This window comes from Dermacentor silvarum, chromosome 6 (assembly GCF_013339745.2).
Source record: "Dermacentor silvarum isolate Dsil-2018 chromosome 6, BIME_Dsil_1.4, whole genome shotgun sequence".
In the NCBI taxonomy this organism is placed as follows: Eukaryota; Metazoa; Arthropoda; class Arachnida; order Ixodida; family Ixodidae; genus Dermacentor; species Dermacentor silvarum.
This window is the reverse complement of record NC_051159.1, coordinates 143,613,159-143,685,247: the sequence shown is the minus strand read 5'-3', so window position 1 is coordinate 143,685,247 and position 72,089 is coordinate 143,613,159. Positions and strand designations below refer to the sequence as shown.

At 47.6% G+C, this 72,089-nt stretch overlaps 1 protein-coding gene across 1 annotated transcript; it reads left to right on the top strand.

The window, feature by feature from the left end:
* Nucleotides 1–32,926: 32,926 nt before the first annotated feature.
* Nucleotides 32,927–70,866, top strand: LOC119456937 (ATP-binding cassette sub-family A member 2-like). The gene is made up of 17 exons (XM_037718756.2): nt 32,927–33,172; nt 35,257–35,680; nt 38,174–38,442; nt 39,044–39,344; nt 39,730–40,030; nt 40,297–40,450; nt 40,578–40,862; nt 42,467–42,748; nt 49,667–49,813; nt 52,538–53,098; nt 56,931–57,498; nt 57,971–58,099; nt 59,468–59,807; nt 60,457–60,712; nt 64,247–64,599; nt 66,592–66,943; nt 70,586–70,866. The coding sequence occupies exons 1-17, from the start codon at nt 32,933–32,935 to the stop codon at nt 70,817–70,819; spliced, it is 5,196 nt and encodes a 1,731-aa protein (XP_037574684.1). The 5' UTR covers nt 32,927–32,932; the 3' UTR covers nt 70,820–70,866.
* Nucleotides 70,867–72,089: the final 1,223 nt, after the last annotated feature.

The following is a 72,089-nucleotide window of genomic DNA, read 5'->3' as shown; positions in this document are numbered from 1 at the left end:
GTCGTAGCTGTCGAGTCCCGCCATTGACAAGTACCACTTTAGTGCCAGTCCCTCGTACAATAAAATGTGAACGCGTACAAGCGTCTATCAAGGATGCAGTAGAGACGAAAAACTGACCTAATACAGAAATGACGCCGGCTCTATGTCGTCAAAGGAACCAGTGAGCATGCCAGGCAACCGAGGCAGCTACTGTGAAGTTCAATGTCAAATTCTGGAGAGTTTTGATATGTTGCTCTCCGGATGTGCCCCTGGCAGCATCGTATTTCTTTTGTAACCGTTGCTCTAAAACTGTCCTCTCTGTAATATCTTCTATATCCGAGAAAAACAAGGTTTAGGGCATCATGCGTGAATTGTTGGTGTCCTAGTTACAAATTGTGGACAAAGTGACAAGCAAGTCATTTTTACGGTTTGTCCGAACTGCGATTCTGCAGCAAGAACTACAACAGCGACTTCCGTATCCCTGCGACACTATGCGCTGATTAAGCTGCGTTCATTTCGGTCATTGGCAGTATGTTTACCAACTCCAGTGTTTTGAAACAGAATCGGCTCAGTGTCAACCTTCGTTGGAGTTCGACCAAGACTGCGCGAATATGGACTGAATAAGAACGCAAAAAAAAGCATGCTGTGCTCTTCACATACATAGGCGCGGACGCGTCAGTGTATGAAGTATCAAGCAGTCACACGCTCGCACGAACAGGTCGCAAAAGCAAGCAGTGCGAGCGTACTAGTTTGTATGAATCAATAGCTATAGTGTAGCATAAATGGGTAAACAAAATGAGAAAAAGAAGGGCCAGACACATACCAGTGAAGGTTTAATTTCATCAAAAGTCCAATAGCAGGGGGGGTGGGGGGGGGGGGGTGGACGCAGCAGACTTTAGTGACCAAGGGGCGACTTACACTGTCTACACGAGGTTAAATGACTGATTTTTACCGTCCGCCACGAGTCTCTTCCTCTGTCAGGTTCTTTGCAGCGACACACCCGAACAACGTACTCGGGTAGCGCCTGCACAAAACCAGCGTCTCTCCCTAACAATCCCCGCGATTTTCTTTCAGCACGCCAATGTACTAAATGAAGCACCGGTCACGGCTACTTCAAACCTCTACCGCTGGTTTACGGCCGACTGCTTCCTGCTGGAAGGCACGCTGATGCTTATGCTTCCACAGGACTTGCACGCCAGGCACTTGGGGCAACGGTAGGACGGCGTGGACGGTGTCGATGGCGATGCCACCGATTTGGACGACCGACGAGAGCAGATGCGCTTGCCACTCATTGTCACCTGCAGCTTCGACGTAACGTCCGTGCCCGTGCCCTGGCGCTGCTTCTCGGCTCTCTTGCGGCGAACAAACTCCTCCAGGCAGTCGAGACAAGGTTCCGGTGTCTTAGCAGGCTTCCGAGGCTCGGGCTTCGGTTCTTCCTCCGAACCACTGTTAGCTGCGATCTCGAACTTGATTCGGAGATCCGCTTGATCTGAGTCTTGTTCCGCATCGGACTCCCGCTCGGGCTGCGGCTCCGGCTCGGCGTCACTGTCGTACCAGCTCTGCTCCTGGACTACCTTGAAGACGGCCGGAGACAGCGGTCGCGACTTAGATCTCGACGCCGGGCGAGACCGGGGCTTGGGGCTCCTTGTCGGCATCGCAGCTGGCAGGGATTTTCGCCTCGGTGGCCTCGACGAGGACGAAGATGGTGGGCGAGACGAGTGCGAGCTTACCTGCTCAAGCACAATGCCGGAACCGTACGGGAGGACGCGCACAACCTGGGACCCATCCGAGGCCGCTGCCGATTTCCCCATCGGCACGTTGGTCTCTTCCAGGGAGATGCTCAGGCTAATTTCGCGCTGCTCGTCGTCGTCTTCGGGTTCAGGCGGGGAGGGGGGCGACTGCTGCATGATCTTGTAGACGGTCTTGCGCGACGACGTAGACCTGCGCCTGGTTTCGGCGGCAGGTGGCTCGTCGTCATCGCGAGGCGCCGCGGTCAGATAGATGACCGTCTCCGAGCTTACGTTCTGCGCAGAACGGCTCATGGCTGCCTGGAGAATGGAAGACTCACGAGCGAAGCGGTGCCCCGGGAATTTTTGAGACGGAGCGCTTGTATCGAAGCAGGTGCGCTTGTCGGCGTGGGCCCGTCTCCTCGGCGTGGTGAAGTCGCAGGAGCCGAGCTTAAGGCCCGAGGTCGCCTCCTGCAGTCGCCCACCCTTGCCTCGCCTGGCGCCGGTGCTAGCCGCCTGCAACGATTCGTAGGCCTGCTCGAATGCGTGGCCACGTGGGCTCGTGCCCGTGCGAAAAATGGAAGCGAAAGAAGAAGTGAGCAGTCATCTAGAATTATGCCAAAAGCTCTCTAAAATTAGTCTATCTTAATATTGTTTGTAGAAATTCCACATTACCCAGCCTTACGTTCTCTTCTAAGTTCTCACTCCCCTCTTTTGTTTAGCTGCAGCATTTTAGACAATCCCCATTAGTGGGTAAGTGCCATGGTATAGGGAGCAAGCAAGCAAGCAAACAAGCGAGCAAATGACCTGTCCGAATTTTCATAAATGAGCCCGCTTATTTTCTTGCATCACTGTCACTCAATCGCCCGGTTTTAAGCTTTCATCCTAAATATATTTGATAGCAATTATATGGACACTCCAAAGCAGATTTCTGCCGTCGCCGTCGCCGTGAGGTTCCGTATGACGTCAATGGAGATGAAATCGTCGGCGCGCGCCGCCGAACGCTGTATGTGCGAGTGAAAGGGTGCGAGGGACGCGCCCTTTCACGGGGAGTGAACCCACGGCGGAGAACAAACGCGCGTTCTGCGCCGTGCTCCACTAAGGGCTGGAGAAGTAGGCGTCTCTTTCCCCCTTTACAATCACCATATATGTAGAGCAAACGCGCCTTCTTCCGACGCGCGAAAGGCCGGGGGGGGGGGGGGGGGAAGGAAGGGAGGCGACGTTTAGCTACCGTGCCTAGAATATACTTAGTTTAGCTGCGGCACCAAGTGCTTATTTATATCAGAGGCTCCGGCAACAGTCACCAACGCCGCACGCATTTTGTGTGAACGCGGGCAAAACGCCGACGGCGTCGACAACAGTTCTGCGTGTTGCCGGTGCTGCTGCATGTCCAAGTTCATACAGCTGATAAAGCTACTATCATTCCTCCGTATAGCTCTCTACAAATTTGTTATCGCAATTGATGATTCGCCTTTCAGGTGAAACTGCGACAATTTTTTGACTTGGGTGCTGTTTTCGCGAAGTTGTCTCTTTTGCCGGCTGCGTTGATATTCGAGTGAGACTTGAGACGGGCCGCGGTCTGCTTAGCTGTCTATGTAGCGGCCTATATAGAGTACTGAACACAGCCCGAGTCTTGACAGTTCGGCCGCACTATACTGTCTCCGCTTGTCTTTGTCTTATTTGCCTTTTTTTAGGGGCGAAGCTCCTTATAGCGGCACCCGTTCCGTCCCCGTCGTAGTAGTAGTAGTAGTAACAGTCTGAGAAAAATGAGAAAAAAATTCCGAAGTTGTGTCCGTAGCGCGGAATCGAACCAGGGACCCCTCGCTTCCGAGCGCGCGGCGTTAGCCCACTATGCCACGAAGCGGACATGGACAAACGCACCACGATGGCTATAAATACCCAACATTAACGAAAGGCCGCGTTTCTAGCGCGTTTCTAACGCGTTTGTGCTAGCGCGTTACGGCCCGTGTAAGAAGCTGGTGTAAGACGCTGTGGCCTCTCCACCTTACCTTCAACGCGTTTCGAACGCGCTGCCCAAGGCGGTGGCAAGTCAAGTTCAAGTCGAGGAGCGTTTATGAATACGGGGGGGGGGGGGGGGGGGGGTATACTCTCTCAGCAGTCATGTGATGGCGTCGGCAAACGCGGTGCACGTTCAGGCATGTGTAAATGGCTGCGTAAGACGCTGTGGCCGCTCCCCCTTACTAGAGAGTACTGCACGTTTCTAACGCGTTTGTGCTAGCGTCCCCTTAAGCGGGAGATCCGATGATTCCCTCTGGAGCTTCGCCCACTCATCATCATTCACCTCGGGGATCTGCTGTCATTTTTTTATTGCGATAGCAATTATATGGACACTCAAAAGCAGATTTCTGCCGTCGGCGTCGCCGTCGCCGTGAGGTTCCGTATGACGTCAATGGAGATGAAATCGTCGCCGCGCGCCGAACGCTGTATGTGCGAGTGAAAGGGTGCGAGGGGCGCGCGCTTTCACGGGGGGGCCTCCCCTCTGGCAAGGAGGAAGATCTACTCTTCCCCGGCCGACACCACCTTTCTGCACTTCGAGGCGTCGTGGAGTACCTTGACTCGTCAGGGCTCTCCGCACGCCTCTAAGGACATTTCTACAAGCGGGAAGGCCTCGCGGCCTCCCATCCCATCCCGGGCCTAACAGGTCTGGCACAACACCCCTGCAGACTCTGCGGCACACCAAGGCCTTCCATCTCGGCCTGATACGTGCCGCCTATGCCTACCGGTTTTGCTTCGCCCAGCCATGGTGACTCCACTCTATCCCTTCTTTCGCTCCCACTTACCCCTCCCCGTTGGCGCTGAGCCGTGCTCCCTCAAGGGCTGCAGAAGATAGCGTCAACCTTTCCCTTTCCCTCAAGAACCACTTATCATCATGACGGGGAGTGAACGCACGGCGGAGAACAAACGCGCGTTCTGCGCCGTGCTCCCTTAAGGGCTGCAGAAGTAGGCGTCTCTTTCCTCCATAGAGTTTCATATTACTATGTTTTTTATTATTGCGATAGCAATTATATGGACACTCAAAAGCAGATTTCTGCCGTCGGCGTCGCCGTCGCCGTCGGCGTCGCCGTCGCCGTCGCCGTCGCCGTCGCCGTGAGGTTCCGTATGACGTCAATGGAGATGAAATCGTGGCCGCGCGCCGCCGAACGCTGTATGTGCGAGTGAAAGGGCGCGAGGGACGCGCTCTTTCACGGGGAGTGAACGCACGGCGGAGAACAAACGCGCGTTCTGCGCCGTGCTTCCTTAAGGGCTGCAGAAGTAGGCGTCTCTTTCCTCCTTTACAATCACCATATATGTAGAGCAAACGCGCCTTCTTCCGATGCGCGAGAGGCCGTGGGGGAGGGGGGGAAGGGGGAGGGAAGGGAGGCGACGTTTAGCTGCGGCACCAAGTGCCTATTTATATCAGAGGCTCCGGCAACAGTCACCAACGCCGCACGCATTTTGAGCGAACGCGGGCAAAATGCCGACGGCGTCGACAACAGTTCGGCGCGTTGCCGGTGCTGCTGCATGTCCAAGTTTATACAGCTGATAAAGCTAATATCATTACTCCGTATATCTCTCTACAAATTTGCTATCGCAATTGATGCTTCACCTTTCAGGTGAAACTGCGACAACTTTTTTAGAAACTCTATGCTTTCCTCCTTTACAATCACCATATATGTAGAGCAAACGCGCCTTCTTCCGACGCGCGAGAGGCTGTGGGGGAGGGGGAGCAGGGGGAGGGAAGTGAGGCGACGTTTAGCTGCGGCACCAAGTGCCTATTTATATCAGAGGCTCCGGCAACAGTCACCAACGCCGCACGCATTTTGAGCGAACGCGGGCAAAACGCCGACGGCGTCGACAACAGTTCTGCGTGTTGCCGGTGCTGCTGCATGTCCAAGTTTATACAGCTGATAAAGCTAATATCATTACTCTGTATAGCTCTCTACAAATTTGCTATCGCAATTGATGCTTCGCCTTTTAGGTGAAACTGCGACAACTTTTTTGTCTTATTGGCCAATTGGCTTTAGTTACTACAAATATGTACGAATTTGCCCAACAATGTGCGCTGCTATGGAGAAATACGATGGTGTGTTCTAGCGACACCATCTTTCTTTTTCTAAATATCAAGGTCGTTTTTCTTCTTCGACTGGTCTGAATTTTCTTCGTCTTTCCCACTTCTTATCATCTCCGAAGCTGAGAAACGTCATCCAATGGTTGTAGTTGTGCTCGTCAACTTCGAACATTAATAATTCTTCATCTACATCTGCGTATTAAGTAAAATTTTGCCGCGGGAAAAAGGCTTGTTTTTCCGCAACATGAGGGTGTGCCTGCCGTGGTTGCTCCGATATGCTTTTATTTACCGATCCTACTCGTATTGCCATCAATATTCGAATCACCGTATATAGTGAGTTCGGCCACTATATAAGACAAAAAGTCTTTAAATAAAACAGGGTTGAACTATGCACCGTGAGAAAAGGCCTTCAGCTTCGTACAAAGACGACAAAGAACTCATGCGGAGCTATATATACTTACCCAGGGAGCTCCAATGCCGACGGACACTGTTCCTAATGAGGCTCCTTGGTAATCTCTTTCGTAAGCATCCAGAGACAGAACAATTAGCGTTTCCTTGGAAAGTCTGGCTTTCTTGTCGTGGGAAAACACAGAAGGCACAGGCAACTGTCGGTTTCGGGCAAGACGCGATTTGCAGTCTCGGAGTGCTCGATATAGCTGCATTCGCCGACCATCGCTAACGATCGGCTAGATCGGGTTTCAGTAGTCAAGGGTAAATCGTTGGCAAGCGAAGTAAACGCAACAGCCTCAAGAGACACGCATAGGACTTTCTGAATACCGCTATGGCTCGTACATCAGGGTGATTAGAAACTGTGAACCACGTTACTAGTGAACAATCATTATCGACGATTAAAAGTGAAGTTTCGTTACATTATGCGTTCCGACTGTGAAAGCGTTTAGATTCATCCATGCACCTAATGTATTCTTTCTTTTTTCTTGTTTGCTGACATCACAAGGCACGTTTACATCGACGCGTGCAATGGGTTTGCAACGCACCTCTATTCGCACATTCAACGGGCGCGCGAGTGCGGCGACAAATCATGGCACAATCCCGACGCGCGAAGATACCCTGTTTTCAAATGCGTAAGCATTTCTATGGCTACCCAACGAGGAAACCCATCCATCCGTTCGTCCGTCCGTCTGTCAGGTAAGAAGATTGCTTTCAAGATAAGGCCCGCAGCAGCGAGCAAATTAACCTTCGTGCTGCCTCTCGCTCCAACTCGAACTAATCGATCAGAACACAGTGTACACGAAGCTATCAGCACTCGGCGCACTCTGTACCCATCGCAGATCGCTTTCAAGATAGGACCGGTTGTGTACGGTTGACCACGGTTCATAATGATTCGACGCGGATGGATAAGAGGCTACATAGCGATAGCGGTTTATAATGATTGGAACGTCATCAGCGCCCCTGGCGCCGCCACCTGCAGTAGTTTTCTTGCGTCGTCAATTCACCTTGCGCCACCGTCCGCAACAGTTGGTGTCACCGCAGCGCTGTCGTTTATACTGGTCGGATCAAGTTTCATAACGTTGATAATGGCACCGGGCTGCGTGGAGATGAGCGGGTGACCCAATGCTTATGCATACTTAGACATCTCCCAGAGAAATTTCTGCGTGAATTTTTCCTAGCGAGTACAGATATCGGTGGTAAGCGGGAAAGCGTGGGGACACTCGGTTGAGTTGCAGAAGGCAATTTCTGCCTGGATCTGTGCCTGTTCAGACAAGAGTGGCAATATACGGGGGCCTACGAGCTTCGAGCTGTGACGTCCTGCGGGAAGGCCGACAGCCCATAAACGCAGGTGAGGCGCAACCTGGTCACCGTACTTTCAAACGCAATAGTTAAGTTTAGCTGCAACGTAGGTAATTGGGGCGACCTTACAGTTTGTGAACTCGGTCTTTCTTTTGTGAAGGAGATGTGCCCCGGTGCTTCAACGTAACGCTGCACCATCATAAAGCATGTTATTTGCTCTCATAATAATAAGGTGCGCGTAGAAAGAACACTCAATCCGCTAGTGTCCTATGTCAGAACGTATTCATTGCAATTCCGCGGTAGCAATCGTGATATTTATTGCCCCGTCATCCGCAAGTTATGGAATTGTTTCTAAATCGAAGCTTTTTTTTTCTTGCCTCCCTCCGCAGGTGCTTCTGCTGTTTTTCTCGCTAAAAAAGTATAACGTTTTCGTACTGGTGCACCGGGTTCTTGTGTCGCACTGACGTCACCGCGCATTTAGCACAAAATCTCGATCAATAAAAATAAAATACGTGTTTAATGGTGCGATTTGAAGCGATGCTCTATCCATTATAAAGACGCCTATTTTTTGTTATTAATTTATTGCATGGAAATAATGCCAGTACCGTAGGGTGAACATTATTTTACATCACACTCGCACAAGTACACGGATAAAAAAAAACGCACACTGTGCTAAACAATCCAATAAACAAGAACTTGAGAAAACAAACACAGACGTCTAGAAGCGTAAGCCACTCAGGACGGATCAAATGTGTTAGCCATGTTACACAATTGAGCTGTTTTTTCTTGTAAGACAGACCTTGTCGAGCTAGGTGGCTCAGCTTGTCTGTCGATCATGCGGCTCCTCCATAATGAATGAAGTTCCAGTAAAATGAACAAATTATGTGGTGTATTATTAATGTTTTTTTAACAGGAAAAGCCAAATACCGTAATATGTGATGAGTTCTTATTTGATGAATTGCTGTAAAATTTTCCTAGATAAGATGCGTGCGGCAAAGAATAAAACAGTGTTCCATAATCTCAGGTTGGTTGCAATGTCTACAATATACATTTCAGGGCCCACGTACTCCTTTTCCATGAAGCTATGTTCTTACTGGCAAGGTGGAAGTGTGCAGCTTAAATAAAAATATTTTCGTTATGGTGACATACATATGCTACGGACACTGAAAATTACACCTTGACCAAACAGAGCACGGCAACATATGACAGCCTTCTTCACTCGTACGGGCAAGCAAATCGAGACGCTTGGTAACGTATAAAAGGTGACAGGGCGATTTTTGTATTCTTCCCTGTGGTATTTAGCGCTTTCAAGCGCTGTATGTGAGGCCTGGCATTGGGCGTTGTGAAAAACTATACTATACACGTCAAAATCGAGACTTACATTTGCGACGAAATTCAATCACAGCTGCGCTTCTCGTAGACATGCTGCGCTGGACTGCGAGGTGGAGCCCCTGCAGGGCTGCACAAAACGCCATCACTTCAACAAGATAGAAGAACACGGCAGCGCATAGAGACAAGCACAGTATGGTACAAAACAGCATCAACAGTGCTTAATTTAATATTCATGCTGGGTGGCTTCTACATATTTATTTTTTAATGGCATGACGAGTAACATTTCGAAGTGCCGTCGCTGTACATTAGACGTTCTAAAAGATGCCAAAGATGCAAAGAAAAGTTTCGCGCCAAAAAGACACAACGACGTGTGCGAGCCGAAACACGCCTGGATGCAACAGTTCTCTTGCTATCAGTGGCTCTTCGTGGGCTACTGTGAAAGGTGACGGTGAAAGGTGACGGCGAAAAATTTATTCGAGCCGATCGTATCACTTCAATGGACGTAGGCATACTTGCTGCCAAAAAAAAAAAAAGGAATGAGTAGGAACTGTCGCTGGGACAATAAAGATAGCACGAGCGTACTCGCGTTACGCTAACTTTATGGCATATTGAACACACTTTTCCTCACCCTTAAGCTACGTTCACACTGAAAGCGTAGCGGCCAAGCGGCCAAGCGGATTTTCAAAGCGGCGAGGCGGCGAGCGCGCACGGCTGTTCAGACCGGCCCGGTTGTCTGGCTTCCTGCGCCGCCGGGGAGGCGGAGCATCCCGCAATTTCACGGACGTGCCGCCACGTCGCACTTATCCTACGCAATCTTCTTCCATTACCCTTTCTTATAGCCTTGTACTTCGGGTTACATTTGTCGTAGAGGACCATGTACTGCTTGATTAGGTCCAGCAGCAGTTCCACAGAGAACACAGCCGGTTCAGACATGGTGGACGCCATTTGCATTCTCTCGGCCGGATGTTTACATTCATTCACCAGCGCTTCCGCCGTCTCGGGTTCTGATTGGCTGCGGCCAAGCGGCCAACTTTTCAGCGCGGAAAAAATCGGTTCGAGCGCGATCCGGCCAAGCGGCCGCGTATCTTGGCCGGATCTGCCTGGCCGGATCTGCCTTCAGTGTGAACGTGCCTTTAGGCACACACACACATACACGCACACGCACGCACGCACGCACGCACACACACACACACACACACACACACATACACGCACACGCACGCACACACCCACACAGGCCCATATATATATACAGGGTGTTTCAGCGAACACTTTCAAAAATTCTGAAAGGTTGCCTGTGGCAGATAGGCCAATTCTAGTTCATGAGCTGGTCTACTCGAAGAGGCGGACATTACTTGCACAAGAAATTGAAATGCATAATCAGATGATTAATAAAAATTCACTAATTAAGTTTTTAACTAATTACCTGATGGCACATATTGCAATTAACAAATTGTAGCCGTGGAGTTAGCAAGGCGGATCCACTTGGAACGAATTCTCGGGATGACACCAGTTTCGCGATATTAATTCCCGAACTTTTCGCAGAAATGCATTGGCGTTCCAGTTAAGTTCTTAACAAAACGTCGCTTTCTGCATTGAAGCACAAACCTAACTAGAACATCAATGCATTTTTCCGCAAAGTTCGGGAATTAATATCTCGAAACTGGTGTCAACCTGAGAACTAATTTCAAGTGGATCCGCCTTGCGAACTCCACGGCTACAATTTGTAAATTGCAATATGGGCCATCAAGTAATTAGTTAAAAACTTAATTAGTGAATTTTTGTTAATCATTTGACTATGCATTTCAATTTCTTGTGAATGTAATGTCCGCCTCTTCGAGTAGACCAGCTCATGAACTAGAATCGGGCTATCTGCCACAGGCAACCTTAATTAAATTTTGAAAGTGTTCGCTGAAACACCCTGTATATATATATATATATATATATATATATATATATATATATATATATGCAAGAACAAGTTTTTTCAACATGGGATGGAATTTTTGTTCGCCGAGGAAAAGTAAATACAAGAAGTAAATGAGGCGCATCTGTATATGTAGCATAACGCTAGTACAGATCCAAACATAAATTGCAGTAGTAGTTTCACATACGGGCAAAAATTTACCATTTTTGTTTGTCCAGGCTGGGAAACCTTGTATTATACATTACATTTAGGTATAAAACTTCGACTTTAAGCAGCTAATACAGCTTTTTGCAATTATATTTGAGTATAACAAGGATTTATTTTCGCTACATTTCATACCAGTAGCTCGAAGAAGTTACGCCTCGAGTTGACGAGCGCAAGTAAATATTTTGCGTGGTAAATGACACGCCAGGAGAGAAACAGGCCTAAAGTGCTGAATCGGCCCATTTATTCATACGCGGTGCAGAAATGTAACGGATAACCTCTGCCATCTTGACACAGCCACAAGGATTCACAACGGCCTGCCCATAGCTTACATTTTTTTCGAACATCCATTTTTTTCGTAATGAAACGGATCATTACGATTATGCAAGTGCCACTTAGCGAGCTCCACCATTTGGTAATTAAGTACGTCCGATGTGAGGCGCAAGCCTGTGGCACTCACCTAAACTGTATGAGCGTAAATGTAAAGCGCTGGGAAACGGACGATTTTCGAAATGGAGACTGTTGAGGCGATGTCTAGAGCAGATGAAAAGGGAATCTGAATTAGGAAACAGCTGGATTTTGTTGAGCAACTGGAACGGCTGGAAAGCACCGCGCCGAGCCGAGTCACTTTAGCCTCGGAGAGGATCAAAGGCACCTGCTGGTCGCTCACGACTGCCTTTAAGTGCTCGATACTCCACACACCCGTGCACTCTCGTGGCTTGCACAGTTCTTTTTTTTTCCTTTCTTCGATTATGTTAGTATAGATCTGTTTTCTCTTTTGCATACACTGCTTGGTTGAGTCCGATTCACCTACGCTATATTTGCAATTGAGATTGAATGTTCCGATGATATTTCCTGTTACGATTAGCTTGAGAATATGTCTTTTATGTAGAAACTAGCAATCTGCCTTTTTTTAATGCGATAGTCTTATATGCCTCCTTTCCACGAAAATCCGGCATCGTCGGCAGCATAACCGAGCAATGGTACTAAAAATGGCCGACGGCGCAAAGAGTAAGAACACGTACGTGAAGAATGCTCAAATGGGCGTCAAGTTTCTCAGGGAAGCTCTTGTAAACGAAGCTAAATTTATGGCTTTGAAAAAAAAATTGGCACATTTTCATTTGTGTGGGAATCGAACCCGGGCCATCGGGTCGCGAGACGAGCACACTTCTCCAACGTGACGGTGGCTCTACGGTTCTGGCTGACTAAAGGTGGACCTAGTGCGTGCGTGATTGCACACCACATCGCCGCCATCTGGCTGACTAAAGGTGTGGCCTAGTGCGGGCGTCATTGAGCACGTGATGGCGCATACTATAGGGAGGAGGTGGTGCCACGTCATGAGTGTATCAAATGAGCACGCTGCCTCCCGCGCGTCACTTGCTCTACGAATTTCATCGGTGCTGTGTCTACTGCGATGAACTGTCGACTCCCCGTCATGCGTGTATAAATTAAGCCGGTCTGTGGCCAACGCATACGCAAACACACACACCGACTCAGCAGAAATAACTTTAATGCGTGTCGAACACTTCAATCAAAACCATTTCACCAAAGGGACTATAATGCTTTCGCATTCCCACACGTAAGCATTCTTAAGTGTGTATGCGGAATTTTTTTTCGTCGCAAAGATTGATCGCAATTATTTTTTTAACTGACTGCCAGCTTTCGTCTGATAGTATATTGGGCCCATAGCTAGGCTGGCATTGTGTGTCTAATGAAAGCTGGCCTATGTCTTTGACGAAGTGTGTAATAATACATAAATGGCGGCAGCAACCGGTAATATTATTTAGCGAGCAAGGAATTTCAAAAAAAGGAAAAAAAAAGAACACAATGACAGAACTGGGAGACTTATAGGGAGCTGCAGATGTAAAGGATGATATTCGATGCCTGTTGGCAGAAACTCAAAATGCTTCGATTTGTGCAGCAGAGTCCGGCTGAAGTCAAGCATGCGATGAAAACGTCGTATACCCACGTCAAGGATGGGGTCGATTCTGCGCTCGCGTGGGCGTAAATAGCAGAGCGAGGTGGAATGGATGACGCACTGCACGCTGCGCCCCCAGTTCAAATCCGTTCTCGACATTAATCTTCCCTGTATGTCTTGTGACAGGCTTCTTACTATACCGCAACATGTATGACGCTCGGGCGGAGCAATAGCCGGCACTTTTTGCAACAATATAGGTTCCTCTGCAGCTAACAATCCGCCTCCTTCTCCACAACCAGGGAGACGACAGCATGAACGATGACAACCAATGGAGAACACCTAAACGTGGCTTCATAAAACAGGTAGACAGCAGTATGAACTGAAAGGCGCATGTAAATATACATTACCGTCGAACTATCCTTTGAGGGAGAACTGGCACCCAATGTATACGTGTTTGTCTCTACCGCTACGCCGACGATGACGTAACTGGGTCGGCCGCGAGTTCATCGCACCGTAAGACCCTCGTCCTTAGTGCTAAGCCGCGTACACCGATGCTCTCGCACAGACACATCCTGGCCGGCGACCGACCGAAGCGATCTCGGTTAAGGGAGTGGGGGCATCTGGCGTGGCGGGGGAACGGCAACGCACAGCGTTCCCTAAAAAGGAAAGCCGGGAAGGATCGCTGAGGCCGAAAGAGATGGCGGCTACATGCGATAAGTAAGACAAAACGCAGCGCCGACCGGTGTCAGCGAGATAGTGTCGTTCCCTAGCCCGTACAGGCCTCAAAGCGGAGGAAAGAAGTCCTCCTGGTGGAATGGGGTTGCTTGAGATTATTAGGCGTCGGCCGAAATGGATATGGATGGGATTGATTTGATTCTTTCCACTCGCAATTTTCCCGCTCTCTAATGTTGAAAGGAAAAAAGTACTTGTAGCGGATTTCAACGGGCACAGTCACATTGGTGTTCATACATCTGCACTGTTCGGTGTTTGCGAATAAGTGTTCTAAATCTGAAGATAGTTCGTGGCTTGGTTGTGAAACGAAAACGGTGGTACGAAATCAGTTCAACGGCCCCAAGCGTAACGCTGTGTGCCAGATATCAAGGATTGACAGTAAACGGTAGCCTAACTGAATTACTTGGGAGGTATACTTGGCAGAGCACAATACCACTGCCGTATTATAGAGATTATCAAATTAATATCTCTGGCATTTCTCTACCTTTGGTAAAGAGATATTTCTGTGGTAACAACGGCTGCACTTATATGCCCTCATTTCACCTATAGCACCTTCCCCAGTGTAGAGTAGCAGGCCAGAGCAAACTAACGCTCAAGCTGACCTCTCTGCGTTTCTTCAAATAAACCTCTCTCTCTCTTCACCTATAGCGCTTTCTGACTCTTAGGATCACTGCTGCACACCCGTAAAACGCACTGACTCATTCATTTCGATAACATTGCAGCGAACGAATGTTTAATTTTTCCACTCAACCATTTTTCCGCGTCCGGGATCCCGGATTGGTCATCATTATCATTATGAGCAACAACAATCACATCAACAGCAACGACGGCGACAACAACAATAACAACCGTAACAACACCTGCAAGACTTTTTGCTGAGAGAGTCGGCTGCCGGTTAACAGAACGTAAACTTATGCAAGAAAGCATTAAGGGTGGCTCCTAGTTTCATATTTTCGCTCATCCGCATTCTTAAACTTATTCTTTAACCAGCGTCACATCTGAACTCTTCACCCCGTGCTCGTCTATATTTTTTATTACTCACACGGCGAACTCCATTTGGCTAAATAAAACGGAGGGCATAGCTGCTTTCTTCATTACGACACTGCGAACAAAAACCTTCGGAAAATACTAATTCATTGATAGTCGCCTTACCAACACAATGTGAGCTGGATAATCGCTCAGTGAGGCACCCACCTCCGTTTGTCGTAAATTTGGTATAAAATAGAAACCTGCAAACAGTATTAGGCCTCTATTTGCGGGGCGTCGTTGATATTCCAAGCTATTTCGCGCTAAGGAGTGCCCACTGAAGTAAGGACGACCATATAAAGCCGAGGCAATCAAGCCAAGGGGCAGCGACATTTGGGCTTCATTGCCTCTTGGATTTATATGGTCGTTATAAACAAAACTCAAGACCCTCGGTTTCCCTTTTACTCGATTACTGAAGAAGTAAAGGCAAACCAAGCCGTGTGACTTTTGTTTTTAGCCTTATGGCATGACAGTTGAAGTTACGAGTATTTTATCACAGTTGATTATATTTCAAAAAGCACGTCTCTTTGAGATTTCATGTGACAGTCAAGTGTTGCAGCACAAGTTATTAGATGCAGTTAGAAGGCATATCTGTAGACTTCAGTAAAACACGTAAATGGTGCGTGTTTGAAAATTTCTGCACTTAGAGTCAGCTCCGCACTTGCATGCATTAAGACACTCGTAACACTGTGGTAACACTGAACTTTTTAAAAAGTACGGGCCTTGACTGTAGGCTTTGAGCATGCCAAACTGCTTGCCATATGTGTTACATCCTCCTTCTCTCGTCATCGTCACCCATCATGCGCCTCTTTCTTCCCTCTTTATTTCCTCTCTTCCCCTTCCCCCAACGCCGAGTAGCTGGCTAGAGGAATTTACCTCAGGCCGACCTCTCTGCATTTCGCATCATTAAACTTCTCTCTCTCTCTCTCTGGCAACACACTGGCAAGAAAGTATTGCTTTAATAGCATTTGTTGTAAAACACATGGAATAATCTTTCTCTAGTGTGCATATGCGCCAGCCCTGCACCACGGGGTTTTCTCCCTGCTTATTTTGCGGGCTGAAACAACGGCGTCCGAAATGCACAGATAGTACCGGTCAGCGATGATTTATCACGAGAGGGCCACCGGTAATCGAGGCATGTTGGAAAATTAATCGACGCGGTTTCACCTTGAAGGTTTTACGAGCGGCTCTACATCACCGTTTGAAGATACGGTGGCGTTGCGATGGGACGTCGGGCCCATTAAGCCGACCACTCCAATGAACCGCGTTTTCGAAACTCCTGCATACTCGTGGCCTTTCCTCCATGCACCTCTGATCGATCCCCTTTTTCTGCGATAGCCACTTGGTTGCCTTCAGTGCGCTATATACGTGGAGCAACATAAACTTTCAGGAAAGAACGGAACGCTTTCCATTTGCTCAACTCGTGAAAGAATAGCTTGCCCAGTCACCCAGCCGCAAACTCGGTACTTCACTTTCCGTGAAAGCACCAAACATGTCGCTCGCTGGTCGACGTTATTCCAAAGCCGTACCATTGCCCGTTCTATATACCATATCGAGACCTTCAAGCAGTCTCCGGGATGCCCGGAGACAGGAGTTAGCGTTCGGAATCTCCAGTGAAAGACGCAATGGCGCGCTAATATCGGACTTGGCTCAGTCCATGTCGCCAGAGTGAATCGCCATGCGAGCATGTAGCATCGTACCGATTATGTTTTATCTACTGCTGAAGCACGACGAGGGCAAGGTTTCACCAGGCCTTCGAACATGCGCACGCGAAGAGTTGCTGTTAGCCGGTTTGAACGCCCGAATCTAGGGCAGTTAAGTCAACATTTGCTACCAACTGCAGTAAGCCTGACTTGCACTAATGCGTAATTTTCAACCCAAACACACAATTTTCTTTCGCAGGGGGGAAAGGGGGTTGTTTAAGATGTGATAACTGTGGCAGAACATACTAAATTAAAATATTATCATCATCATCATCATGATCATCATCATCACCAGCTTATATTTATGTCCACTGCAGGATGAAGGCCTCTCCATGCGATCTCCAATTACCCCCGTCAACGACAATGGTAAGCTCCCAGTCAGGATTTGGCGATGCCTACCGTATGCGCTCCAACCCAATTTTATTCTTCTGTTAATTTCCTTCTTATGATCAGGGTCCCCTGTGAGTAATTCACCTAGATAAACGTACTCCTTTACAGACTCTAGATGCTGACTGGCGATCCAGAATTTGTGCACGCTTTTCAGGCTATTGAATATTATCTCTGTCTTCAGCATATTAATCTTCAAACCTATTCTTACACTTTTCCGGTTAAGGTCCTCAATCTTTTGTTGTAATTCGTCCCCATTGTGGCTGAATAGGACAATGTCATCTGCAAACGGAAGGTTGCTGAGATATTCGCCGTTGATCCTCACTGCTGAGAATTCCCAGCCTAAGAGTTTGAATACTTCTTCTATGCATACAGTGAATAGAATTGGAGAGATTCTGTCTCCTTGTCTGACCCCTTTCTTGATAGGTAACTTTCTACTTTTCTTGTGGAGAACCAAGGTAGATGTGGAATCTTTGTAGATATGTGCGAATATACTCGCTTATGCCTCCTGTATTCCTTGATTACGCAATGCCTCTATGACTGCTGGTATCTCTACTGAATCAAATGCCTTTTCATAATCTATGAAAGCCATAGAGACAGGTTGATCATACTCCGGCCTCAGGGGCGTAGAAACAACAATTGCGGAGGAATATAATTTCGTAAAAGAAACACATTTGGTGTTTCTTGTCGTCGTCGTTGATGTTGTTTCTTGTTGTCATTGTTGTTGTCATCGTCGTAGTCCCGATTTCTTCAAGCCCATTGCGAGAGAAAAAAATTACACCATCTTCCCGTAGGGCAACCCTGAGTAGTATGCGAAGCAGCCATGTGGTCGACTCAAGGTAGTTTTATCAGCTGTATAAACTTGGACATGCAGCAGCACCAGCAACGCGCAGAACTGTTGTCGACGCCGTCGGCGTTTTGCCCGCGTTCGCACCGAACGCACGCGGCGTTGGTGACTGTTGCCGGTGCCTCTGGGGTGCCTACCGTCGAGCCTCTAACCTAAGCTGCTTCGCATTATCGCGCGTGGAGCCGCAGGTGTTGCCATTCGTTGCGCAATCCGGAGAGGACATGAGCGTCGGAGAGGAGAGGGGAAATGCCGAGAGGAAAGGAGATGAGACATGGAGAGGAGAGGAGGGGGAGGACGATGCCATGCGCAGTAGGGGTGTGGACGCCGCACTGGCGGATGGATGGATGAAGGGAGGGAGGGAGTGACATGGCCCCGACCATAAGATGGTTCGCATCTAAAACACTGCACCAAAGGAGTGACCGCACGTTCCACAGGCTCCTCCATTGTTAACGCTTGGATGTAGCCTACATGCCCCACTTGATGTGTCGCATCAAAAGACGAACGTCCCCACATTGTACAAGGGACATTCCGAAAATAAGTTTCATTATCTTTTTTTTTTTTTTGAAGGAGAACATGGTACACCAGCAAACAAACAATCGCCATAAGAATCGACGCCCATTGCTGGTTCAACAACGGAAGGAGCGTCAGCGGAGGAGGAATGACGCATGCGCACAGTGCCGAAGAAGAGAGAGTCGCAGCAGACCGACGAGCCCAAGGTTATTCGAGTACAAATCACGATGGCAGAGAGACATTTGCTGACCACGTGGACGCGAATGGACGTGTGTGCTGTTTGTTAACCGGTATGAATGGGCACGTTGGACAAGTGTGTCCTTCATCCATGAACACCTACAGATCGTGTATGGTGAAGAGGTCATGTTTGTCAAATGGCTGGTTGCTGGTGTTGCATGGAAATAAATGTTCATTCATTCATGTTCAGTGAAGGAAGGCAGAGTGTGGAGGATGAAGGTTGAAGTGGGCGTCTCTCCACATCCACGAATGAAAGCAACATTACTTGTGTACAGGACAAGCCGCACTCTCGGGACGTCCCTTCCAAAACAATACTGAGGTGTAGAAAGGTGTGCGACAATTCCTTGCATCGCAGAGCACCGAGTTTTATCAGAGTGGTTTCTTCAAACAAATTGGACGCTACGACAAATGCCTGAATGTCGGTGGCGACTATGTGGAAAAATAGCGCAAGGTGTATAGTTCATGATGCCATGGTGTAATTGTTTTGGCAATAAGGTTTCTGTGAGAAAATAAATGACGAAACCTACTTTCGGAACATTCCTCGTAGTTACTGCGATAACTCTGACACTACAGTGAAGCATATTATCATATAATGTGCATAATATAACCGACAATGGATTCCCCTGCGTGACCATTTGAACATCCTTGACCGACATCCTCTCACAGTGAGCAAAGGGTTTGGACCGTGGTCATGCCCTGATGAGCAGAGCTGTGCTGTAAGTGCCCTTCGCAATTTTATTGCGACAGCAATTATATGGACACTCCAAGCGAATTTCTGCCGTCGTCGTCGCCGTTGCCGTGAGGTTCCGTATAAAGTCCAAGGGCGATAAAATCGTCGCCGCGCGCTGTATGCTGTATGTGCGCGTGAAAGCACGCGAGGGACTCGCGCTTTCACGGAGAGCGAACGCACGGCAGAACAAACGTGGTGTCTTCCGTCGTGCGAAAGGCCATGGGACGTGGTAAAATTCCCTAGCCAGCGTTGGAAGGCAGCCACTCGCGGAGGACATTATTCTCGGCCCATGGCTTGGCATTGCAACTTCAATGCTAGCAACTAAAGTGCTGTTGAAGTTTCTGCATACCACTAAACTAGACGAGCGGCTCTGGAAGGGTCACCGCCTAATGTGCATAAGCACTCACCACTTCTCTTATCATCATCATCATCCATCCCAGTACTGTCACTCTCCTTCCCTCTTCCCCAGTACAGAATAGCGGACAAGAGCGCACTAGCTCAGGTCGACCTCTGTGTCTTTCCTATCAATAAAATACATATATCCTTCTATACAAACATTTTAAGAGCTTAACATGAAAACAAGAAAATAAAACGTGTGATCAAGCAAACAGACACGTGTCAAGTAAGTTTCGCGATTAAATAAAAAAATAACAATGAACATGCTATGTTTAATAATGCCTTTTTCGTTACTCTACGTTTCCTGCACATCGTTAAATTAGAAATGTTTCAACCTCCTCACACCTAGTCATTTCTTAAAGCGCAAAGGAGGACAATTTCCGTTTTACTCAATGTCAGTTGCTATCGCTTAATGTATACTGCTTAGAGAGTTAACGTGAAACTTGAAGCGGTCACACAGAAGTCAGAGCCGCAATTAATACGCCAGCCACAGAGAAAATAAAAGCTAAGAGATTGCATTCTCCTGCATGTAATATTTCTTTACTGCTGTGTGGCCGGCATCAATCATGTGGCCGGTCATGCGTTCCATGTGTGCAGCGGAGCAACAATAACGTCCGAGTGCACGTACGGAGAGCCTTTAGCAGTAGAGAATCATTCACATACGATCCCGATGCTCAATGCTAAAAATTATATTACGCTAAAATGAACGCGAGAATGAGGCAAAATGCGCAATTTGACTACATAAAAACACATATGGAGGCTTCAAGAACGCTTTCTAGTGGGCGATCAGGAGTACCGTTATGCGCGTCAAAATTTCAAAATTCTCATTTCCTTAACCTACACCGGCGTCATAGGTGCTGCAGAGACCAGCGCCATCCTTCGCGATTCTTAAGACAAGGTTATATTCTAAGCACACACAATAAAAAAGCCAACACTGCCACGTTGACGCCAGACAAAAAAAGAAAGAATCCTTGCAGGAAAGAGTGAGATGCAATTTCATTTGCTAAAATGAAATGGTCCTTTTATACAAGCTAGGGCTTGTATCACTATCACTATTACTTCTTTGAAGAAATCAAATATCCAGCACGGTGCTCGATCAGAGAAGTAGCATGAGCCGAAAGATCATTCAGGCAGGACGTTGCGTCGTGCATGCAGCGAACCGAGTGACCTTCGGGCAACTACAGGCGCCTTGGGAGCCAGGGCGGGAGGAAGCGAACGCAACGGTTGTTGACGACGTGGTCTTCGACGGACTACGCTCCAGCGACACGGCCAGAGGCTGGTGACATGAAGACTGAGCCGCCGACGAAGATACTAGTGCCGGCATTCTCTGCTGGCACGTTTCTGTGGCGACGCTCCAGCGTCTGACTTTGCCAGTCGCGCTGGCACTTCCGGCGCCACCGTAGCTCCTCCGATGAATGCAGGGAGGGGCAGGAAGATGGCTCGCATTCCTGCGCAAGATGGTTGGAGCCGTCATAGCCAGAGCGTCAAGAGGAAGGGAAACGCCCGCTGCAGATGCCACGGGAGTCGCAGGCTGTGGAACAAAAGCCGGAGGGGCGAGAAAAGGCGCCGACATGAACGGTGGCGGAGGCAACGGATACCATGGTGGCGGTGTAAGCCTAAATGCAGGTGGTCCTGCTTCGGGGTGTCGTCGATGCCTCTTCGGTGCGGTCTTCACAGGAATGGGCACGGGCACGGGCACCGGAAACGGAACTTTCATTGCAAGGTCCAACGGCGATGAAACGACCCGAATTATAGTAGATCCCGTGGGTGTTGCTTCGGATCCTGTCGAAATAGGAGCAGGTGTAGCTGGGGGCGTTGCTGCTTTCTTATCCTCGCTACCTTTCTTCTTGGCTTTCTTCTTGCTCTTCTTTTTCCGCTTGATACGGCGCCGCTTGCGAGATGGCGTCTTAGTTTTCTTCGTAGTTTTCTCGCCGACAGCCATGAATATGGCTCCAATGGCACTTACTGCGAATACCGTTAGCATGCCAAACACGGTAGAAATTACCAGTGCCATCCAATGAGCCACTAGATCGTCCGTGAACAGTGGACACGCTGCTTTCATGTCCGTGTCCAAGATCCTATAAGGGGAATAGCAGTCGGCTTTCAGCTGCTTTTCCGTATTGCCAGCAGCTTCCGCTCGCGCTAAGGGCAGGTTGTTCCGTTGTTGCAGAAATGAACGTAGCTCCGCTTCGCCGTCACTGGCGTGAATGGTCAGTGCCTTCTTCGCGCCCTTTGACGGACAGCTGGGCAGCTGCCAGATTCCCGCCTTGCCCTTGGCGGAGCACGATGAGGCTAGTTTGCCGGGAACCATTCGGCAGAATGGGTCTGGCCTGCTGGCTTCCGGCCAGATCTTGGCGGCACCGTCGTCGAGCACGGCATAGGTGCCGTCACGGTACGGCCCACAGACATAAGTATCGGTCAGCACGCACAGCGGTAGCCAGCGTGCGATTATGGGTAACGCCATGGCCATGTGTGCGAGCAGCAGCCCGGCACCGCCGAAAGCGATGAGCGCAATGAAGGTGGGGCTGCGCTTGCCGGCCTCAAGAGATGCCTTGCGCCGGTTCCAGGCGGCGAAGGAAAGCGCAGCAGAAGCCACGGTGACGGTGAGCGCAACGGCGAGCAGGATCATCTGACAAATGGGCACAGGGCCTGTGACCGCCTGCTCCAGCGATTTGTAACCTTCGTAGCGGGCCTCCCAAGCAGAAATTTTTCCCCGAAGATTCTTGATGCCTTTCAGAGTGGTGGTCGCGACCGCATCAAGTGCCTTTTGCGCGCTCGGCGATGCCGAGCTCTTATACTGGTCAACGGCGACCTCGGTGAAGTTTCGCAGTAACTCGAAGGTCCACTCGTATACCTCGGGCAATTTCGCTCCCAGACCGTCGCTCATGCCGTACCAAGTTCTGATCATAGTCATCAGGCAGATGAGCTGGACTCCGGCGCAGGCAAGCAGGATGACTTCGCAGCCGAGCCACATCCCCACGCCGATTGTGGCCGTGTAGCGCCTGAGGCCGAATGCTACGAGTGGTAGCAGAAAAAAGAACGCGACCACAACCACCCCGGTGAAAATATAACACACGAGGGCGACGTAGCCGACGGATGGCTGCGCCGTGTCCAGGAAGGTGTTGAGCGCACCCATGCTGCCGTCGTGTGCCAGGGCCACAAATAGGTCGGCGTTCGTAGGTTCCGTGGTAAGGCTTGCGAGGGCCGAGCGACCTTTGCTGTTAAACATGGGGCTGTAACCACCTTCAGTGTATTCTACATCCAGGTGCACCAGGATCGGCAAGCTCTTCTTTGGTGCCGCTGGAGCCGCCATAGCACCTGGAACGCGTCCGTGTCCAGCGACACGCTGCACTTGCCTGGTGTGCCTTCTTCACAAAGATGGTGTTCGAGAAGGTTCCACGAGCCTCGGCTCGAGGCGCTCGCTTGATGATGATGATGGTGATCCCCGTTTATGCGGCGTGTCCATTGAAGGGTTAGGCCTTGAATTGGGTGGCACAAAGTCGCACGAAATATATAATTATTTTTAGAGAAACAAAAAAATACAAATGTAAAGACTGGAAAACCCGGGATAGTACGTGTATGAATAGTAAGGACTAACTTTAACTATAAATAGTAAGTTATGTAAGAGGTATTTACGAAAGAGAGATCAAAGACCGCATTGATGAAGAAATTGGAGAAATAATTAATTTCAGTGAAATTGTTAGTGAACACAGAACAAGAACAGTGTGTGTGCCTCTTTCTTCTTTTCAAGTAAGAAAGGAATTCATTAGGCCAAGACAAAATATAAACATTGCGTCCTACTCGCGACAAAAATTTAATTCCAAGACATTTTTCATTGATCTTCGCAGCTTGGAATTATAGATCAAGCGCAGTGAAAAATGACTCATTTGATGTCATAGCTTTATGGGTCAACAACGAGAATCGCGCTTTACATTGGCCATAAATCAAAAGAATGCTAGTGCAGCACAAAAATGAGCCGGAGCCAATCGGTGGCTTCAGTTTTCTACAAATTTTCTTCGTTGAAAGAGACAAAATAATTCGATTTTCTTTTCATTAAGAGATCACTAAAGCATCGATTTCTCACATATGTGACTTCTATGTCCAAGATATCGCGTCCTGTTCGTAACGAGGAGTCTGTGGTTGCGTCCGCACGTGTCGTTCAATCGTCGTCGCTGGGAGGCCGCGTCGCATAGACCATATGCCGCGAGCGTGGTGACTGCGGCACGCTCACGACTCTCTGAACCACTCGCGCCGGAGGCATTACCGCCATGCCCATCGGTGACAAGGTCCTTGAACGGCGCATCAACGGCATAGACCTGCGCAGAAACCGCGAGAAGACTGCCGGCTGCTGACGTGCCAGCATCATACTCGGGTTCGGTGCGTAGGCCAGACCACCACTGTAAGGCGTCGGAGCCTCAACGCAGTGGGTAGCGGTGCAGCATTCGCGAGACCGCCCAAGGACAACGGCTGATAGCGCCGGACGACAGGTTGTGGCAGGAGCAGCGGCTACAGGAACCGCCAGTGGTGACATTGCAGGCATTGCCACTGAGGGGCAGGGTGCAAGTGGCGCAGCCGCCATCATCGCTGCCGGTGCCGGCGGCTGCGGGTGAGAGCAGCCTGGCGTGGATACGAGAATGACTTCTGGTCCCGTCTTACAATGATGGTGTCGGCGCGGGCGTCGCATTCGGGGAACCATTACGGGAACAGGAACGGGCACCTCGACCTCCAGGTAAATGGGTTCCGGCGGAGGAGGAGGAGGTGGTGGTGGTGGAGATTTCTTCTTGGTCTTTTTTACACGTCGTTTGCGGACGACCTTTCTCGGCTTCTCTTCCACAATTTTCTCCTCGCCTATGGCCAAGAATATAATAGCGATCGCGGCGGCTGCCAACGCACCGACCAAGCCAAAGATGGCGGAGATCACCAGCGCTATCCAGTAGGCCAACAGCTCGTCCGTGAACAGAGGACACACTGATGTCATATCCGTGTCGAATATCTTGTACGGGTAAAAGCAGTCACCGTCGATCTTCTTTGCTGCCGCTTTACTAGTTGAAGATGGCTTATTTCCATTTGGCTTTTGCAGTGCGACCAGTTCGACCTCAGCGTAGCGACGTATTGCTAAAAGGGACTTGTTCGTGCGCCCACTTGTACAGTTTGGCAACTGCATGATGCCAGTTGTGTTCTTCGTCGCACACTTGGAAACTAGAGTACTTGGCACCAGACGACAAAAGGGGTCGGGTCTGTTCGACACAGGCCATATTCGGGCAACGCCGTCGTCCAGCACAACGAGCACGTCGTCCCGAAATGGCGCGCAAAGGTACGTCTCTCCCAGCACGCAGACGGGCAGCCAGCGTGCGATCATTATCAGCGCGACAGCCACATGCGCAAATAGGAGCACCGCGCCGGCCATGGCGACGAACGCCACAAATACGGGACTGCTTTCGCCTTCCTCGAGAGCTTTCTGACGCCTACTCCAGGCGAAACAGGCGAGCAGTGCCGAAGCTAGAGCTACGGTGAGAGCCACTGCGAGTAAAGCCACCTGGAAGATTGTCAGCGAGCCAATCAGCAAGTGCTTGAGCGCCTCAGTGGCCACCGTAGTAGGTTTCCCAGGCCGTTATATTGCCCGCCATCCACTTAATGCCGTTCATTGTGGTAGCAGTGTCCTGGTCGAGCTTTTTCTGGACTTGCGGCGTCCTTCCTTTCTTGAGCTGATGGAAGGTCAGATTGGTGTAGTTCATGAGCAGCTGGAACGTCCAGTCGTAGGCTTCGGGCGATTTTGTTTCCAGGCCATCGTACATACCGTACCAGCTTGAAATCATGGTCAGGATGCAAATGAGATTGACGAGTGCGCAGGCCAGCAGCACAACTTCGCAGCAGAGCCAGGGCAGAAGACCAACTTTGGCGGAAAAGCGCCGTAGACCAAACACCGCCAGCGGCAGAACAACGAAGACCTGAAGCACAACCAAACCCAGCAGGATGTAGCACACAAGTATCACGCTGTTAATGGACGGCTGTGCTGTTCCCAGGAAGCCTATCAACGCACTCATGCTGCCCTCACGTGCCAGCTCCGCGAAGAGGTCGGCGTCCAGCGGCTGCGTGGTCAAGCCACTAAGTATCGAGCGACCCTTGTTGTTGAACCATGGGCTCGAACCACCTTCACTGTAGTCCAGTTCAATGACTTCCAATACCGACGATTTCTCTTTGCCACTCGACGATGCGGCCATAGTCTGGGCAGGTAACGGGAGCTAATGTAGGTGTCGATCCTTGTAAATAAGTTATGGTCGCTCGTCCTCCTAGCTTCGTCTTCTTCTTTCTTTGTATTGTAGCGCGCTGTCAAAATCTACGATTGCCTTTAGATGGTGATAACTTGTTTTTAATTCGGATAATTTGCCACAAGGCATAACAACAAATAAAATTAAAATTATTTAAATACAGACATGCATCATCTTCATCATCAGCCTATATTTATGTCCACTGCAGGACGAACGCCTCTCCCTGCGATCTCCAATTACCCTGTCTTGCGCTAGCTGATTCCAACCTTGGCCTGCAAATTTCCCAACTTCATCACCTCACCTAGTTTTCTGCCGTCCTCGACTGCGCTTCCCTTCTCTTGGAACCCATTCTGTAACTCTAACGGTCCACTGGTTATCTACCCTACGCATTACATGGCCTAAGCTCCATTTGTTTCTCTTAATGTCAGCTAGAATATTGCGCTATCCCCGTTTTCTCTCTAATTCACATCGCTCTCTTCCTGTCTCTTCAAGTTAGGCCTAACATTTTTCGTTCCATAGATCTTTGTGCAGTCCTTAACTTGCTTCTCGAGCTTCTTTTTAACCTCCACGTTTCTGCCCCATATGTTAGCACCGGTCAGGATTTGGCAATACCTAACGTATGCCCTCCAACCCAATTTTATTCTTATGTAAATTTCCTTCTCATGATCAGGGTCCCCTGTGAGTAACTGACCAAGATAAATGCACTGCTTTATAGATTCCAGAGGCTGATTGGGGATCCTGAGTTCTTGCTTCCTTGCCAGGCTATTCAACATTACCTTTGTTTTCTGCATAATAATCTTCAACCCTACTCTTACACTTTCTTGGTTAAGGTCCGCAATCATTTGTTATAATTCGTCCCCATTGTTGCTGAAAAGGATGTCACGTGCAAGCCGAAGGTTGCTGAGATATTCGCCGCTGATCCTCACACCTAAGCCTTCCCCGTCTAAGAGCTTGAATAGTTCTCTAAGCATGCAGTGAACAGCATTGGAGAGATTGTGTCTCCTTGTATGACTCCTTTCTTGATAAGTAACTTACTACTTTTCTTGTGGAGAACCAAGGTAGCTGTGGAATCTTTATAGATATTTCCCAAGACAGTGATGTACGCCTCCTGCACTCCTTGGTTACACAATGCCTCTATGACTGCTGGTATCTCTACTGAATGAAATGCATGTTCATAATCTATGAAAGTAATATAGAGAGGTTTATTGTACTCCGCAGATTTCTCGATTACCTGATTGATGACATGGATGTGATCTATTGTAGAATAACCCTTCCTGAAGCCAGCCTCTTCTCTTGGTTGACCGAAGTCAAGTGTTGCCCTGATTTTATTGGAAATTATCTTGGTGAATATATTATACAGTAAGCAAGCTAATGGGCCTATAATTTTTCAATTCTCTAGCGTCTTCCTTCTTATGTATGAGTATAATATTATCATTCTTCCAGTTCCTTGGTACACTTGAAGTCATGAGGCAATGCGTGTAAACGGCCGAATTCTTTTTAAGCATCATATCTCCTCCATCTTTTATTAAATTGACTGTTGTTCCATCTTCTCCAGCCGGTTTTCCCCAGGGTCATGTCTTCCAAGGTCCTTCTAACTTCATCACTAGTTACCGAAGGAGCCTCTGTATCCTGTTGTCAGCAGCGTTTGAGACATATTACCGCGCGTCACCTCAAACGCTGCTGAAACGTAGGCATCACGTGCCGCTGCCCGTCCCACTTCTCTCCCCACTTCACACGAGGAATCGGGTAACTAGGGAGCCTACATGCAACGCTCTTGCCGCCACCTGCTGTGCCAGCCGCCGAGACGCCGCATTTCGAAGCCCTTCCTGGACACTGCACGGGGGACTCGAGCAGTTAACGCGGACGCGAGGAGAGATCAGAGGACATAGGGCATATTGTGTGGTACAATTACGCAAGCAAATGCGTTTCACATACACTGCATATGAAAACATTTATTCAAATAAACAAGAGAGAGTAACGTACAAGCAGTGATGCTCATACATTGAAACGCACACATTAAAATACAGTTCAAGATAAAAAAAAAAACTTCCCGTACGCTCATAAAATAGGGCTCAATTGGAGGACAGAATATATATGGTGACATTGTTTTTGAAAGTATGATTAGACTTGTCTTCACCATGGATTGTGGTCATTATTACAGAATGATGGTTAAGGAACTTCCACCCTGCAATACGTGAACGATAGTAAATATTCAACCCAGCCATTACAAAATATCTTGAGCATGTTTTTGAACCTGCGTTGGAGGTGCTCGACCTTGTTGATACACGTCTCACGTTGTTATCACTTGATACGCGTGCATGCATTGCAATACTGAAGACTGGTCTGTCGAAGGTATCCCGCTGCCTTCATTCAAAGGGCGTTCGTTGACAGCGAGCATTACGCCGTGGACATGGTACTTTACCAGCTCACGCAGTCGCTTCTCAGCTTTATGCTACAGCTGTTAGCAGTGGAAACAATCTGTGCGCAATTAAACAGCACTGTTTTAAGAGAAAACACTCTGCTGCTCTAACCGAAGCTAAGGATGTTCTTCCGTGCGCATAGAGCTTCGCGGCAGAATTACGCCACAATCAGTATCAACGAGCTCAACGTCGGACGAGAATACCATCGGGGAGCAAGAACTTGTGATCTTGAAGGTTTTATTGTTCTTTTGTGTTCCACCACAAAGGCGTTGCTCATTACCAACATTACAAGTTAATTTTAATCATTATTGATAAAGGTGGCTGTGGCATTAACGGTTTCGTCAATAAATGTATTCGATCTTCATTGAGCCTCATTTCCTAGCTTCACCAGCTCCGAATTAGCGAAGCTGATAAATTAAACTGGCACTACCAACAGTTGATCGAAATCGCTCAAGTCACAAGCCACATATATTATTCACAGTCGGCATGTTTCCACAGAATGTCTGGCGCATTAAGCTCTGTTTCTTCTTAATTTATTAGTTAGGAGGCAGCGGCATATCGACATAGCTGTCGCCGATTGTCTGTCCATTGCTTCTTCTTAGAGATGTCAGGGGCGGATCACTGTCATTCGTACCACCTCCTTGACCGAGATCGGCTCGTGTTGGGTTTCGAGTCGCTGCGCACGGTGCCGCACGACTTGCACGCCGTGCACGTGGAGCAGCGGGGTGACGAGGTCGGCGACGGGCCACCGCGGGACAACGAACGCTGCGGCGACGGCGAGAAGCGCCGCGAGCACGACCGCTTCGACTTGGGCACCTTGGTCACGTAGACCGGCGACGAAGCCATGGCCAGCCCCGGGTCTGGTGAGCGCCTCCGGCGCATCAGCTCCTCAATGCAATCGCGACACGCCTCGGGCTCAACGGCAACCTCGGACTCGCTGGTTTCCGCAGGCGCCAGCTTGTCGTACCAGTCGTGGTCCTCCAAGATCTCCATCACGTTGGGTAACTTCTGGCGGGCCGACCTCGACGACCGCTGCGGCGATGAGGGCCGCACTTCCTCGAGAAAGACTCTCTCGCTTTGAGGCACGACGCGCACTATCTGCGGCTGATGCGTAGCTGCCGCGCCGCCGTACCTGGCGCCATCGGGAGAGCCCTTCTGTAGGCGGCATTGCGGCGGGCAATTGTCGCACTGCAGACCACCGACGATGGTCGTCCCGGCGACCGGTTGCAGGACACGGCCACCCTGGAGTGACGAAGGCGCGATGCAGTACGCAGTGTTCTTTGAGAGCCCAGAGAGCCCTGCACGGGCACGCACTTTATGCCGCCGCCACCGCCGCCAACTATCTGCTGACTTTTGGCATTGCGCCGGGTCCAAGTAGTACACGCTCTTTGAGCCTTGCCTCACTGTGCTACCCATGGCGGCCACGCTTCTTCCAGCTTCTTGCCAAGGCTTCACCTGGTCTTCGGCTCAGGGACGCTGCGCCTGGCAGCAGGGAATTTAGGCTGGCGGAGTCGTCGTTTGGGGCGCAATTTCGCGACGAGCTTTCAAGCGTCGTCGTCTCAGGCCGAATATAGACGAACGGCGGCACCGATCTTCCAGCCGCCCGAAGCGCCCCTCAGAACGTGTACACGTCAAGCTGGCATCACATGCATCAAGTGTGTCGATGATGATTATGATAATGATGCCGATGATTATAATGATGATGATGATGATTGGTGTTACGTCATCGTCCTCGGAAGCCCTGGGGCGGTGGAGACCCCACCGTAAAACATGGAGAAGCGCGCCCAAAGGTTGGCATGCGACGACACGGAGTAGCAAAGCACCAGACGCGAACCAACCCAGTTAAAACAACCGTTTATTACTCGTGTGCACGTGTACTTATGGAGCAGGGACGAGGTCGTGCCATCGGCGCTGTGCCATTGCCGCTTGGAGCGTCCCAGTGGGCACGGTAACCAACGAGTGCGACGTTGACCATCGTATAGCATTGGATACAAAATAAAATTCTGGTGGGGCACGCGTAAGCCGGCGTTTCTATTTCTTTGTGCATGTTCTTGCTATTGTGTGCAACTTTTGTTAAAAATCCCCCTTTTTTTCTCATGCGGGCTAAGTAAATATGGAGTCTACAGTGTAACAAAGGTTTGTTTGCGAACGTAAAAAGTTGCGAATGGGACTAACAAAACATGGATGCTACCCTGTTTGCTTCTGGCTGTGAAAATATTTTCCACCAACAATACCTGATAGTGCACGGTTGGAGCAAAAAGCATAAACGCTACTACTGCAAGAAGAAATTAACAATAGCAAATAATGGTTTGTTCCCACCTGTACAGAAAAATCAGTGTCTGCATCTATTTTTCTTCATTGCCGTGTTTTCCACGACTACAAGATAAAGAAGTTACAGAAGGCACGCGAGAGCGCGCGGCGCGCGCTCCTTCAAAAGAAGAAGCCAGCAGAGCCGCCCGGTCCCCATCGAACGGCGGTCAGCTAGGCAAGTTGTCCTTTTCCACAAATATTCCCTACCGGCAATTCAGACTTTACTGATCATCTATGAGAATAACGCTGGCATAATTGCTGCGAAGTTTTCATTGGCGCACCTTCATGTGTAAAAATGTTCACGCTGCTTATGTGTTACTCAGGCCCTCCAGTTGAACAGTGCAGAATAATGCGATCTATTTTCATTCCAGAAGCGTTCTCCTACATGGATAAAAACCTTTGAGGGCATTACCGGATCACTTCTTTCGCTGATAAAAGAATATACGAAGAAAAATATACAGTCGGCAGGCGAGAACGGCCAAAAGCGTTCCTGCAGTTCGCGCTTATTAGGCGTATACATGTGATTGCGACAGCAGGTCTGCGCCGCTTTCGTATTCCTTCTTGCAATCACCCAAGTTTACAGTAATTTTTTTTACTGACACTGCGAGGCGCGCAAAGTTTCTGTAACAAGTCGGTTCTTATTGCCGAACGTGAAAAAGAAATATTCTTTTTTTGTAATACCACTGTTAGATGCTGAAAGTAACATGTCCAAGCTCGTGGACATAAGAACCACCCCTGGATGTCTTGAAGATAATGTTTTGCTAAATAGAGAGATGATGTGACATTGGGAGGTGTGTTGGCATAATAACACTGCATCCTGAACTTTCATAGCGTATCGCGGTACTATAGGAACTCCTTCAATGTTGCTTTTCGTTGTCTGTAATGTAAAAACGGTATATTACGAATCTGCGTAGAATTTTCTGGAAGGCCAATGGGAAGAATATTGCTAAACCACTTTCTTATGATGGCAAGGCAAATGGGGTGGCGACAAAGAAGCGCTTAACTATAACTGACAGTTTATTGCAAACTGCAAGTAATGATTAAAAATAGACCATCTGCATGCGCACTGTCCCACAGGCTTCTCGTATCTATTCCTTGCAGTTCGCACTAAAATTTCAGTTGTTCAGTGCTTATCCTGTGTACTTCGTATCTCTGTGTCGCCGTCCCTGTTGCACTGCCGTCATAATGAACTTGAACCAACTCACTCAATTTCACACCCCATTTCAAGCCACTTCTGTACAGTTCCACAGTTATTTGACTTCATATTCGTCATGAATACTTTACTTAATCAATTTCGAGTTATATTTTTAAAGGATTGAAGTTGATCTGCATTATAATGTACAAGTGGTCTCATAAGGAGATAGCGACGATGTCTGGCATGCATTTCGAGTAAAATGTTTCTCTGAAAGCTGCGCACAACTTTAATTACATGGAGAGTGAAAGCAGTGTTCACTTGTGTTACTAATGTAATCATTTCTAATGATCATATTAGGGAAACAAGAAAAATTTCAGCACTTTCCATACAACTGGCTCTATTAGCATAAAAAGTTTCGTTTTTCTTTTTTTTTTTCTTTTGCTACAGGTTCAACAAGAAAAGTTGGTCTCCATCTACGTAGTGCCACTAGAAATTTAAAAGTGCATTATTTCTTTCCTTTACAGGCAAAGTAGTATATCGTAACAGTCCTGGGTTCAAAAAACACCCTACAAGTTTGTCTTCATCCTGGGTGTTGGCTGCTTGCAAAAATACAAATTCTATATGAAGCTAATACAACGCATTCAATTGCTCATCCAGACCAATTGAATGCTGCAAAAGCTTAAACGTTATTACTCGCCTTTCCGGGAAATGCAGCAGTGCAGCATGTCAAATGCTGTTGACGTCTAATTGCCACGGCAACACGGAAGGCCACTCCAGTTCGAGAGTCTGAGCAGATTCTTACGTAGCCGTAACCTTACTCATCTGAAACAATCTTCGCAACGCACCATGTAGGTGAAAGACGCTTGTCTGTTCATATTTGATTTTGTGCTTGGCATCAGCTGTTAATTATTGGGACTGTCAGTATGGCTGTCTTGCAAGGGCGTAACCAGAGTGAAGGGGGGGGGGGGGGGGGGGCACACCTAACACATGTCCCAAATTGCGGTGTATCAGGGTTAACTAGCATACAACGGCGTGGACAACACACGCCAGCTACACAACTACCCCCTCGCCAGGTCAGTTACGTGCCTCCCTCCCCTCCGTGAAAGATTCCTGGCTACGCCACTGTTAACTTGCGCCACCCGTACGTACCCTTTGGCCGAGCAGCATCTTTCACCACTCACACAGCGCTTCGCAGTGTGTTGACAAAGGCCACACGTGCACTGCCACCACTCGAGGAAGCGTGCCTGCAGTCTCACTAGTGCGGATATTTGGCCTCGGCAGGGCTGACTTCAGGATGCACTTGTTGGTTGTTTCAGGGGACCAGCATGGGCGTGGTGTACGATCTGTACACGATCGTGTGGAAGGACGTGTACGTGCAGGCCATCAAGCGCCACTACTACGTGACCGGCGTCGAGGTGGTCCTCATCATCCTCTCGTTCTTCGCCGTCGAGCACGACCGACCCATACTGCCGACCAAACACTGCGCCAAGCCGCCCTGCTTGCACTACTCCGAGCCACGCGAGTACAATGAGCGGCACCTTAGAAACTTCAGCTGCCCGCAGCTGGTAACGTGCTTTTACCGCGAACGGCGGTTTTTGCCTATGTCTCCAACATACTTTCGGTATCGGAATAACACGGAAACTACGCGTCATTGCCGTACGTGGCGGCATACAGCCTGTCCGATTTAGGCCCAAACCTGTAGCCTATTTCTGACCCATTAGCTCCATTCACTAGAAGTGAAAAGTGTTGTAGGCTTTCGATACCCTTCATCTCAGCTAGGCAGCAAATTTGGGCGTTATCACGACAGTCTTCTCGAGACCGCCATGATTCGTTTATATATATATATATATACATATATATATACATATATATATATATATATATATACATACATACATACATACAGGGTGTTTCAGCGAACACTTTCAAAAATTCCTAAAGGTTGCCTGTGGCAGATAGCACAATTCTAGTTCATGAGCTGGTCTACTTGAAGAGGCGGACATTACTTGCACAAGAAATTTAAATGAATACTCGAATAATTAAGAAAAGTTCACTAATTAAGTTTTTAACTAATTACCTGATGGCCCATATTGCAATTTACAAATTGTAGCCGTGGAGTTCGCAAGGCGGATCCACTTGGACCGAATTCTCGGGATGACACCAGTTTCGAGATAATAATTCCCGAACTTTGCGGCGAAATCCATTGCCGTTCCAGTTAGTATCTTAAGAAAACGTTGCTTTATGCATTGAAGCGCAAAATTAACTGGAACGCCAAGGCATTTCTCCGGAAAGTTCGGGAATATCTTGAAACTGGTGTCATCCTGAGAATTAATTCCAAGTGGATCCGCCTTGCGAACTCCACGGCTACAATTTGTAAATTGCAATATGGGCCATCAGGTAATTAGTGAAAAACTTAATTAGTGAACTTTTGTTGATTAGTCGATTATGCATTTCAATTTTTTGTGCAAGTAATGTCCGCCTCTTCGAGTAGACCAGCTGAATAATTAGAATTGGGCTCTCTGCCACAGGCAACCTTAAATAAATTTTGAAAGTGTTCGCTGAAACACCCTGTATATATATATATATATATATATATATATATATATATATATATATATATAACTTGAAATACATTTCAATATCGCATTTCCTTGAATGAACACTATTGCTCGTATGTTACTATCTTGTGTTTACTTGAATGTATGTTGTGTTTTCACATGCAATGTATATGGGGCTCGACACACGTATATATTACTTGCACCACTGTACCACTGTATGTTGTACGTCTTTTTTTTTTTCTTGCCGCGTTTTGTGTAAAGTCATACGGAGGGAGAAGCTTAGATGCTTTGTCAGGCATTTGTTTGCTTTTATGTCAGTCCTCTTGAGAACTGTGCATTTGTTAAAAACAAACTCGACTCATGAGTAGGAGGTGATGTCTCAAAGAAAACATAGTGAACTGGTAGGCTGGTGTCAATTCTTAAGCTTCCTTCCACTCGGCCTCCACCCTGGCTCGAGAAAGTGTAAGGCATGAAGAGTCGCCCCTTGGTAGAACTGCACTCACGGCTTTTAATAAACGCTTAACATAATTCCCATTTTCTGGGCAAGAATGGCCATACCCAGGACCTTCCAGCTGGTATTCCAAGGAACTGAAATTCAAAACGTGTTTCTCAAGCGACTCCCTATCGCAGAAATTGCCGAGGACCATTATGTAAGCGCAGTGCCTACATCAATGGAAGGCGATGGGGCTCAGCACTCAGTGTAGCCAGGAAAATAATTCTAATCGTAGCCTGCTTGTCAATAAACATGGCGCAGTGCAGTATCGTCTCAGTTTTCCTCCTTACCATTCCATTCGTACCCCAGGTGAGAGAATCCCCAGGCTTATGACTGAACGTGTAAGCGCAATCTGAACGATCACGTAGAAAGAAACAGACACAAACAGACAGCGCTACTTTCAACTATAGATAAATAAAGTAGCGCTGTCTCTGTGTGTCTGTTTCTTTCTACGTCATCGTTCAGTCTCACTTACACGTTCTATCATACATTTTAACCAACTAGCCCGCCAACGTGTTTTAACTCTATACCTAACTCTTCGAACAGACCCTTCCTCCTATTGCTGCCGATGACACGCTTTGTTCGCACCGCACTTCAGGTGCTGTACGCGCCGAGCAAGATCGGCGACAAGCTGTTCCAGTCGGCTTTCAAGGACGACGACAAGGTGCGCGTGGCGGGCTTCGAGACGGTGGAGAACATGCTGAACGCCTTCCACAAGGTGTCGCCGAAGCCGAAGCGCGGTCCCGAGCAGCGGGTCGTCGCCGTCACGCTGGGCGAGAGCGGAGCGGCCGTCTCGAAGCACGGGCTCGCGTTCACCGTCAGCTTCTACGACGAGTTCGCGTACATGTCGAAGCGGCTCAACGGGTACGCGCTGTTCGAGCCGCTGCCCAACCCGGTGACGCAGCGGGAGAGCGTAGCCTGCCTCCAGCTGGCGCTCAGCCAGGCGCATCTCGCATCTGTGGCGGCCGACACGCAGTACACCGAGAAACCTTACAGCATAGCCACGCATCGAATCGCCGAGGGTGCGTCACTCAGTTCGTTGCTGAACGCGAAGCTGTATGGTTCGCCGCAAGACAACCAGATATGATAACTGGTTCTAATAGGCAACAACAGTACAGTACGGAAGCCACCTTTCCCACTCATGGTTCGACGGTTGCCATGGCTTCGAATGCGTTTGTGCTTTGCAGGAGGTACATATATAGCGCGATTCTCAGTGCAATGCAGTGTATGTCTGGCCGTACCGGCAACTGCGACGGAAGTGTTTTCAGCAACAGTGGCAGCAGCCATATCGTTACGAGTTGCCGCACGCCGTATCAGACACCGCGTCGCACCATGCGTCGGGCACTGCGATCTGCCGCAGCTCTCATCCACAATAGCAGAAACAAACTCTACGAGATTTAATTGAAACTACAAATCGCGTAGACGGTAACTGGTGCAAGCACAATCCCGAAATTTCACGCAGGCTAGAGTCAAGGAACAGATCGGACGCAAATGGCTTAGCTAGAGTGGAAGATCGCAGAGCATCATAGCTGGTACGTTTTCTTCATTAAAAGCAAATGTAGATATTGTTATATTGTAATATATTTATACAACTTTCTTTTCCCATTTAATCCCTAGTTTCTTTCTGCTCTTAATCTATATATATATATATATATATAGTAGGGTTGTTGAATGGGCCAGACAATATATCGTTGCACATAATTTTAACGTACGCGTATATACAGGGTGTCCCAACTATCATGCACCATGATTTAAAGATATGCAAATGCCACGTATCTGGACGCAACCAAGGTAATGCAGTTTGCTATCGCTTGCGGATACTCAGATTATTTTTTGCATTCCACCTAATTACATAATTCGCCTTAATTAATTAATCGACTTCTCAAATATTATAATTAGATGAAATGTGTCAATGAGAAAATTGTAGAGCAACATGAAAAACTCCCTATTCAGCTTTCTGTTGCTCAATACGTGCTATATAAGAGGGTTTTTCAGAGTGTCAAAGAAGCCCGCAAATACACGCAACATTGCCGCGCGACTGACCGCGCGAGGCACTTCACTTTCAATTCCCTTTTCTTTATTATTTTGTAGATTTCTCTTTCAACCACAGCTGCTTTCCTTGGCTTCATTGTCTATCGGCTTTATATGGTCGTGGTTAAAAATCGAGCCCCTCGGTTTCCCTTCTTCTCTAGTTCATTCATAGCGAGGGTCTGGAATCTGGCAGCCTTGATGCCATTAGATAGCATACGAGGGCTCTTTAGCCATGTGCCTGCTCTCCCAAATTCACATGTTACGTAACCCCATCAAACAATAAAGGATGTTCCACATCTGCCCAACAAGGCTTTGAGCGGCGCTGGCTAACATTCTCAGAGCTAGATCTAGTAAACCTAGATACCCAAGTTAGTGGACGGGTTGATAGCTGTCGTCGTAGCACAATTGGTAGTGCAACACATGCGTAATGAGGAGATTGTGAGTTTCTGCGCCCACCGGCGACAAGTTATCTTTTCGTGCACTTTCATTTCTCTTTTCTTATTTTTCTTTACGTTTACATTTCAACCACAGCTGGTTTCCCCGATGCTTTCCTTGGCCTCATTGTCTGTCGGCTCTATTTGGTCATGATATAAATATACATCGCAAAACGTCTTTAATGTAAGCATCGCCTGCAATTGGCCGTTCCCGCGGCCATGGTCTCATCACGCTGATTGCTATTATGACAGGTGGGCACCTGAGCACCAGTCAAAGAAAAAATGCAGTTATGTGGGTGTCTTGCAATTATGGCATTGGATTTTTTTTTTATCTTAAAGGTACCCTGCAACATAATTTCTTCAAAGTAGAGTGGAATCATTTTAAGGAGTATATACCCGCAATAAATATTCAAAACTGCATAAAAAGTAAAGGAGATATAAAAGCGCAATGCTTAGTTTTCCTTAATTCCTCCTCAGCACGTTTCCTCTCAGCTGTGGCAGCGCCCATAACATTGCCCTTCGGTGATCACTTTACTACTTTTTTTTTTCTTCTGTGCTGCATCTGTGTTGGCATCTGAAAAACGCGCCCGGTACCCGAAAATGAGTGGTGCCAAACGTTTGGGACACGTTAACAACCACCGCTTGCCCACTAGCTGGAATATTGGAGGGATATACATGCGTGCATGAGCTATCACTCGGGAGTATACCGCATGATCATTAACAATAGCCCAACGACTGGCGTCTATAAAGTATCGATCGAGTTTATGACATTATAGTTTGGGCATAATAGAGAGGCCTCGAAAACCACAGTAGAGACAGAGCGATTTTATATGTCAGTTCCTGAAGCATGCAGCGGAATGATGTCCGATTCGCATGTTCATGAGAGTGGTGCAACACATGTACGCCAACTCGGTAAGATCACGAATGTTTTCTTACCGTGTTCAAAAAGCGTTGCAGACATACTACTGTAAGTAAGACTTACTAGAGTGACTACGTACACGACGTCCTTCTATACGAGAAATAGCGCCACATTTCTTCTTGGTATTGCAGGGCCGTACCCGCTCGACGTGCCCTCCCACCGGTGGCTGATGCTAATCCGGTTGGGTGTCGGGTACTTGGTGCCCTTCTGTTTGATTCTGTCGCGCGTGGTGGAGGAGACGCAGCAGGGTATGCGTGAGAAACTTCGCCTGGTGGGCCTCCGCGCCACCGTCTACCGCTCGGGTCACTGGATGGCTGGCTTCTTCTCGGGGATCGTGAGCGTCATCATGGTCATGGCCTACATGACTGCCGTAGAGAACACCACTGATAATGGCTCGCAGGTGGGTGCACTTCTTCAACAAGCCGGTGCCCCTATGGTGCACATGTGTTGACTTATTACCAGCGCTTCAATCTTACAGACGTTATGTTTACCGAAGCCCATATTTTCGCATTCTTGTTCGCTTACAAAACAAAATTAAAGAGCAACTTTCAGCGACGAATGGCGTAAGCACTGGGATACTGGTCTCCAAAAGTTTACTCCGAACTAGCTCAAGTAACTTAGGCCACCCGGAATAAAACTATTGACTTTAGACTTCATCGGTTCGAAATGAATTCCGTATTTAAGAATATATAGGCAGCTGCTCTTGGGCTTGTTTTATTGCACGGCTAAGCTTCGAATATATGTGTAGCTGAGGAAGGCCACAATGAAAAAAGAAACACAGCAAATACATTGAGGTTCGCCTTTATGCAATCTTCTGGATAAAGGCCGATCACTATCCGTGGCGTGGAAATAAATTGTTCCTTATTTCGTGGTAGCGTCACTCAGTTTTTAATTACAGTTGTAAGACAAGTTGTAAGACAAGCGCAACGGCTGCCATCTGTCGGTAGACTGTAAGTACCAGTATAATACTCGTTTGCCCATGCGCGCTCTTGTGCTTACAGGCTTTCCTGGACGGCACAAGCAAGCTGGTGGTTCTCATCTGCTTCGGCTTCTTCACGGCGCAGTACATATCGAAGGCGATGCTTCTTGCGCTCTTCTTCAGAGACACTGCACTGGCTGTGGTGTTCGGTGTTCTGTACTGGCACATCAGCTACGTCATGCCCTGCGTGATTCTCGAAGATCTGCAGGGTCGCGCGGCCCATTACATCCTCCTGGATCGCTGGACCAAACTACTCACCGCAACGCTGCCATGTGTTGGCATGCACTGGTGCTTCCGCATTATCGGCTGTGCCAACGTTGTCGGTAAGAATGCGTTTTTCTTATTGCGTCTCATTTCTCTACCACATGCTACATCACGTTAGGAAAAGCAGAAGGAGCTGTTCCAGCCCAAACGGTCACAAAACCACGCATGTCTTTGAGAGATCTTGCTGAGCATCGAAGCATACGTGCTTCTGGCTACGCAGGTGCCTTGGCCTTCCGCCTTAGCGTGCATCGCAAACAAATTAAGTGCTGCTGTAAAAAAGAAACACGGTTAATTTATCGTTCAGCCCTCTAGAAGAACACTACAGCAGCACTACTCCTATGCAGCATGTCCATCGCTTAGGACATGCTGCATTGAATGGTTGCTGCGTTGGAAGCCCATGTGACGTTACCCCTCAGCACATGTGACTCGACGTTACGCATGCAGGCGAGCCGTACACGTTCGCCTCGACGACCTCCTATGTGCTAGAGCTGGACAATGTGACCATGTTCGAGATCTGGACGGTCATGCTGATAGACAGCCTCGTCAACATCGCACTGGGGTGGTACTTCAGCCACGTTCTTTCATGGTACATTGGCGTACCATATGTGCCATGGTTTCCTTTCATGTACCGCTACTGGCTACCCACACAGAAGGGCTTGTTCCAACAGGTACCACCATCCATACCCGATGGACTCAACTTTGAGCAGTATCCCGTAGACAAGGAAGAGGTCGTCTTTGTGAACAGGTTTGTTTCGCTTTTATTGCTATCAATGAAACCGAAATGGGAAAACTCGGAACTTGTTTGTTGATTATCAAGCTCATGCGTACGGAACAGTGTACCCCTGATTGTTGATATTTATGAAGATAATCTATTGACAGCTGTCCCAGAAACTTGGGGCTGAACGCGTACTTTTTCAAGTGCCAAATGAAAAGCAGCAGCACATCGTTGTTCTTGCTGTTCCAATTTCTTTCTCGTGCTTATCACTGCTATCCCTCTGTGAACGTGAGCAGGTTGGAATACGAGAGGAAGCAGAAGCACGTCCTGCGGGACACGAGCTTCAAGGCATACCAGGGAGAAATCATGATCATTTTGGGCCCCAGCGGAGCAGGAAAGACAGCACTCGTGAACATTATCAGCGGTAGTGCGGTCGCTACACAGGGTCAGGTGAGCGATGAGATTTGGTTGATTTGATTTTGGGAGTTTCAGAGGAGGCTGGGCTGAGCGAAAGAGTGATGTTGAGTGACTATAGCCCTGAATAAGCGAGGTTGCTTCATCCCGTGCGTGTTCGTAGGTGATCGTGGACGGCTACGACGTGGCCGTGCAGACGCCGCGTGCCCGCGAGCTGATGGGCGTAGTTCAACAGCGCGACGTTCTGTTCTACGACCTGACTCTGGCCGAGCATTTACTCTTCTTCGGGGCGCTCAAAGGACTCACCGGGGATGCCTTAATGCACCGCTGCGTGGAGCTCCAAGACATGTTCGGTCTTGGCACCGTCGCCCATGTGCGCGCCAACCTACTTCAGGAGGGGCAGAAGCGCGCCCTAGCCCTCGCCATAGCCATAGTGGTACCACCTAAGGTATTGTCAACATGCGATTCCTTTTGAATCTTTTTCGTACTTTCACAGTGCAAGCGGCGATCGTACGGGGTGTAGACGCCATCAAGAAAGTGTTGAGAAATGGGTGAGATAGCACCTTGATAGCGATGTCGTGATGTGAGGTGTTGGGAGCGAGAAAGCGCAGTCGTTTGTTGTTTCCGAGTAACAAATGCAATCTTTTTTCCATCCAAAAAAGTTCCACCAGTCTTTTGATGAAGCAACACGTAAGAGCACTGCACAGAGCTGGATATAGAGAGTTTCGGATTTAGGCGAGTTTGTTGCCCCGCTGACAACGGTGTCCTGGTGGTAGCCAGTTTGGAAGATAGCTCTGGTTGAGATAAATTTCGCAGAGTCGGGAATATATCCGACTTACTCAAAGCGCACTGCCACAAAAGCAAGGGCTTAGCGTTAGCGTTGCGTGATACACACTGCGCACGCCAGGTATGCACGTGACGCTGGCTTCTTTCGGTATTTTGAGTTCACCGCTAACGCATATACAGGGTTTCCCAGCTATCTTGCAGCACGGTTTAAAAAAAGAGGAACAGCGTTACGCGAAGCAAACCTAGTGCCTATTGTTTCCAGTGCAGTGGAGTAGCCGCCAGTAATTTTTTCGTTGCTGAGATTTAATTGGCTAATTGTAATTAATTATCGAACTCGAGAAGTACTTCCCTAATTATGAAAGTGTCAATGAGAAAATTGTAGAGCAGCATGAAAAACTCCCGATACAGCTTTCTGTTGCTCAATACGTGCTGCATAAATGTGTTTTCCGAGCATGAAAGAAGCCCACGAATACAAGCAGAATTGCCGCGCGACTGGCCGCTCGAGGCACTTTGTGTGTATTCGCTGTCTTGGTGCTTCACTGTCTCCTCTCTTCTGTCCCCTTTTCACAGAATTCATTTCGCGCCACAGACAAGTTTACCTAGGAAATAAGTTCTTTACGCTATTTTTAAGCACTGTATTATCAAGTAGTACGGGAACACTTGAAAGGGGAGTTAAATATCAAACAATTACTCCAGCAAAATAAATTGCCAGCACTCGCTTTCTTAAAAAAGTTTAGCTCAGGAGGAATGCAGAATATGTTAGCACGTAGTTCTGAAGCAAAAAACGTTGTTCGGGAATGAAAATAATATGATCTAAATAAATAATTGTTCCAAACAAGAATGCATATTGAGAATGCGTCATTCGAAAAAATCACACCATTGGGACCATAACAAGGACAGACAGGTGCTAACGTTTATGATAAACTCTTGAACGAATCGCGTAATGAACTTCATAATAAAGATCAGTAATTAGGGGTCATCATAAATGTGGAGTGGGATAAACATGTCGCACTTGTTACCGGTAAAGCCTTCTTTACCATCTGCTAAAAATAGTGCTTACTTAGTACATATTAAACAACCAAAGCGCACGCTTTGTAAGACTAGTGCGACCCCTAATTTAGTACACGAACAACAACATAGGAAGCGGTAACAATAAATTAGAAACGTATATATACGATCCTAAACATCAGGCGCTGTCAACTGCGCGTGTATCACTAACAAGCTTCGTCGCGCAGTCATTGAGGGCCTGCAACGTTAACCTTACAGGTTCTGATCCTGGACGAACCCGTGCGTGGCATGGACGCGACGTCGCGCGTCATCGTATGGAAGGTGCTGGACAAGCTAAGGCCATCCACGTGCATCATCATCACAACGCCCGAGGTCGAAGAAGTTGAACTGCTCGCAGACCGCATCGCTATCCTGGGTTACGGGGCTCTCAAGTGCTGCGGTCGCACGGGGTTCCTGCAACGTCGCTATGGCACTGGCTACAACGTCACGCTCAACAAAGGCGCCAGGTTCGAAACGAAACGCACCCTAACGGCTCTTCAGGTGGGACAACTTTTTAATATTTTACTGCAGCAGTGGGTTTGAACCGGTGTTAAGAAAAGCAGTACGGATAAGGGAGAAGCGATCAAATGACGGCACGAAACAACATTCAATGAATCGGGCAACACCAAGCTCACATAGGGATATTTTCTAGGATTCTCCCTTTCCTAAGAGCTTTCAGGTACTTCCTTCTAGTAGAAATTTTTATGAATTAGCTTACCGGAGATGACTTCTGAAAGCTGGGAGGACCGAAGGAGAAAGGAATGTTTGTGTATTCAACTGTCTCCCTTTTCCGTCTTTTCTTTCCTTTTACTTAAACTCTTTTACTAAAGACTGGCCTTTACGTCGTCACGCCCGTTTTGGTCCATAACATGGTCCTTCTCCATACAACAAGAATAGTGGCACGAGATTTTCTTGCAAGCTGCAAATTACCTGAGAGTAACAGGAAAATATAGGGGTAATTGTGCATCGGACCTGCGTAAATACCTTTACAAGGTGACCTGAACTGGTGCTGCCTGTACTCCGTTTCACACTTAGCCTGAAACGCTGGGTAAGCTACGCAAGAAGTTCGGTCACCTAAATTGATCACTCCACGTGATCCAGCTATGCTTCGCTGCGCGCCAACAGCGTTTTCTCGCGCCAGGATGCACGTGAGGCTGCCGCGACGGGCCGCAAATAAAAAAAAAATTTTAAAGGAAAACTGTAATCAACAAATTGATCGGAAACAACGTTTTAGCAGCCGTACAAATACGGAGTTAGTTCATTTTTAAGGATTACGTTTTCTTCCTTTTTTTCTTTTTCTTCTTACTTAATACTGAATCTAAATAAAAAAACTGGTTTACGTAATCGGTGGCAAGAGCACTCAACGATTTGTTGGTGCGAACGCTGGCAGCCACTGCAGAAAGTCTCTCTAGCCTACACAGCGTTGCCAAATGTATGTAACGAAGTATAAGCAACAGAAGAGCACCGTGTAGCTTAAAGGTTCTAACAAGTACTTGGAGAACACGCTTGCACGTAACGAAATACATGTAATGAATTACTTGTAATATATTGCTTTTCTTGGTAAATTTGTAACTTAACGGTTACATAATTTTACGTGGTATAACGCTCACTGCAATTCAATTACTTTTTTTCAGTGCCCAAATACATGTAATTGGTTACTTAATTATTGGCGGGCCAAGCTGTAACAGGCGATGCGGTTTCGGTAACTTGAATTTGGTGGGAACTGCAGTAAAAGGCCCGAGATCATGTCACGTAGCAGCAAGTTCTGATAGGCAAACCCCGGAGCTCACTATTTGTTTTCGCATGTTAACGCTCCACCAGATGTCGGCTGACCTATTGAACTGGTGCTGCTGGCATGCCTCAATCGTGACTGCCACTTAGGACGGTAATGTCAGGACATCACCTACGGACGATTTTTACGCGTTTTCATTGGCCCAACTGGGACCGTCATCTTCAAGTCAGAGTAACAATGAAGCGCTGCTCTTCACAGAGGGCTCAGATGCTGAGTAACGACAATCTTGTGCATAAGATGTTCGTACGTTACAACACCGCCCTACTGCCCAGCGCGCCCATCGAGCGAGTTTTCAGTGTCAGTGCTGATGTCTTCACGACAAAAACAAGTAAATATGGCTGATAAACTTTTTGAAATGAAATTGCTAGTAAAGATAAGCAATGTATTAAAGACTACAGACGACGCACTAAATGTGCCAGGCGAGCTCAATCTGTTTGCGGTATCTGTGCAATGTTGTTAAAAAGTTCGAAGGAAAGTAACGTAGAAGTATTCGATTGCTTTCGAGTAATTCCTCAATTACTTTCACGGGACGGTAACTGGTAACTGTAATCAATTACATTGTTAATGAAGTAACTGTAATTGTAATTGGTCAATTTCTTTTTCTCTCTCTCTCTCTCTCTAACGTGTGCCAGTCTCCCAAAGAAATACTTCGTGGAGGACGATTTCGGTTCGGGGGAGTAGCATGTGCGATAGACACATATACGCGCTGGCCAGCCACGTCTACGGTGTTGGAACGCCACACATTTACGATGAGCGAGGTGTTTCTCGGTGAAAGCGGTCGAACGTCATCGTGGGCTATATACTTACATATGATATCTAATCAGCAGCGTTACTCGCAAACACAAATGAAAACTTGACGTAGACCAGGGGCGGTATTCTCTAAGAGTCTACCTAGTTGACTGTCCATTTCGGCGACCGTTGATTCGCTGCTGCTTGACGTGCAGGAAGGTGCCAGCCGGTCTCCTTCCTGCACGTCAAGCAGCAGCGAATCAACGGTCGCCGAAATGGACAGTCAACTATGTAGACTCTTAGAGAATACCGCCCCAGTTTCCATTCCCACCTCTCGTGGGGTCTGTATACATTGTTACGGTTGCGGAAGTCACATATCTTCTTTTTTTCTTTATTGATACTGTTAACCCTCGCTTGAGGGTTGTTACAGGGAGGGAAAATAGTAGAACAAGCAAATTTAACATTTCGTAGCATCAGGTTGGGTGCCCACGATACAAAATATCAATCGAGCATTCAAGTTTGTGCACATCTGTCTGATCTACAACAACATCAGGTAAGGCATTCCACATTTCAATTACATCCGGAAAAAAAAGAATAACGAAAAACATCAATACGTGTGTTATAAGGCTTGACGGCTCTGCTGTGGTTAATTCTCTCGCTACGATTTGCAGGGAAGTGGGCGTATTTTTCCATTTTTATCTTCAATAGCCTTTGAAGTATCTGAAAAAGAATCTTAAGTCTGGCTTTTTTCCTTCGGGTTTCCAGCAACTCGAGCCCACACGAACGCAGAATTGTTGTTATCGAGTACCGTCCTTCGGTATCTTGAAGCAATAAAACGAGCAGCCATTCTCTGAATTCTTTCTAATTTATCTATTAAGACTTTTTGGTGGGGGCTCCAGACAACACAAGCGTATTCTAAAGATGGACGTATGAGAGTTTTATAAGCCATTAATTTGGCATCCTTCGTTGCATGTTCTAGCTTTTTCTTCAGTGAATACAGTTTTTGTGAAGCCTCGCACAGGTTATGGATATGTTTACGCCAGTCTAAATTATGGGAAATTGTGACTCCTAAATACTTGAATGTATCTACATTTCTTAGTTTGTTACTTGCAACAATATATATGTTGCAACATTATAAATGCAACAATATAAAAGAATGGCACCACACTTTTTTTGTTAATAACATGTGTAAAAGTCGATTTGTTGTAATTGATTTCCATGTCCCATTTTCACACCAAAGGTGAAGGGAAATAAGGACCCGGTTTCTTCTAATTTGGTCGTCAATGTGTGTTACTGTAAAATAAATTAAACAATCGTCAGCAAAAAGCTTCAATTCCACAGGAAACTCGACAATCTCTTTAATGTGATTAATATAAACCAAGAACAGCAACGGGGCCAAAACGGACCCCTCTGGGACACCAGAAAGCACTTCTAACGGAGAGGACAAGCACTCGTCCACACGTACAACCTGCCTGCGATTGTGTAGGTAGGCTTCAATCCATTTTAAAATATTATCATTTATTCCTGCCTTATGTAACTTGAAGAGTAATTTATTGTGTGAAACTTTGTCGAAGGCTTTCGCAAAGTCTACGCAGATGACGTCAATTTACTTTTGGGCGTCTATAGCTGAAGTAAAATCATGAATAGTTTCTATGAGCTAGGTTACTTTAGACAGTCCCTTTCGGAAACCGTGTTGGTGCTGATAAAAAAAGTCGTTATTTTCAAGAAAAACGAGAATATGCTTACTTATGATATGCTCTACTACTTTACAACAGACGCTAGTCAGGGAAACTGGGCGGTAGTTGTTTGTTAGCAATCGGTTACCGCGTTTAAAAACAGGAGGTATGACTGCGCAACGCCAGTCTTCTGGCAAAGAGTGAGTTTGCAATGACTTCACAAAGATTATATTTAGGAAAAATGACGCCCATTCCGCGTATCGCTTTAGAAATTGGGTTGGTATTCCATCCGGCCCGCTAGCTTTCTTGGGATCTAAAAGTAGTAGTTGGTTAAACACGCCTGCTTGAGTGACGACAAGATCTTCCATCCCGCATGAAAAGGAAGACGGCAGACAGGCGTCTGCGCAATTGCTGCTAGGCGCTGAAAAAACTGACTGGAAGAAACTATTAAAATGACTCGCAATTTTTGCTTTTTGCGTCATTGTTTCATTGTTAACTTGGATCTTGTTTATTTGTTCTTTTTTGTCATTCAGATAAAGCCAAAATTTTTGAGGTGATGTTTTCATAGAGGTATTGAGTGTTTGGTTAAAGAACCGCTCTTTCGATTCCTTCAGAGCCGTTTTCAATGCCCTCCGCAATTTCGACACCTCAGTGGAAATACCTTGCCTTTTGCGTAAGCGCTTCATTTTGCGGTTAATATGAATTATATGTCGATTAATCCAAGGGTTCCGTCGTTTTATATTTTTAATCGAGTGGGGATGAAACTATCAACGCAATGTCTTATGATTTCCTTGAGGCGCTGCCATAGTTCGTCAACCGATTCACAAACGCAGACAAACTCAAACAGGTCAAATGACAGTTCTAAAAAATCGAGAATAGATGTGTCATCTGCCCGACTATAGTCCTTAACTTGCACAGGTATAAACGGATGGGGACGAGTGCTTGCGCTAGACACTATGTGCACAAGAACCATCTTATGATCTGATAGACCATCTTCCACAGACACTGTATAGTCACCTATTTTATTCGAAATAAACACCAAGTCCAACAATGACCGAGATTCAGGCGTTACCCTCGTGTTTTATTTCACGATTTGCTATAGATTGTGCGAGATCATTATTTGAAGCAGCTTTTCACTACTAGAAATTTCTACCTGCCCAGGTAGTAAACTGTCCCAGCTAATATTAGGTAGATTGAAGTCCCCGGTCATTATTAGTCTGGTGTTACGATCCAAATGATTGCATAAAAAATCGTTCAGCTTATCCAAAAACTCGGGTGTAGTGGCAGGTGGCCTATATACTGCGCCAATAAGATATACAGTGTTCGCGTAAGTAATTTTGCACCATACTGTCTCAGGGATAGAACATTCAATCATTAGAACATCAATGTGCTGTTTAACAATAATCGCAACGCCTCCACCACGAGTGTGTCTATCCCATGTAAACATTCGGTAGTTTGGTGGCACTATACAGTGACTAGGTACATTGCTATTCAGAAATGTTTCGCTTACCACTAGCACATGAGGGTTCTCCGTCAGCAACACATATTCCAACTCAGTTACTTTATTAACAACACTGCGTGCATTCAGCGACAAGATTCGGAGCTATGAAATGGTTGAAGTACCCGGAGAATCGCTGGGACTGCCTGAGGGACCAGAATCATCACGCGTGTCATCTGTCCTTTGTGCGCGGTGCTTGTTCTTATCTCGGTGGTGTAGAAGGAGACGCGCGTTGTTTTCGTGGTCCCATACGTAAACCTTACCGTTTACCTTGAGCTTGTCGTCAATCAAAAATACCTTCGCGCCCTTCGCCCTTTCGGCAGAAGCGCTCGCCCACAACTTCCGTCGCACATCTACTGTTTCCTTTGCCTAATCATTGCTGATACTAACTGATTTTCCTTTAAGTTTTTTGCAGTTCTTCAATACCTGCTGCTTTTGTCTGGTATCATAAAACTTCATAATAACTGGTCTCGGTCGTTCACAGTTTTCTTTTTTTTTTTTGCCAATGCGATGAATTCTTTCTACAGTTTTTGATGAAACAGTTCATCAACGACAGCTGCCCTCAAGTTCGCCTCTGAGTCACCGCCTTTCCTCCTATATTCCAAAAACCAACAAATTGTTACGTCGGCTGCGGTTTTCATACTCGATCAATTTCTCAGCCTGCTGCCGAACTGTAGCCTCAAGATGCCCAATTTTCTTGTTCATTTCCTGTATCATGAGCAAGAAATTCAGTCAGTCGATCTGTTTTTGCGTTTAACTGCACGACGTTCTCGCTTATTCAGGATAGTCGACCATCAGTGGCCGCCTGATTCTCAATAATTGTTTGCAGCAGCTCAACCGATTTAGGCCCGGGATTTTCTTCTATGTCTCCTGACACCAATAGCAACATCATGGACCAACAGTCAATAAGAACGCAACAAAACCTGCGAGGGCACGGCAGGATAACCAAAAATATGTTGTCACTTCGGTAGAAACAATCAGTGCACTGAGGACCAACCTGCTCAAACAGCAGAAGCGGGTGAGCCATGCTGTCCGCAGGCCAGGTGCCGTGCCCTCTGATCCGGTCGTAGTCGCGTCGCTCCTTTAGTAGGTCTGATGGTGACGTCACACCTTGCAGTTCGTATCCCACGAATGAACAGTTCATTGTCACGTGGTCAGAGTGAGGCACCAAAAAAGGCATCATTCCAGCGCTAGTCGTCGTTATCGTGGCTGGCGTTTCATGCAAGATCCACGGCAGTACCTGCACAAACAGCAGAAGCGGGTGAGCCATGCTGTCCGCAGGCCAGGTGCCGTGCCCTCTCTTAAGATACATATAAAGATGTATTTACAATATTGTTGCAGGAAGAAAGCAGGCCCACGACTGTAGAAGAATTTATATTTACAAGCGAAGTATATGGCGTTCAGGCAACGGCCAGAGTCTTCGTCTTCCTCTCGTTAGTGCTCCCTTCTTTTTTCCCTTCACCGTACCAATATTTGCAATATTTACACGTCAAATCGTCTTCTGCTGACTTTGACACCCCTCTTTGTTGCGCCGTAGCTTGTAAAGGCGCCGTCTCGGCGCCAGCTATAATGGAGGTGAACTCGCGGCAAAGTAAGGCTTCAGCCGAGACACATGCTCGACGTCAGTGGGGACACGCGAGTCAGTGGAGCAATCACCTATATATATTATATCTTAAGTGGGCCGCTGGCCATTTCTTGCCGCATGTGTCCGCAATCGACCACAGGCCAGAGTCCCCGAAAGCCGCCTGCTTCAAGACCACCGCCACAACGTCGTCTTCTCTTTGGGCATGCGCAACGGATGCGAACCCGTGTCCGCAGCACTCCAGCTTCTTGAGAGCGACATGCTGGGAATGAGCATCGAGTCCATGCAGGTCAGTTCATCGAAACGCAAGCTTTAGTTTGATTTAGGTGCACGTTAAAGAAACCCAGTTGGTCCAAATTTCCGGAGTCCCCCACTACGGCGTGCCTCACAATCAGAACAGATGGCACTTTAGGCGGCGCGTCGCACGTTGCCTCAGAGAAAGCGGACTCTAAGATATATATGGCAACATCGCGGGGTGACCACAAGATTTAGATTTAGGAAATATCAGCGCGTGCGGTTGCTTTAGTGACTTTTTTTCAGCAAATGTTGAATAATCTTCCCCATTATATGGTGGAAGTCTCAAATATATATGGAATATATATTTCACAAGTCAGCTAAGAAGATCTAGTCTTCAAAATGTCTATCAAACACGTCATTTGAACCGAGGAACTCCCCGTCATGAGCACAGTACTATGGCGTGGTGCCACGAAAGACGAACGGAGAGCGGCTTATTTTGGAGTATTTATCCGCTCTCGCGTTTTGAACCTCGGCTAGGGACAAACGCAGCAAAGCGCATTCTCCTCCCTAGCACTGTAGTACCCAGCGAAAGGCAGATTTAGAGAAGCAAAAGTCCCCACATGTCTATTGCGCAACTCACCCATGTGCACAACGGTCGGACAAGCGCGAGAAAGAAGGTCTGGTCTGCGAGACAACTCTTGCTGCAGCTTCCATTCAATTACGAAGGAAAGACCCTTAAATTGGTAGAAAGTGGTACAACGCCCGCCCGAAAACCAAAGCCTAAGACCATAATCATCACCATCATCACCGTCATCATCATCACCGTCAACCCCATTTCGCTAGAGCACTTTGCTCTAGAGAAACAAGATGGCGCTTTCGGCGGCACGTCGCATGTTGCCTCGGTGAAAGCGGACGAATAGAAACCATCGCCGCTTCTGCCCTGTTACTGTGTGATCACCTGTTGGAAATACAACTGGGTGTTCGCTAACTCAATTTGGTCGATTTATTCTGCAAAATCTGGAATGGTAGAGGGAAGACGCGTGCAGTAACTGCCTGCGAAAGTAGTGACTGGCCTAATGAGGAATGGAATGAATCTGGGTGACCAAGTCCATGAACCGCTGCTACGTAAGGACTGCTTGTGTCGCCGGCCCTTTGTGATGCATGCCTTTCCTAGAGGATAAAAAATGCACTAATGCGCTAGCATTGTATCGCTAACCTCCTCCTTTGGAGGTTAGCGATATAACACTAGCGGATTAGTGTACTTTTTGGACTTCAACCCTAGACGTCGACAAGAGTGAGTATATTGCTCGTTGCAGTTACAAATGGAGTAGCGCCGCTTCCTGGCATAGTAAGTTATCAACATCTACATCTACGTTATCTACACATGTCTTTGCACATCCACCCTGATGTTTGGATAAGGTGTAATGAGTTCCGAAAGCGCTTACATGTCCACTGAAGCTGTCCAAAGTTTCATGTCGTCAACGCAGTCACCATCTACGATTTCCGCCGAAACAGAGGTTTGCTGAGCGGCACCGGGCTTCGATCATGCACACCCATCGTAAACACTGAGCCAATGGAGGTAACCGAGGCAGCTAAGGCAAGCAATGGATGCGTCACAGCGTAATCGAGCATGGATCAGCGCATACACGGGATCGTGTATGCGCTGTGGCAGCATCGAGCCGATAGGTGGTGCTGTGGGTCCAAGCATTAAGAGGAAGCTGTACCTGAGGAACTCATATCTGAAAACATAGGAACGGAGAAACTTTTTTCTCAATTTCTCGACTTCAACTGCACCAATTTTTATGAGGTTTGCTGCATTTAAACGGAAATGTTAAGCTCTACCGACTGTTACAGGTGAACTTTTTCTTAAGGCAATGCATTTTTTGCAAGAACTATTCCAATTTTCAAAATGGTAAAAGGTGTACGAATCAAGTTTACAACGCTAACACAGCAATAAAGACAGTGTCACAATGCTCCAAGCTGCACCTGCTGACACAGATTTCTAAAATGGACAAAACTGATGTATTATACACAACTCTAAAACAAACACTGTTTTGTGAACACGATTTTCGCAGTACCCTCGTAAACATTGTACCAATTACACGAAAGCAGTAAGCTTCTGTCTGCATTAGATGCTCTTACAGGTGCAGTTGACAGAACTGCGAAATGTCCCTGGTGCAGAGTTACCGCTTTGAAAACCTAGTGCTTGTTCTTCTTTGACTTAGCCTATATCTAGGAATTCGTTCAAACCGTGGTCAGAAATCAAATTTATTCTTGTTATACAGTCGGTGGAACTCCCTTTCTTTCTCAAACGAAGCCAAGTTTATTCTACATTGTTCAACTGCAGTTTTATAATGAGAGTGCTTCTGTGTTTAATGTGTATTTGAAATAGAGAAATAGAAGTTTACCCGAGGTAATGCTTCCTCGTATAACACCATCTTCAGTAAAACAGCGTGCTAATATCCACCAGCTCACAAGGACCTCATCATGCCACTACAGGGTGCAAAGGTCACTAGCTTTGTTTTGGACGATTGGTAAGCTGCGTAGTAATTGGTCTTTAATTAAAATAAATAAAACAAAGTGTAAGGTAGGGAAGAAAAGTACTGCTTATCACACTGCAACTGTCTAGTGCAGTCTTCAGACACCTGAACGGCGTTCTTCAGTGGGAAGGGGTACGGGTGTTAAAATAACAGGAAGAGACGATAGCAAATAGGCTACAGTAAAGAAGAAAATTATTTACGTAATCCGTGCGCACGGCTTACTCTTCATTTTGCAGGTGAACGTGGTCACCATGCAGGACATCTTCACTCGCATGATTCTCGAGCTGGACGTCGCTAACGTCGAGTCCCGCCGCCGCGCGGCATCCGTTTCGCGCCGTTCCGTAGTCAAGTCGCACATGGGCGCCGCCACGGAGATCGAGTACTCGGAACGCGGCATGCTCCTTCCGACTGAGAACGTGGGCGGCGTTTCCCAGGTCGAGGAGTACGAGTCGTCGGTGCAGATCGAGCAGCACATGAAGACCCTGTTCGACCTGAAGGCCGGAAAGCCCACGTTCAAGCAGACACTGATCGCCATGATCGAGAAGCGCCGCAACTACACCTGGCAGACGTTCGCGCTGCCTGTTCTGTGCTGGCTGCTGCCCGCCGCCCTCATGTTCGCCGAGTGCCAGTCGGAGAAGCGCCTCGTCAACCAGCTGGCGGTCAGCTTCGCCGGCGACAGGCTCACCTACGACCTGCCCTCGTTGCACCCTGGGTCGAAAGTGTTCGTTGCGGCCGACCAGGCATCGGAACCGTTCAAGGGGGAGTACCGCCGATTCTTGGACAGGGAGGACACGGAGGTAAGAGAGGCGCTGCGACAACCATAACGTGTTTCACCGTTTCATGTCGATATTGGTGCTTTGAACCAGTATCGAGAGCGATGTGATTGAAGGACATGTTGGAACACTAATTGAACATAAAATTTTGCGTCACTATTTCGCCGATCTGGCCATCCGAACTTGTCCTTCAAGTACTACTGACAGCGCGTTTTCCAACTAACGGAGCACTGATTGGTACTTCTGCGGTTAATAAAATGATAACATTCATGCAACAGAAATTAGCAGCATACGAGTAATAGAAAGCTTTTAATCACTAGAATAATCGTCGCTGCACGGTTTATGATGAGTCTGCCTGGCGCAATATCGTTCCACACTGAGTACCGTCGAAAATAACGATTGATGCTCTTATGGTGCTGCTTTTACCTTCAGTTTATGTAGTCCTGAATACATTCGTATATTTTTCTAGCCTTTAAAGAAATAATTGGGCATAGCTATCATGCAACGTGCTGCTTGTCTCTAATTTGGTCCCAGCGGCGTTAAACCTCCTACCACTGGAGGCTATAGAAGTGATAACGCACATTTGCCTCTTGGAGGGCCTCTTGGAGCACCAACACCGCCTGTACCAGATAACAAGGCCTGCATGCTACGACACGTGACGTCAGTCAGAAAAAAACAAGTTTCGTTACATTTCACTGGGCAAAGCCGGCGATACTTCCTTAACCTTTGTCTTGTCTGAGATGGTTCTGTAGAGCGTTTAGGACTCGTTCCACGCATTGTCGTATTTAATGATTTGCCACAATTCTCACATAATTGAGTGTCTCACGGCGTAGTGACAGGAGCACCAAGCACAACTCAGATCGTGTGGTGAGGTTGTGTAGGTGACAAAAAGACATAGGTACGTTCACTAAAACCTAAATTGCCCAACTTATGCGTTTTGGTTCTTCACTAAAACGTATTTTCTTTCTAGTGTTGAAATTAACCTTTTTTAATTCTCAACCATGGTCCCCCTTTCTGCTCTAAACAGTGAGTGTTCATCGGTGCGCTGTCACCGTACATTGCATCCGCTTAGCAACAGATGCGTTGTTGGATGCCAGCGTCAGTCTTGTGGCAAGGTTGATTGCGTCTTTTGCTACCACATTTTGCCTACGAGCGTGTTTTCCACAAAAGGCAATCGCAATGCCCCATCAAGCACGGACTCCCAAAATTTGGAACTGTTGGGCTGTCATAGTTACAAATTACGGTGGCCCCTCCTTTCCACAAGTTATCGAGAAGGTTCTGTGCTGCTTGCCAGCCACATGTTTTGTAGCGAGAGATACATTGGCCATATTCTCGCCGTTTCGCTGTGGTCGGTGGCCACACCGCGAGTTGAGCCGTTGCCTAGCAACCGCCGCAGCTGGCAGCGTCGTTCGCCGCGCCATCTGGTATGATGTCAGAGGAGGAGCCGGTGAAACCGCGTTGCAACAACAGAGGAGGAGCCGGCGTTGCATCGTATATATAGAAGGGATGGCTCGGTGGAATTCGTTGGCAGATATGGAAAGTGAGTCTGAGAGACTGCAAGAAGCCAGGCTTCGTCGTCGGAACGAAACTAAGAGGAGGCAGCGAGCCGAGGAGACGGAGGAAGAACGAGCCGCACGCCTCGAGAAACATCGTAAGTACGAAGCAGCCAGGCCAGTGGATTCACATGAGGATAGCACCCGAAACGTGTTAAAGTCACTGGACGACAACCCTTTAACCTCCCGCCTCACCGACCATCGGGCCGTCTCTGTGGCAATTGAGAAACAACAAGATGAAGACTTTCAAAATAAATGCGTTGCACTTTAAAAATGTCTAGTCTTTAATGTAACCATAACTTAAGGAGAGGTAACAACCAAACCTAAACACTCAGACGTACGAAGCTAAACGATAAAGGTGTAACCGTAGAGAGAACCAAGCTAAACAATAAGTTTGACCGTGCCTCTCGCTACGCACACCCAGGCATAAATGAGTTAAGCCACAGCCAATTTTTTATTGCGATAGCAATTATATGGACACTTCAACCGGATTTCTGCCGTCGTCGCCGTCGCCGTCACCGTGAGGTTCCCTATAGATAAAATCTTCGCCGCGCGCCGTATGCCCGAGCGGAAGCGTGCGGGGACGCGCGCTATCACGGAGAGCGAACGCACTCAATCACCCACGCGCAAGCAAGGAAGCGGGAAGCCAGCGCCGGAGGGAGCGCGCGGGGGGGGGGCACTTATACTCTGCCAACAACCGCGCTCGTCGCTCGCTCGCCCGCACAGTCTCTTATCTCCACACGGCTCTGACCTTTATGCGCCGTGCATTCGCCGCTCAGTTTCCGTTGAAGCGATAGACCGCACGTACCTTCGCCCGCTGCGCGGCGTATGCGCTCGCTGCCAGCGTTTTGACAGTCGTTGGCTGCAGTCATTCAGTGTGATCTATTCATGTTTGTTTGTGCGCGCTCACACCACGCTTGTTCATTCAGTTAGTAATAGTCGGGCCACATTTTCCAACGCACGCTACACATGCAATGCTGCCCAGATCGGCAGTGCAGCACTACAGGTGTGTCCCTTCGCACGCGCTGCCCACGGTAAGCGCTTCTCATCAACACCACCATTTCACACGCGCCTTCTCGTGGTCATCGAGTCTCTCTTGAAGTCGGTCTACTTACGGCGCAGCACACCTGCTTACTTAATCAGCTCATGTTTACTACAATTCATATTGCTACCAAAGCCGCTCACCTTACTTCGTATGACATTGCTGTGTTGCTATCGCATTCACAGTTTTTTTCGTGATGTTCTCTGCGACAACAAAAGCTGCATGCCGACAGAAGGGGTGCGTCGGCATAACGTTATTCAGGGACGCTTTATCTAAGAAGTCTCGGTAAACTACTGCAAAAAGTGATTTGCTCTAGGCCATAATTTAGTTTTGAAGTGAATGAACAAGCTCCTATATATTGCGTTGCCATGCTGTCCATGATGCTGAACGACAACACATGACGCCATGTGTTTTCGTTTTGATGTTTGTCCCTGTCTCTGTAGCATTATTGAAGATCCCAGTATGACCGACGAACTAGCCCGAATTACCGCCTTGGTCGAAAACAACTGTTTTAGAAAGGCTAAGAACGAACACCTAGGCATAACTGAGTTAAGCCACAGCCATTTTTTTCTTTGTTCCTAGAGTTGGAACATTGGCACTGCCTACAGTGGTTACATGCAAGGGCTCTTTAAAGGTCGAACTGGTCTGGTCTTCACATAGAATAACCACAAGCTTGTCCTGTATAAACCTATTTCGACACTGTGACGGTCTGATCTAGTTCGGCATGGCAACAAACGGGTCCTATGTGAACCCGTTTGCAACCGCTCGACTACTACCTTCCCACCGCGCGTTCCAGTTTACCTCTGGTGGCCTGTGGCTGATACCGTTTTCATGTGGTCATAGCATCCGCACCCTTAAATTTGGAAGTTTGCGAATAAAAACAATGTTTTGAAATGCTTCGCAACTTTCGCACCTGTACTAAATAGAACTCTTAATTATGTATGTTGACATAATAAAACTATTCAAAACCATGGCGCGCGTAGCCAGAATCGTCACGACAATGCGCAAGGACTCCCAAAGATATTTCGGTGCGCGGAAGCTCAGGAGATAGAGGCAGTGGTGCTCAAGGTCTTCACAGCCAATTGGGCTTCAGAGGGTCTACCACACTGCCCACCAACAGTAGGGCAATATTGAATCTGTAGCTTTAGACAAAATTTGTACCATCGATGGTATAATTTTGTCACTTCAGAAAAACGGATGCTCTCTGACGTTGTTAGAGACCCCTCTAATGCCTGCCTTTCGCTAACGCTACCCTCTGAAGGTCGAAGACGTGGCCAGCGTGAAAGGCCTCATGGAGGATTTCAAGAAATCGCCCACTGCCTTCCGTGAATACAAGGTCGGAGCAGAATTCCAGGCGGGTGCTGACAAAGAAACGGCGGGCAAAGCCGTTGCCTGGTTTAACGGCGACTCGTACCACACACAGTCAGCGTCCCTGGCGGCCGTCGGCAGCACGTTGCTCAGGAAGATCTCCGGCGATCGGGACGCCCAGATCATGACCATACTGCGGCCGTTCAAGAAGAATAACGACACCATTGCCTCGCGCAGTGCGGACAACCTTCGCTATGCCGACGAGCTGTCCGCTGTGCTGTCCTCGCGCGTGCTTCGTATGGTCCTGTTACCGGCCACGACCTCGGTTGTAGCGGCCAGCTTTGTCTTATTCCCGATCGAGGACCGCGTCACCAACTCGAAGACCATGCAGCTCATCTCGGGCGTGCACCCGTTCATCTACTGGCTGGGCAACTACATCTGGGACATGGTGCTGTCCCTAGTGGCACTCCTTGTCCTCTTCTTTCCCGTGCTCATCTGCCACTCCGACTTCATGAGCATCGGTGAGCATTGCGTTTTATGCAACTGTTCCACCACAAGCAATTGTTTTTTGTACTCGAGGTGCTATGCATCATGACAAAATCCATGAAATATTGCTGCTCTTCTTTTTCTTTTTTAGACGCGTTTTCTTTTCCCCTGCCTCTGTCTCGATATCGGCTTCCTGATAAAATTTAACGCAACTTATTAGTTCTAGAACATTGACAAATCAGTGTGTGATTTAAAGAACGAAGCATTACTTTACTTTCTTGAAAAGCCACTCACCCCAATCTCCACCTTTGCCGCAGTGCAACTAAGGAAAGTTCTACAAGCCGCGCTCCTTGTACTCATATTCTCACTTTCATCGTTATTGATGCCCACTCGTTTACCTATAAATATGGTGCTACCGCTTCGTCATCCGCGGATAATTCTGAGTAAAACAAAGTTAACTTGCGCGCGTTTGTTATCTAATCCCACGCTGTTATTTCCATTCTCCAGCGATAAGTGTGGTCATGGTGTTCCTCAGCTACGTCCACAGCATACTGGCCCTCACCTACTGGTTCTCGTTCGTCACTGACTCCCTTACCAGCGGCTTCCTAATCGTGAACGCCATCAACGCCCTCTCAGGTAAAGGAAATAATTGTCGCGCCACAAAGAACACAAAAGTCGCGACACATGGGGCTTACTTATTTTGCACATCTATCTGAGCGCACTCGCACGTTGATTTGATACACGAAAACAGTTTAACACCCTCAAAGGTACTAAAATGACAAATTTTGTGTTTGCACCTCCCATTACACCCATTTAGCACCTTTTTTTTACAACACCTCATAAGGGTGTGAACCGGAATATTATCAAACAATAAAAGATTAACACCCACAAGAGTGTTGAAAGAATGGTTTACTTTTTTAATCTAGTCTCGTTGTTGACACCCTTTAAGTACCCTATAAGCGGCACGTCTATTCACATGGAGTTGGGCAGGCCATGTAATGCGTAGGATGGATAACCGGTGGACCATTAGAGTTACAGAATGGATACCAGGAGAAGGGAAGCGCAGTCGAGGACGGCAGAAAACTAGGTGCGGTGATGAAGTTAGGAAATTTTCAGGCGCAAGTTGGAATCAGCTAGCGCAAGACAGGGGTAGTTGGAGATCGCAGGGAGAGGCCTTCGTCCTGCAGTGGACATAAAACATAGGCTGATGATGATGATGAGGCATGTTTATGTGAGTAGCTGCGCTGTCATCCGGTTCGCGGAATTCAATCTACTACCCCTTGCTTCCACGCACGCTGTTGACGTTAGTCACTTCTGATGGACAGCTAACTACACTTGACTTCTCGTACACACACCTGTGAACTTTATGGCGCCACAAGCAAAAGAGAACCTAACAACAGTATGCAACATTCCAATATTATTTTTATTTTTGTGCAGTGTCATTAAACACATGTTCGCAGTCTGTTTACCAAAGTTAAGGCGCCAGGCTACGCCAGAATGCAAGCCGATAAGCGGGTTGCTTGTGCTGTTCTCAATTCTCTAAAGGTTTCCCACACAAAAGAGCGAGTCTATTTGCTTTCCGTTGAACATATTACATAAAACTTCGCCTTGTATCATCTCTAGTGTAAAACTACGTCTATAGACCTTCTACCTATGATTAATCTATAGTCAATGACTTTCGTGAGCAGACTATAAGCCCGATGACACAGGTTTCTAGAATTTGACCAGATAGTCTACAAAGATTACGGGCAATACCCATACGGTGGGCGTCTGATAAAATGGCCAGATAATTCTTTCTCCGTGGCAAAAAGCAAGTTAGCTGGCCTAATTCGCTCCCAGAAATTGTGAAAAATTATGTCGGGCTAAGCAGCTCACTCCACGCCTCACAGCCAGCTTTGAACAGACATGAAGAGCACTTCTCATTTTTCTACAGATAGTGCACCCGTCTATAATCAATTGGTGTGAAATCTCACCTGTCGCATGCTTCCCTCGTGTCCGGCGCAGGAACCGTGAGTACCATGGGCTACCAGTTGGTGATGATCGCGCAAGAGCAGGGCTCCAACAACATGATCTCGCTGACTCAGCCCTGGGACCCTCTGCTGATGAGCCTGTACCTGCTGCCTCCCTTCTCCTACACCTGGGCTATCACCAAAGTTACGCAGAAGGTGATCGAGGATCGCTACTGCCAGGGCTCGACCCAGATGGTGCACGACATCTGCGCCTACCTGTACAATAGCCCCGACGAAGGCGCCGTGCTGCTGACGAACCTGCGCTACTGCTGCGCCACCTTCTACGCCAGTAAAGGCAGGAGCGTCAGCCACCTCAGCCCTTTTGCATTCCACAGGTGAGGCACCGCCATCGGCGCTTTGCTTTATACCCCTAGCAGTAAGTAGAGAACAAATCTTAATAGCGGCTACACGAGAATCCACAATTAAGTCATGCTCGCTTTTTTTTTTTTCGTGTGTGTTTGTGTGTGTACACCTTTCTTTGTTTTTCACGCTAAGTTCTCCCCCTTTCTTTGACTGAGTAGCTTAACTTACGGAGATACTTGTATATAGCAGAACAGAGCCTATTTGCAGCGTCTCGAAAGTTTGTTCAACAGCTGATGGTGGCGGTCTCGTTCGGCAAATCAAATGGCTGTTAGAGTTTAATATACTCTCGAGTTCCAGCTTCCAATATATATATACGACAAACTCTAGTTATATATTTATTCATCTATACCCAACTCGGAATAGTCCGTAAAATAAAAGGTGGGGAAAGCACCCTAAACTTAACCCTTTATTGACGAGTGATAGCACGATAGCAAACTTGCAAAATCCTGAAGTTCATGAGCATGGCATCCGGGATCGTTCAGCTCGACTGCGATCTCGGAGCCTAAGGGATTTCCTGGAAATGTGCATTTGCGGGAAGAAAATACGGATTGATGGCAAGCGTGTACTCAATCGTGATAGGTCACTGTATAAGTAGGAAAAAAAACTCTCTTGGGAACGCAGGGACTCCGTCCTGGTAGAGCTCCTTGTCATGCTTGTGGAAGGATTCGTTCTTCTGGTGCTGCTCGGCTTGTTCGAACACGGGATGCTGCGGCCCTGGTTCCGGTCGAGCGTACAAGCGCCGCCAGCGACACCTCAGCCATTGCGCGAGGGAGTGGCCCAAGAGAAAAAGATGGTAGAGAAGATTGTCGCCGGCAATGACTTCACGAAGCCGGCGCTCATTGTACTCGACATTCGCAAAAACGTCGGCAACCGACAGGTACATGGTTTGCAACATCACCCATCTTACAGATGCCCATTGTCGCCAACAGGCGGCGCAGCATACGTGATGAGCAGAAACCAGCGTGTAACGATTTCACTACGTGAGGATATGTAATATAAACCTTTTTGACACGTCTATACATTTTCGGAGCTAAGTATTTTGTCTCTTCATGTTCGCTTTCATGGCCGTACCATAACAGCCACTGCAGAACTTACTATAGTGCGCGGCCGCACCCACCTTTTTATTTTGTTAGTTACGTACCAAAAAGCTTGCTCAGTAGATTTATGTTATGTCAGTCTCAAGACAATAAAAACAAATGTGTATATTGGCCATCAGCGCTGAAGTATAAGATAGAGGATTCCAATGGTGCCAGTGTAGGTGCAAAGAGTGGTTAATGTCTTCCGCTAGACCCACGCCGAATAGCCACCATACCTGGCTTAGGCAGTGTTCAAACAATATTAGATTGCTCACAGTCTGGGGCGAGACATTGGAGGACTCAAAATAGTACGATATCCTGCCAGGCTAAACAATCCTATAGACACGCTCACCATTGACGCGTTTATATACGCATGACAATCTACGACAACTCTTTCGGCCACACCAGCAATGCATGCTAACGCCTCGCCATGAAATACTTTATCGATACGAGTAGCTTCGCGCCGACCACAAGTGTCGCCATGAAGCGTTTCTCCTCGCTAAACTCTGACAATCACAGTTTTTGGTGCCTACGTGGGAATGGGCAAGGCGTGTTAGCCTTTTAGACGTGTCAGTGACCCGGTAAGGGCCCGCACGATGAGAGTCATTTTGATGTATTCGGTTGGTCGCTCTGATCCCTTCGTTCAAACCTTGTAAATACATTGGCCGCCTAAATCTGAGCAGAAGACGTGAATTCCCAACCGAATTCTTAACTCGATCTGAGAGCTGTGCGCGCTGTGCCGCCGCGGCCGCGGCCACCATGAATATTCAAAACTGACTTCACCGAGTGGCGTCATCCAGCTCCTGCATGCCTGCGTTCCAGGGAAAGTCCCTCGAAAAAAAAAAGTCACAGGCATTCGCGGCACACGCAGCATAGTCACAGCGTAAGCTGGTTGAACGGCGCAAGAGTAGCTCCAATTTCGGCAACATGCACAACAAGTTCTTCGCGGCAAAGTGTCTTCGCCTCGATTTTGATGAGAACGATGTCAACTGTCCGCCCGGCGAGCTGCGGCTTCTAATGCCCTCTGCACAGCAGTCTGCTGAGCCCGATGATGCCTGCTTGTAGCCGCGCACGTAGCTCTACGATTCGCTTCTTCAGCAGTGGTTCGTACCTTGCTAGGAGACGCCATAACGCGTACCGAAGATGTACCCAGACACGTGGCGCACATCTAATATCGGAATAGTGTTGATTGCGCGCCTCGTCTGACTCGCATCGCGTCCTGAATCGCATCTCGTCGCACGTGGCGGTTGCAGGCACGTTAACTATATATGGCGCCACCATACTGGCGGAGGCTTGGGTCGTCGGCGCGCAGCTGCTTATGCGCGCAGGCGCAGAGGCGCAGGGCGCGTATAAATGTAATTTTTCTTTTGCGTGATAGCAAGCGCTTGCGTGGCTCAGTGGTAAAGTATCCGACTCCTACGCAGCGGGCCTGGGCTCGATCCCGGAGGAGAGCTGGTGCTTTTTTTCGCATTTCCGGCGATAGCGGCTACGGGGCGGCGGTGGCATCATCGCGACCAGAAATGGCTATTGGAATGAGCCCATAACAGCTTACGCTGTAAAAAAAAAAAAAAAAAAAGTCGCAGTTTCACTCGAAAGAAGCAGCATCGAATGCGATAGCAAATTAGTAGACAGCTAGACGAAGCAAGGATAGTAGTTTTATCGGCCGTACAACTTGCAAACATTCGCTTACAAACTAAATTAATAAGCATGGTGTCACACGCGCACAAGCAAACATGAACACATCTCATTCGATGACCGCGGAAACTCGCTGTCAGAACGCTGGAGTGAGGAAACGCGGCGGCAGCGGCGAGTGAATTGACCTTCTGCGGCCACTCGCTTCACCGCGAACTAAGCGGTGAAAACACAGCGCATGGTGGACTCTGTCCCCATCGCCGAACGCTTTCAAGATAGGGCCCGCGCCCGGCCGCGCTATACACAGCAGGCGCCAAAGTAGAAAGCCTCCCCACCCCTCCCTCCGACACCCCCGGTGCCTGGCACTCGACAGAAGACAGCGCGCTTCCTCCACGCTTTCACTCACACATACAGCATACGGTGCATACGGCGATGGTGTTATCGCCCTTGTACTTTATACGGAACATCACGGCAACGGCAAGAAATGCGCCTGCAGTGTCCATATAATTGCTATCGCGATAAAACGTTCTATAGTGTAAACGCGACAGTCGACATAGAACTTCTCCGCCGGCGAATTGCAGAAGCAGCAACGCACGCAGTTCTACCCCTGCTGTTAACTGCCATCTTCGAGTCGAGGTGATACAATGATACTTTGCTATCTGCGCGGGATGTTAGTAGCTCACAACCCCATAGGAAAATTCCATGGCCGGCAAAATAAGGCCAGGCCACACTATTGGCATGGTCCGACTGCAATATGTACGCGTGCCGCACGCAAGCTCCAGTCCTCCGAAGCCGCTGATTAGGCATCCCTTCGTCGGCAGTGGAGCACTGGGGCGCGATCTTGTACGCGTTCCAAAATGGAATGGAGGCCGTCCGTTCCATCGAGCCGCACACGATTGGTCAATTTGAACCGTGACGATCAAATTGACCAATCATGTGCGGCTCGATGGAACGGACCGCCTCCGTTCCATTTTGGAACGCGTACAAGATCGCGCCCCTGGTCGCTAGGCGCGGCTGCCAGTGTAACGTGGCCGTCTCTCGGCCAGATCTTGTCTATGCTCCTACTTACCCAAGTTATATCGGCCTGGAGCAGTCGAAGTATAGGAGCCTGGCATTCTTAGGGAACCATACGAACATACTGGGAGAGCTATAAACATCGACCACCCGAACATGCCATCACATTTCAGGACGCTCCAGAGCGCGCGATTGCGATCAACCGAATACGCCTAGTTGAAGATGCGCACTGTTGCAGTGAAGAGAAATGTGTGCCTTCTTTCTTCTTTTTTAGGTCGTCATAATCTCGAAAATGTGAAGTGCAAGTTGGGATGAACATAAGACACATTATTTCCAACTGGAGCCCCACGTACGACTTGTGCTCAATTTAGGTTTTTTACCGAACGTTCTTGAACTACTTTGTCATCTCCATAAAAAAAGAGAGAGAAAATAGTTTTGCTCGCACCTCGTCCGCGCTCAAAATGAAGCAAGTGGAAAAAGGGTCATAAAACAAGGACAACATAGCCGGCGTTTAAGGCGAAAGCTTAAAAATTGGGCTAATTTACAATGAATGTCGATATCGACATTGAATCGAATGAATGTGTGACATGTTTCATTCAAACCTCAATCATGTTTCGGGTTTATTATGTGGAGGAGAAACTCGTTGCTCCACAACGTTCTGCCATGAAACGGATCTGTTGATGCGACAGGTACTGCGAGGGCTGACGTTCCACGTGGAACCCGGCGAGACCTTTGTGGTGCTCGGCCTGCGCGGCTGCGGCAAAACAACGCTTCTGGACATCCTGTCCGGTGTGCAGTCACCCACATCCGGCAGCGCGCTGATCGGCAGCACGCTGCTTAGCGACACGGCCGCGTGGCAGCAGCGCATCGGCTTGTGCCCGCACTACGACGGTGTGCTCGGTCGGCTGACAGTGCGCCAGACGCTGACGTTGTACGCCCGCGTGCGCGGCATGACCGGCGACGCCATCGAAAAGATGCTCGAGCACATGATCCTGCTGCTCAACCTTAGTGCCGTTGCCGACGACACCGTGGACTCGACAAGGTAATGTTCCCTTCAGATAACTGTTACAAACGCCTTGTTTCGGAACGGCAGTCATGATCGGCAACTTTCCGCTATCCTTGACAAGAAGTGTACAATCGTCGCATTGTACCGGTACTAGCGTATGGGGCAGTAACTTGGGGGATAACAAATAATTTTTAAATGTTAAGGACTGCACAACGAACCGTGGAATGAAAAAAAAATAAAAAAGTCACAGTTTCGCCCGAAAGTCGAAGCATCGATTGTGATAGCAAACAGACAGACAGCTATACAAATCAAGCTCGATTAATCATTGCGCCCAATCGTCATCAAACCGAATCATCACATCGAAGAACTCGATGAACCGATCATCGAAGAACCGATCATCATAACACACTCGATGAGCGCGGACACTCGCCGTCAAAACGTCAGTGTGAGGAAGCGCGGCAGCAGCCGCGAGCGAAGTGACCTTCGTGCTGTCCATCGCTTCAACGCAAACTGAGCAGCGAGAACGCAGCATGCCCAAAGTTATGAGCCGTTGAAGCGCCTAGACTCTGCCCTCAACGCAGATCGCTTTCAAGATATGGCACGCGCGGCCGCGGAATTCGCAGTTACTGCAGGAGTACAACACCCCCCCCCCCTCCCTCCCCTCCCCCCCAGAACCTAGCACGCGACGGAAGACAACAGTCTTCCTTCCGGTTTTCCTTCCTTTCTACCGCAAAACGCTCGTATGCTCAGATTTAAGTACACGTTAAGTGCCCCAGGTTGTCAACATATATCTAGAGTCCCCCACTTTGTCGTGCCTAATGAGATCCGGGTTCTGGCACGTAAAACCCATCATTATTTTTAATTAGGAACGTTATCGACGCGAGTCATGTTCCATGCAGAGCGTGAGGTATGCGCCAAAAAGCGTTACAAAGAGCAAATGCCCAAACTTTCATTCCTCTGGCACAAAACGGCACTTCATGTGAAAGATCTCCTGAGTATAATAATTTAATAGCAACGAAGTGCCTTAGAGACGGCTTTTTGTTTAAATCTCTCAAAGCATGGTGCTTTCCTGTTAGAAGAGCTATGTGCGTCCAATGTGTTTCCTTACTGAAAACAAAACTGGGCAGTGCGCTACGTAAAGGTGTTCAAACAATGTTGCATCGCTCAATATGTATGACAAGGCGCTCGGGAATATAAGAAACGAATATGCATCAGAAGTGGGAAGGCCCAACCGGCTAAAGAACGGGTAATTATCTCGTAGACATATTCAGCATTGGTGCTTATATCTCTACACTAGACAAACTACCTCACTGTATATATCGGCAGCAGCGTGACGCAGCTGTCAGATAATACATATACCACCTCGTCCTCATCAACTCCCTGATTCATGGCTTCGTGTCGATGCCATTAAACGTTCTGTATCGCTTATCCTGCCTCCATTCGGAAATTCTCGAAATTAAAATTGTTTACATACGCGGAAACCAGTCAAGTTAAGGACCGGAAATTAGGTGCTTTGTTTGAGTGCTGAATGCGACGCGGCACCTAAGTTGTGATGCATTATCCAAAACACTCTTAAAGTTGTAGTACTTACTAACTTTTGGTTACTGACTGATTGTCACCCTTTTAGTCAACTGGAGTAAGTAGTAACTTTTCTGCTTATGCTGGTACTGCCATTTCAGTACAGAGTTTCGCGTAAACGTATCTTTTTTACTTTGCATATTCTCTTTGTATGTTTATCTGGGTATAATATTTTTTTTCGCGAATTCAGCTACGTGAATCGCTATATTTACCCATTCTTAACGCAATTTTTCTCGTCGTTACCTCACGCACACAAATATGTCGCAATAACGCGACTAGGTGAGCTAGTTGGTAGAATATTTGGGAGCAAACTAACAGCGCTGAAAACGAGCAAAACAAGAAGGCGCACTGTCTTGTGTGTTCCTGTTTTGCTTCGTTTTTAGCGTTGTTTGCTTACAAAAGAAAGACGTCACCCAGGGCTGTCTTTCTCTGCTCTCCTTTGAACTACAGCGCAGTGACTCGCCGCAAGCTTGCCGTGGCCATAGCCATCGTTGGCCTTCCTCCAGTAGTGCTCATGAGCGACCCTGCCACGGGACTTGACACCATGTCCAAGCGAAAGATCTACCGCTCCATCCAGATCATGCGGCAGATGGTCAAGTCAGCGATCATGATCGTTACCCAAAGTGTGTCGGACTGCCTGATCATCTCGGACCGTATGGCCATCATGCTGAACGGCCAGTTCCAGTGCCTAGGCAGCATCAGTGAACTTCGGAAGCGGTACTGTCGTGGGTCCATGATTCTCGTCAAGCTGAAGCCGGCAACGCTCCAAAACACCGCAGCCATTAACAACATACATAAACAGGTTAGTGCAAGATTGCTGAACAAGCCTCGGCCTCGGTATTAGACTTGCCGCCCGCTTATGTCTTAGGGAGAGGCCTTCGTCCTGCAGTGGACATATAATGGCTGATGATAATGATGATGTCTGAGGTCATCTGGGACAGCAACTCAGCTCGTCGGATATCACTTGCAGGAAGTTTTACAATGCTTTGTAACAGTGTTTGAGAAGGAACTTGCACAATTATCGGTAGTAGTTTATCTTGCGAAAGAAGCGCCAGCTTTGTCCATGCCGATCGTATATATATTTGCACACCTTACTTTCCGGTAATACCATGCATGCGCTAGAATCCTTACTTTCAAGCCTCAATAGTGCGCATCCTACAAAGACAGGACGACAATGCCCTTTAAAGTTATTCGCGTTGGGAAAGGCCTCGATATCAAATCTTCGACGTCATGAGTGACCATCTCGGATGGAGCAGACATGCTAAACAAAGTTTATGTGAAGTGCCATTACAGCATACTTTAATAGTGATTCAGAGGAAAGCCAGACGCCGCAGTCGTTTAGTCATCGTAGGATGTTGGATCAATAGCCAAAAACGATTACATGGCCAATAAAGCATACATTTATTGACCCATCAACTGCTTCGTCAGTCGCGCTAAACAACATATATGGCGTCGTGTGCGTGGAGATGAGCAAGTGACACAATGCTTACGCATGCTTAGACAACTCCAGTGGAGTTTCTGCATAATTTTTATTGTTCAATCCAGTCGCGTGCTAGACTTGCGACGGTTTTTGCGGCCGCTAGTATTCTTCGATCACAATTGATTCATTATATAGCGTAAGTTCATTTCATAAATTAATAAGGACATGTTATATCATTCATGTCATTAAATCTTGATATATAGCCAGCGCCCCAAGACATGAGATTATTCATATCCTAAATAACTAATTTTGCCTTTAGTGTCCTACCATAGAATAATTATAAAATTACGAATTGATATAACAAGCCACAGGGACATGTGGAGCCTGAATGTCCGCTTGGATAAGCCCGTCCACTGCCCATAATTGCCATTCTCGCTTAGCCGCCATACTGGCTGGGCGCGCAAGCGCTGGAGCTAAAAATAAATTTTGGGCTTTTTTTTTACGCGCCAGAACCACGATATGATTATCAGGCATGTCGAAGTGGTGGACTTTGTATTAATTTTGGTAGCCACTTGGGGTTCATTACCGAGCGCCCAATGCACGGTACACGGTCATTATTGCATTTTGCCCAAACAAAATGCGGTCGCCGTAGCCGGGATTCAATCCCGCGACCCCTGTCTTAGCAGAGCAACGCCGAAGCCACTACGCCACCACGGCAGGTAGCACTAGAGCTAGGTTTACCTGGAGCAATCTTCGCCCAAAATTGTTCTTCGTGGTGGCCGCCTCCGAAAGTTGGTACCATGTCTCCATCCTGATCCACAACAGCAAAAAAGATGTAATTCTTGCAGCGATGTTGTTAGTGCGACTAGAAGAGGTCAAAAACATTATGAGCAAGTTTCTTAGACGTATTACATGCTTTGATGTTTCGCGAAACTTTCAAGTTCGAGGCTTAATTAGAAGCGTTACAAATAAGGTGTCCCCGGTGCCCTTGGTGAAATAAACAAGTCACCTTTTTTTATATTTGGCGATAACAATGGGCGTGTTCTGGGTAATATAAATTTCAAAGTGGGTGGGTTAATTGCATCCTCTACAATAAATTACGTATGCAAGCACTCCAGAGCATTATGAGTGGCGCAGAAGTTAGCCCGTTTTTGTGGCAACACTACTGTTGCTACCGATGTCGATTTATCGAAAATGGGGGTAAATTGGGAACACTTGGCATGGAGCAAATGTTAGAAATTTTCATAAGACCGTTATCAGCTATATTTCTCAATATCCTGAGAGAACACTAGGTTACGGCAAGTATTTTGACGGAAATTGGGGTCATGTTAACAGTAATGTATGACGAGATTTTAACGTTCCTGGTCTAATTAGAAGCATTGCAAACAATAAGAAACATTCAATATTTTTTTCTGTTTTTATGGGCTTTTCGAGGTTCGTAGTAGATTTTCCCGGAGTTATCGGTGAACTATATAGGGCTGTTTGTTTAAATTTTTTAATTATGGACATGTCATAATTAATCTGCAGACGAAGTTCCTTGTACGTGGGTTGATTAAGGTGCTAGCTTTCAAGTACGCATGCAAGTGATCCGGAGCGTTAGAACTAACAACGCATAATTTAGCCCACGTCCATGGGAGAACTATGTATGGGAGAATGGTACCGAGATAAAATTTAGCGAAAATAGGGCGAGCATTAAGGCTAGTATTCTTTCGAAGTAAAATGCATGCGGATCAATTACTGTCTTTGTAAAAACTTCCTTAACAAGTACTCGAAAGTACTCGAAAGTAGTACTCGAAAGTACTCGAAAGCAAGGTTTCAAACAGGCTAGTCACTAGCAGCTTGGACTTGGTGGTGCATCACGTCGGAGCAATGGCGCACACTGGAAACTAGCGCTTGTGTTGTCTTACCTCCTTCACAAGTTTGCAGTGTTGCTCCGAAAAGGCTAGTCATATGTGGGCAATGTTTTCAAGTATGTGGTTTAATTACAGGCAGCTCAAATTATTGCAACGGCTCGAAAAAAAAAAACAGCTTCGCTGGAAATTGCGCTGTGAATAAAAGAAAAAGGCCGCGTTAGTTACTAACCGAAAGCTAGCAACTTCTCATCTTAAAGTTGACTAAGAACTTGGTAACCTGTGGTAGTTAGGTCGCCTGTCGTAGCATTTGCCATCCAAAGAAGTTGGCACAAGACTAGAGCAGGTAGCACAATTTTACAAATAACTTAATAACCGTTAGTAGGTAGTAAGTGACATTTACCACCCAAAAGAAATCGGGTGGTAAATGGGTTGGTTTGGTTTATGAGCGCCACTTCCACGGGCCAAAAATAATTAAGGCGCTCCTATTTTAGAAGCATCAACAGGTAGAACAAAGAAAAAAAATGACAGAAGACGAGAACCGCAATGCCATGCTGTTTAGTGATATGGCACCATCAAACAATGACGTTACTTGTCAGAAACATTAAGCTTCGGTTAACTGCAGAGAAAGTAATAAACGATAAATAGTGACAACGCTTCACACAATACAAAGAATGGAATGCTACACAACATATTTTTAGTATGACCCTTAGTGAGCATGCGGTGAGCACCTATGTATTTGGATGATCAAATGAAGTTACGAGCATAAATTTACGCAAAGTATAATCAGCACATATGCGCGCCACGAGGTAGCACGTTACTATTATTTTGAATTTTTACTAGCGTTCACTAAACGCGACAAACACGTAACTGTTAATCGACATTTACGAAGCCTGAATTAGTGAAGGCCGTTCTTGCTAAGTCTGAATTCTCGAAATGGCTAGTTATTAAAAGATAGTAAACGCTGATTAAGGAACATTTTTACTTCTTTATTTTGGAACCTGTGTCTGCATTGTCAGTAGCCATTTATGGTACATATAGTACGCTGTGCCATGAGACGGCAAGATGAAGCGCAGCTTCGGTCAACCTCTGCTTTCAGTTGCTCACAACAAAAGGAAACCATCATGCTGTTTTCCACGCCACTGCCATTGACCTTCAGTGTATCGCTGCGCAGGTGCAGTCAGCATTCCCAGGTGCGGTGCATACAGGCCAGCTATCAATGGCGCTGGAGTACTCGACCGATTTGAAGATGCCGTGGAGCAAAGCCGTAATAACCGCCTACAACCTGAGGCAGCATCTAAGCGAGTACGCGAAAGACGTCCTCCTGACCGACATCACGATGGAGCACGTGCTACTCAGGATGGCCAAGTACGAGGACATCAGAGCAGTGACCGCCGCCGTCGCCTGAGCAGCAATAAAGTGGGCCCGTGGCCAACTGGCGCCACTTTGCCGGCGCGGAAGCATTCTTGTCTATGGGTCGTGTTCAGAAAGAACTTCGCACACTGCGGTCGTTCGTCGGTGATGTTGGTTGATGGGGTTGAACTTCTAAACCGACAAAGGAGGTGTCAAGGACACTGTAGTGGTAGGCTCCAGGTTTTTTAGATCACTTGAGGTTGAGATGCAGCCCATGGGCTGCATCTCAACCTCAAGTGATCTAAGTTATAGAAAAATTTCAGTTTCTGCAGTCAGCCTCCATGATTGGTCAAACATTTTCGGGCCACTCCCAACTTCACCTGTCCGTCACGCGACGTCACGAAAACTGCGATAGCTCCCCATCTGATATAACGTGTACACACTGATTATGCATGATTAAATTACAGAAAAGAAAAATAATCATTCGTGATTCGACGCCTTTTCACCATCAGCCCTCTGCTATTGGTCCAATGTTTTCTGGCTACGCCCACTTCGTCTGTCTGTCACGCGACCTCACAAAACCACGAAAACTCACCACGTCAAAGTGACGTGTACGCGAAAAAAAATGCATTACTATGCCGAACAAAACTGAATTTTTTTTATGAAAAACTATATACTGCCCCGTTCCGAAAGGAATAGAAGATGGCTGCCCGCCGATCACTCAGGCCCTCACTGCTCGCAGCTGCCGGTGAGCATGTATTTATTTGCGCATGATGAACCTTTCTTGCGTGGCAGTAAAACGTTATCGAGCCCTTTCGGCATGCATACGACATCGCTCTGCCAACTCTTCCTTGCTGAGGATCCGTTTTAGCGGCATTCTTATCCTTCCGTTGCACGCCGCCACGATTTTCGACCAGCCACCGCAAGCAAAGTAAGGCGAAGCGGACCAATCTGAGAAGCCGGCACCACCCTCTTCATGCGGTTATCTATTTTCACTGCGCTGGCTCGGCCCCATCGAAACCCTCTACACTAGAGCGTGCTCCTCGCCTCTTGTCAGCCAATCAGATAAGAAAAACCGCTGAGTGTAGACAATGTTATTGGTTGTGAAAGCGAACAAACTCGACCTCCAATAAACGAGGAGAGTGTTTCATTGGGTTGTTCAGACAACGCTGCGGGTCACCGCCCGATGCTTGCGTCGGTGGTTACGTAAAGTTGACGTCAGGAGTTTGGAATCAAAACAGTTTGGAATCATTTTACGTTATAGCACCCCAAGCTCGGCGCACGAGCGTTTTTGCATTTCTCGCGTCGTCTGAAAGCTACCGCAG

Bases quoted from the DNA above. Each gene is read 5' to 3' on its own strand.
- LOC119456937 (XM_037718756.2), top strand. From the start codon at position 32,933: ATGGGCGTGGTGTACGATCTGTACACGATCGTGTGGAAGGACGTGTAC. The intron at 33,173-35,256 runs GTAACGTGCTTT...ACCGCACTTCAG, and splicing joins ACTTCAGCTGCCCGCAGCTG to GTGCTGTACGCGCCGAGCAA. The intron at 59,808-60,456 runs GTGAGGCACCGC...TTGGGAACGCAG, and splicing joins AGCCCTTTTGCATTCCACAG to GGACTCCGTCCTGGTAGAGC.